Source organism: Panicum virgatum, chromosome 8K (genome assembly GCF_016808335.1).
Source record: "Panicum virgatum strain AP13 chromosome 8K, P.virgatum_v5, whole genome shotgun sequence".
Lineage (NCBI taxonomy): Eukaryota > Viridiplantae > Streptophyta > Magnoliopsida > Poales > Poaceae > Panicum > Panicum virgatum.
In genome coordinates, this window is record NC_053143.1 from 44,644,648 (window position 1) to 44,716,487 (window position 71,840).

Below are 71,840 nucleotides of genomic sequence, written 5' to 3' on the forward strand. Positions count from 1 at the left end.
CCAGGTCACAAGCATCAGTCTCCAGTACAAAGGGTTTAGTGAAGTCAGGGATAGCTAATACTGGTGCAGCAATCATGGCCTGCTTTAGTAACTGGAATGATTCTTCTGTTGTTGGTGTCCAGAGGAACTGCACTCCCTTTTTCAGTAGCTTAGTCAAAGGTTTACTAATGATGCCATAGTGCTTGATGAATTTTCTGTAATAACATGCGAACCCAAGGAAACCTCTGAGTTCGTTTAGTGATGTGGGAGTTGGCCACTTTTGTACATCTTCCACTTTAGTAGGTTCAGTGGACACCCCATCAGCTGAAATGCAGTGGCTTAAGTATTCAATGCTTTTCTTGGCAAAGGAGAATTTAGACATCTTGAGCAAGTACTGATTTTGCTGGATGATCTCAAACACTTGTCTTAGCAGTGATATGTGGTCTTCCAGGGATGCTGAATAAACCAGGATGTTGTCCATAGAAAACAAGACAACTTTCCTTAGAATGGGCTCAAATATCTTATCCATCACACTCTGGAAGGTTGCTGGGGCATTAGTGAGCCCAAATGGCATGACCATGAATTCATAGAGCCCGCTATGTGTTCGGAATGCTGTTTTATGCTCATGTCCTCTAGCCATATGGATCTGATGATACCCCGATCGAAAGTCAAGTTTGGAGAACCATTGGGCACCAGCTAACTCATCTATGAGTTCTTCAACAATGGGAAGTGGATGTTTATTTTTGACAGTGAGAGTGTTCAGCTGTCTGTAATCCACACAAAAATGCCATGATCCATCCTTTTTTCTTACCAGTAGCACAGGAGAGGCATAGGGACTAGAACTAGGTCGAATTGTGCCATTAGCCAATGTCTCAGCCAATTGTTTCTCAATCTCACTTTTCTGAGCTGGGGCGTATCTGTAGGATTTGACATTGACAGGTTGAGCTCATGGGATCAGGGGTATTTGATGATCACAATTCCTTGTAGGAGGTAGCCCAGATGGTTCTTGAAATAGCTATTCAAATTCGGACAACAAGTGCTGAACCTCTGGGGTTAATGCATGCAGGGTCTGATCAGATGTGGATGTGATAGCTGTCAGGGGGTGAATTGTCATCTCAATGCAGTGAGAAATAGCTCCTCTCCTTAACAGGCCTTTGAGTTTCCTGGTGCCAATTGCTGTGCACTTAGTGACCTCAGATTGAACACCCTTAAGACAGATTCTCTTTCTGTTGTGAGTAATCTTCATGATCTTTTTCTTCCAGTGTACCCACATGGGGCTACACTCTTCTAGCCAATCCTCTCCAAGGATCATATCATAGCACTTGAGGGGAAGGATGCCCACATCTGAAGTAAAAGTATGTCCCTATGTTGCCCATTGCAGGTTAACAATCCTTTTGCCACAGACCATTGGACTGCCATCCACAGCCATATACTGAGAAGCTGGGCAGGGGGTTGTGGAGTACTACAACTGGTCAGTGAGGTGAGAACTGATGAAAGTTGCCACACTGCCAGAGTCAACCAAGATCAACATGTCTTTATTGCCCACCCGGCCATGCAGCTTCATAGTTTTGCGTTTCAGAGTTTGCTTTGAATCAGAAACCACAAGAATAGTGTCAGGTTCAGAGTCAGTTTCACTGTCATCATCTTCAGGCGTTTCTAAAGCATCAAATAGTTCCTCAATGACATCCAATGGAACATGGGGGGACAGGTGTGATTGTGACCCATTTTTCACCACACTTATAACACAAGCCATGTTTCTTGCGGTAGGCCAACTGTGCTTTCAGCTTGTCATCAGCAACTGGTTTCTCTACCTTGGCTGTGGAGCTACTGAGTTTGTCATACTTGTCGAGGTGAGGGTTCTTGGACTTATCAGGCTGAGCAAAGTTTCTAAAAGAAAATTTCCCACTATCATGAGATGTCCCCTTCCGGTTGGAGTGTGCCAATTCCTCTTCCTGGAGAATTGCCAAAGTGCTAGCAGTCTGAACATCTATTGGCTGATGTAGTGAGATACCTGCCTTTCAGCCCGCCCAAGAAATGCGAACAACACAATATGTATCGTCGTAGGATGCATTGTACAGAAGGATCCCATGAGAAAGCTGCTCGAACTTCTCAAGATACTCTGCCACAGAACCTGTCTGACGGAGTGCATCCAACTGACGCAATTGCACCTTGTACTGTTCACGATCAAATCTCTCAAAGACGGCTTGACAGAATTTTGCCCAATCCAGCTCGCGTCCACGACGTTCAGCAGTCTGAAGCCAAGAAGCAGCCGCACCCTTGAAGTTCAGTGCCGCGAAGCGGGTCTTCAAATGATCTCCCACAGAATAAACCTCGAAAAACATTTCACAACGATCATGCCATAGTCGGGGGTTATCACCATCGAATTCGGGAAATTCGAGTTTAGGAAGAGGGGGAGCGCGAGAAAAACAATCGCGAACAGGCTCGGAATGCTGGGATTGGGGAAGGGAGGAGTCGGTGTACATACTCGTGATTGGGCGTGGCGTCTGGGGACCAAGAATCCCGCCGCCAACATCCCGGTGGCTAGTCTCGACGCGGTGCCCGCTGGGCCGCTCCCCAGAGAACGCAGGTGGGCGCGTCACCGGTTGTGGAGCAAGGTTCAAATCGAAGGGGTCCGTCCATCGCGGTGGGGGTGGAGGGGGCATCGTGGATGGCCGTGCGAACTGTGGTGGATGTGGTGGCGGTGGCGCTTCGAGTCGGTGGAGGTGCGACTCGAGTCGCGCAGACTGCGAGAGCAGCCTGTCGGTGGCATCCTCTGTTGTGGTCTTCCACGCCTCCAAGCCAGACAACTTGTCTAAGGCCTGGGTCATCAGGAGTTCGAAGCTGTCGAACTTCTTGCTGAGATCCTCCATGGCAGTGGTAACCTGGGCCTCGAATTTGGTTGGTTTTCATGGCACCAGATCGGAGTTGGCGTCAAGGAGCACCCGTTTCTCAGGCCAAGACCTAAGCGGCACGAACTGAGGTGTGGTTGACGGAGCCAGAATGGTTAACCGGCAATCTGCGGTGGCCGCCGAATTGAAGCGAAACGGCAGAGCAGACCCAATGCGCCGAGGAGGCGGTTCGGGTCGGGAACGAGCGCACGGCCGTCCGAGAAATGAGCAATCTGATACCAGTTGTTACGGTCCTGATCGCCTAGATAAGCAAGAAGCACCAGAATGAAGAACGAGAAGAACATAACCGAACCGAGGAAGATGACAACTCTGATAGAGAGAGGGTTCAGATAACTGTTCTATCCATGTCTTGAACATAGTGAATCCTGGGTTTATATCACCACCCATACATGGGCTTTCAGCCCGATAACTTGGCCCATGCCCACACGGCGGCCCAAAGGAGAGTTACAAAGCTTTTAACCTTTCCACTCGGCTATACGCTCAGTCTGTCTTCAGGGTCGTTGTAACAGCACGCTGTAGTGCGCGTGGTGGCGCACCTGTGGTAGTATATCACGACGGCGCGCGGTGTCGGCAAGGGCGAGACCACCGAGCTACACGTCACCGTGAACAGGCGGGCGGATGCGCCGCCCGTAGGCCGTGCACGTGGCTGCCCGAGGGGCCGGGTGCACCGGCAACATCGTGCTCTGGGCGCAGCCGGCCGCCACCGAGAGGTGTCAGTAGTAGTCCAGACCAAGGTTTTTTTATCCGACCGTTTCCACCGAACCGCCGGCCACCAGTTCCGGTTAACCGGACCGGTTGGACCGGTTACCGGTTCATACTGGCCAAATTCAAAATTAAATTCAAACGCTCACGTTGTAACGGCTAGGACCGGTTAGCCGGCCGGTTTGTTGGTAAAACCGGACCGGTTTCACCAGTTACCGGCCTTTGAACAAAATAAACCGACAGTTTTAAATTGGTTCCGTGGTGTGAAATAAAAGGAAATTTTGGTATGAACTATGCACATATTAATGTAAAATACCACACCAAAGTAACAATTTATAATTATGCAGAGATATACAATATTAATGCGCGTGCATACAAATACCATAGTCATAATCGTGCCTACAAATACAGTAGTCACTGATACACATTAATAATAGTTCAATGTAAGAATGGGAAGACCCCCATTCTGGACGCCATTTGGTATTCGGCGATGGACATAACATTCAAACCTCGCACTCTAAGCAGTTCAGCCTTGTAGTCTTGCCAAGATTGCCCTGTTCATGCCGATGTTGTCTCCCATTCCTGAACTAACATAGTGTAAAAATGGGGGTCTTCCCATTCGTACACCCATCTCGTCTGTGGCTGCATGCTGATGTCAGGTATGGGATAGTGAAAAGAGTGCCTGGAATCGCTATAGGAGGAAGAAGAGTACTGTGGAGTATCGTTGTCCGTCGGTCCAACCGTTCTCCTCGGCGATTTCGGTGCTCCATGATTGGGGTCCTGAGTAGCATGTGTGAACTGAGTCTCCCCTGCAATTAACCATATATAATAATTAGTACTCATAATCAGAAACAGGTGTGCATATATAGGTGCAATGTATACCTGTGAAACGAATGGGAATACCACCACCACTACTACTACCACCACCACCACCACCACCACCACCAGCATCAGCACCGTCACTACCGTCACCATCACCAGCGGAGCTGCTATCCCCAGTCTCTTGATACGGTGGACTACGCTCACCATCGCCATCATCAGTGGACGTGTCACTGTTCACTGATTTTGCTGTTGCTTTTCCTTTTTGTTTTTGACGCTTCGAGTCACCCTTCGTATGCCCCCTCTGGAATTTCCTCTTCCCTAGGTGAGTGTCACCCACATGTCTACGTGCCCAATCGCTGATGCAAGCATCCCCCGTAGTGTCACGTAGATCTGAGAGGTTTATTTGATCCCTGACAATATGAGACGGGAGAGGGACGTCTCCGTCATCATCATCCTCGTCCAGAACTGGAGCGCGGTTAGATCGACCATATTTCATCCATTCCCGCACCGGATTATTCTCATCATAAAATGAAAGATGGGCCAGCTGGTCGATAAAATCACCTTCTTCACGTATCGGTGGGCCGGAGACCTCCTCTAGTCGCAGACGAAGGTTGTAGTTGACATAGACCAGCATGTTAAGTTTCTTGTGCGACAATCGATTGCGAACTTTTGTATGCAGCAAGGCAAAAGTACTCCGGTCCAATCTCGTCCACCACCTTTCGAATCTCCTGTCAAAATAGGTAGAATCTTTAGTAAGTTTCAAAATATACTCAAAGTGAATGGGACATGTTTAGGGCCTACCCTAAGCAAATATGTGCTATCTTGTGTTCTTCCACTCGCATCAATAGACTTGTGGAACCACATGACTCCATTGCAGTATATCAAAAAGTTGATGACACTCATCCTCGTCGGCCCAGTCCATGAATCACACATCAACGTGACGCCAAATAAGGGCCAGTCTTTTCGAAACTTTACGTACCTCGTCTTCAAGTCTTGCTCGTTCTGATCAAGGTACTTGCCATCAATATCCCGTCCAGTTGGTGATGCGATACCTTCACCTACAAACATATGAAAATCATGAGATACAGAAACGTAAGCTCATAGGTGTCATACGGATGAAAGAAAACATACCCCACTTCTGTGTCTCCCTGACCGCGCTGACAAAGTAAGGATTGTCAGCCTGTCTTCCAGGTACTCCCGCAAAATGGAAAAACTTTGACCAAGCTTTAACAATAGCTTCCTTTGCATTCCTACCCTTATGCGTCCAGGAGTCTGTATCAATTCTTTGTTGGGTCATTCCTCTTCTCCCACCGGATGCCACGTTATAGTCCTCCACCGCAGGACTCTCCCTCTGCGAAGTTGCCCTACGCAACATCCTCTGCAAAGGATTCCCCCTCGTCGAACCACTATCCCCTCCATGCTCGTATACACCTCCTCTCTGTTCCACCCCCCGTCGGTACACTGCTTCCGCTCTCGATTGGTCCAAGGCACGCTGCAGCTGAGTCTCCTCATCTTCTTCTTCACCGGGATAGTTTCCCTCTGCTGCAGCCTTCTCCCGTCTCAACCTCTCTCGAGCCCGTTCAGTAGTTGCCTTCCTAGCCTTCTCAATGTCACGCTGAAAATACTCCCGCACATCTGGTGGCACATTCCTGCAATGGACCACCTCCGCCCCACGGTGAGCCAAATGTTGTTTCAATCTAGTCGCACCACCTCCTGCTTTCTGCGTATTACAATACTTGCACCGCCATCCGGGATAAAAAAATTTCACCATGTTCCCATACAACATCTTTATCTCTACCTGACATTGTCTATCTGCATAAATGGACAACAAAAACATATCAATCACATAAATCCTAAATCAACCTAAATCCTAAAAACATATATGCACCTTAATATTCAATTCTACCTAAATCCTAAATAAACCTAAATCAAATCAACCTAAATCCTTACGTCATACACTTAAATCTTACCTAAATCCTAACTACACCTAGGTCATACATCTAAATCCTAAAACAAATCATCTAATACTTGTAAATCAACTCAAAGGAAAAAAAAATCAAACGGCTTACCGACCTCCCAGGCCGGCTTACCGCCGATCTCGGCCGGCTTACCGCTGTGCCCGGCCGGTTAACCGGCGCGGACGGTTAGATCCAGGCCGGGGCCGGCTAAACGGTTCTACCGGCCGGCTAGCCGCGCTACCCGAGCGGTTGGCCGGCGGTGACTGCCGGTCGGGCTTCCTGGCGCCGCCTGGAGGGAGAGGGAGGCGGAAATGGGGTGGGGGGCGCCGGTCTGAAGCTTCTGGGGGGTGTGGCGCCTTATGTGTCGGTTACGGGCCGTTGGGCCTTAATGGGCCGCCCGTTTTTTTATTTAAATTCAAATGCCCCCAAAATATATCAAATGAATGAATATTTCAAAAATTTTAACACCATTACATTCCTCGCAACTTGAAGTATTTTTATGAATTTTTTGGGATTTTTTCATTTCCTAGAATTCAAATTTAAAATTTGAATTTGCCCCGGTTTAAAACCGCCCGGATCCGGAACCGGGCCAGACCGGTAAGACCGGTTACCGCGGTAACCGGTCCGGTTCCGAGCGGTTTTTTTAACCCTGGTCCAGACTAATAATAGACGTGTTGAATCTAACAGCACCAGCATGCTTTATTTGGGTTACAGCAGCAACAGTAGCCGCCATATAGACAGACCGATCGACCCACATGCATTTCTGCTGAGGCCCTGTTTAGTTTCAAAAAAAAAATCTACAGTACTCGTCGTATCGAATCTTTGGATACATACATGGAGCATTAAATGTAGTTGAAAAAGATAATTAATTACACAGTCTAACTGATTACCACGAGATAATCTTTTAAACCTAATTAGTTCATAATTGGACATTAATTGCCAAATAGTAACGAAAGTGCTACGGTGTCAAAACCCAAAAATTTTCCCGCCCTAAACAAGGCCTGAGAGCGCAGCAACCACGCACGCGCAGCTCCAAAGCGGGTTTCACACAGCAGCGATGATGAATGTTCACGAGATGACCGAGCTGCCAACCTGCTGGAGAACAAAATCCATCAACATGAACCTCAGAAACCAACATGAAACGAGCATAGGGGACTCGAGATACACAACAATATGGCCTTTTTATCAAAGTGTTCAGTTGACAAGTATAAGAAGCACTCGAACAATTCTCCTGTTAACATTTTCACTTTTTCACGCAGATGAGCTAGTTCTCTCTGCTTCCTCCCAACAAACAAATATTCTCAGCTTCAATTCGTTGATACATCGTCAGCGGTTGTCCATAATCTCTGACACAATAGCCATATGCTGTAATGCAGACAACCTGATCAGATACATATATACATCAATCTCAAATAAATTTACATCAATCTCAACCAGAGAACCAACTTGCACAGATACATATTTGCCAATTATTCCGAGTGGAAAAGCATACAACATATAGTCCAGCGTTCAAACATATAGAGGCTACTGACTGTGAACAGTTATTAATTACATACCACTAGTTCCTTTTCGACTGACAATGTAAGAAAGAAGATGAACAGAGCAGGCACATGAACAGCACCGTCCGTAAGCGACTATATATGTGTATAGTTCGACAAATGCCTCACTGGTGGCTTACTGCTCCAGATTCAAAACAGGACTGTTCTGATGGTTCGCAAGCTGATGCTCCAAGTCTAACCTGACATAGTTGTTCAATGAACTCCCCTTGAGGCAGACTTCCCTGAGTGAAAGCAAATGCTCTAGCCCAGAAAGCTGCAATCCAGACGCATCCAAGCAGTCAAACTTCAGCTGCTCAAGGTCTTTCATCACTCCTTCAAAGTTGACTTCTAGCTCGGAGCTGAAAGAAATCTCAAGCACCTTCAGTTTCTCAAATGTAGTGTCTTGCACCCTCCTTGGACACTGGAGCAGTGGCTCATGATTACCGAGGAAACGAAGGCACAGGGTATATAGTCCTTTCAGCATGCCAAGGTCCTAAATGTCCTGTCGTGATAAATATCTCACTCTCTCTAAAGATAACTTGGTGTCCTCAAAGCTTGCACCTTCATAAAAAGTTGCATGTAAGCTATCGATGCAAACAATCTCGATGAGCTTCAGTTGGCCGAAAGGACGGGCTGAATATGTGCTAGCATCAACCCGTTCCTGCATGAAGCAGAAAAAATTGGGAAGACCACCTTGAATGGCGCTGACACGAAGGCGTAGAGTATGCATCTTTTCTAGCTTCCCGATGGCCTGTATGTACTCTCTACTCAAGCAAAAGTCAGGCATCTCTAAATTCAACTTCATCAGATTCTGAGGAAATTTGATATTCCAAGACTGGCTTGAGAAAAGCGAAAACATGTTTAGTCTGTTTGATCGGGGGGTCGGGTATGCATACGCCTGACACGTGGAGGTTCTTCAACTGTTTATGGTCATGCAGCTCAGCTAGAATAGCCTCCCCAGCTGTTATGGTGACATTTACAACACCCATCTTGTGCAAGGCTTTCAGTTGTCCAATACCTCTAGGCATTGTGACACCGTTACGGTTGCCTACCTGTCCTTGCCTGCGGGATTTGAACCAACTGAAACACTTAGTGCGTAGCCTTGAATAATGGCCCTCAGCAGCCATACATTCATCATCAACCCAAGTTGATGTAGTACCTGCACGAAAGTACTGCAGCTTCTGTAGTTTCACGATGCTTCGTGGCAGCTTTATGATCTTGGTGTCTCTGATATCCAGAGTCTGGAGCTGCCTCTGGTCACCCAAGGAATCTGGCAGCCTAAAGACTTCTTTGCATCCTCGTAGGGAGAGGAACTTTAGGCGAGGCAATATCTTCCCGATTGGCTCAAGATCGCCATCCTTTACATTTAACGTGCCCTCCAGATCGAGCACCAGAAGCACCCTCATCTTGTCTGAGATGAAGAATGTTTGCCATTCTCCAGACACCGTCAATGACCGCAGCCGAGAGAAGTCCAAGCGGTCGAAAATATACTCTTCCCTCTCCCAGCTGCCCGTAATGGCTAGGTGCTGTCCTACGTGTTCTGTCTTTAGACTGCTCTCTCCTTCAAGCACAGAGATTTCCAGGGGAAGCAAAATGTTCTCTTCTCATTCCCGTGAGATGATGTACTCGAGGATCAAGGAATAGACTTCCCATGATGTCGCTCTCCGGCCTCCAGACCAAGGAATAGATATCTGTGGCTGTTGTCCCAGGATGCCCAGGTCAGCAAGCTTGTACAAGAGCTTTTCAGCGTACTTCACCATGCTGTTGCTATCAGTGCACTCCGAGTAGCCCTCTGCGACCCACCGCCTCACCAAGCGACCTCGCCGGATGATGCTGCGTTGAGGAAAAATAGACAGATAGAAGGTGCATTTCTTCAGGATTTGGGGACAACGACGGAAGCTTGAATGCATCTGGGTGAGTGAATCCTGCAACTGACGGAGCTCTGGCTTGATTTCAAGCTCAAGCATAAAGTTGGCGTTCAGATGCTCCACCGCCTTATGCTTGTCTGTTTGGCTAGCCAACAAGTAGCCATCTAAAGCATATGCTGCTTCTCTGCGAAGCCTGCCGCACTTGTTTATGAAAAGTCTAGCTTCCTCCTTCGTCTTGTCATCCCAGTTAGAGGTTCCAGATTCTCCACTTTCCTATATATTATATATAGCCAATTTAAAATGTTGTGTTAATTATCATTGCGCTGAGATGTTTCAGATGCAAATACAAATCACACAATGACCAGAGTATTTTATTGATCACATATTTCTCAGAAAGAAACAAAAGAATGGTGAATGTATACTACCTTCACAAGTTCACATAACCAATGTAAACAGTTCCGTACAGTCCTGAAGTTAATTACTTTGACCACTCAAATTCAAAAAATGCATTTTTTTTTAAAAAAGAAGGTGAAGAAAAATATCACTACCTTTGTGTGTGAACTTCCTACTACAAGACAACTGGTGTAGAACTAACCTGTTTTACATTTCCTATAATGTTATCTTAAAGAAATAATTAGTGTGTAACATGGAGCAATCCGGCCATATATCTTCTTAATTCACGTGCACAAAGCCCAAATGAACTTTCAAATTTTTGGAATTAGAGGGGGCGTCAAACCAACTAAGCAGTGAAATCTAGAAAAAGATGATTGACTAATTAATTTATCAATTCATATTTGTAACTGGCTCATTTTACAGGTGCTGTATGCAACGCCTTGCTAGGAAAATGTATAGGTTCCCCACTGAAAAAAAAAGCCAGAAACAAGTAGACGAAAAATAATTCATTTATAATACAAATACTAATTAGGAACAATTGGGGCCTCAGTTAGATGGACAACTTCCATTCCGTAGATGAAAAATAACAATGCCGATGTTAAGTTTGATTAAATTCTTTGAACTGTAGCCAAAAGATTGGAGTGAGCTATTTGGTATAAAAAACAAGGAGTTGTTTTTTTTTCAAGTTAAACTTATCATGGTTTCAGTTAAAAAATGGAATATAATCAGGGGAAAATATGACATTTGAAAAGTTGAACCACTAGCGCAGTATAATATATACGGAAAATTATATATGTCTGATCCAATCATTGCATGGATTCATATATATATATATATATATATATATATAGAAAAAAAATTTCTACACTCGCTTGTAGCTACTTTCATGGTGTGTATCTCATGATACATGACGTATCTGATCCAACAAAAAATATGTATATGAAGTATGTGTACGTACTAGAATATATATGATGATATATATGTTGGGTATGTGACCATATATGGAGTATATGGACATACTTATTTTATATAGTAATACTAAAGTATAATCATAGTATATTTAAAAAATAGGATGCTTTTGAAACTTTTCATGTATATACCTTTGAAATATCTTAAAATAAGTATACGAACATACTCAAAGTGATAAATGAGTATGCGGACATACACACGATGGTATACTGATGATGAGAGTAGCTACACGCGAGTGTAGAAAAAACTCGTCATATATATATATATACATATATATATACATATATATATACATATATATACATATATATATACATATATATACATATATATATATATATATATATATAGCTTGGGGTTTCTCGAAAGGAAAAATTGTATGTAAGATTGTGGAAATCGAGCAGTTTTTGCTTTGAAAATCCCTGCTTTACCATAGCCAGTTTATATGGGGAGAGTTTCTATGCTAGGGACCCTGTAGGAGAAACTTCTGCGTTGAGTTGCTCTCGTTTAGCCCACGGAGAGGCGTCTGAGAGAGCCCGTGTCCATAGAAAATTTTTCCCTTCGGGTGGAACTGCCTGGGGAGACGATAGAACCTCGCCTCATATCACTGTGGCTTGGGTGCTGTTTGGGAAAGAATTAGCTGCTTCCGAAGCAAACTCGCGACGCGTATGGTGAGTACCGAGTAGGACAGACACAACCAATGCACGCACGCTTTGCTGAACCCTTGGCCTCGCAAGCCTGCCAAAGATCCTGAGAATCGCACGCATACCCATATTTCGCTAATCACGGTCATAATAATCACGCACTCCACGATCATAATATCCATGCACTCCATCATCCACGCACGATCACCATAAACCACCTACTGCTCCACCCACAGTATAAGCATAGTAGTGCCTTGAAAAGTAGAAATTTGGGTGCCTGATACACTCCCCGGTGAGTGCTCTTTGCACTGTTCATATTCCGAATTTAAATTTTGACAGAGTATTATAATGTCCTTAAATTCAAACTTTAATAACCAGGCTCTGATACCAGTATAGGAACAAAGGAGGCGAGAACACGGGGGAAACTCGAAATTTCAAACCACAAATTCAAAAACTCGAGTTACTATTTACAGCACTATTCAAATTTAGCTGGCACTATTCAAAACCGTGGCACTATTCATAATACGAGGTACTATTCAAATTCGGAATATGAACAGTGCAAGAGCACTCACCGGGGAGTGGATCAGGCACCCCAACTTTCTACTATTCAAGGCACTACTATGCTTATATGGTGGGTGGAGCACCAGGTGGTTTATGGTGATCGTGCGTGGATATTATGACCATAGAGTGCGTGATTATTATGATTGTGATTAGCGGAATATGGGTATGCGTGCGATTCTCAGGATCTTTGGTAGGCTTGCGAGGCCAAGGGTTCACCAGTGTGCATATGGTTGTGTCTGTCCTACTCGGTACTCACCATACGCATCACGAGTTTACTTCGAAAGCAGCTAATTCTTTCCCAAATAGCACCCTAGCCACAGTGATATGAGGCGAGGTTCTATCATCTTCCCAGGCAGTTCCACTCGAAGGAAACACTTTTCTATGGACAGGGGCTCTCTCAGACGCCTCTCCCTGGGGTAAACGAGAGCAACTCAACGCAGAGGTTTCTCCTCCAGGGTCCCTAGCATAGAAACTCTCCCCATATAAATGGGCTACGGCAAAGCAGAGATTTTCAAAACAAAAACTGCTCCATTTTCACAAACAAGCTTATATACGGTTTTCCCCTTTCGGGAAACCCCAAGCACTTACACACGCTAGGTAGATTACCTTACAGACAACTGACGCTCACAGTAGGCTCCCTTATTTCTATATTACAATGGGAGTGGTACTAATTAAAGTGGAGTGGAGGTGGATGTGTTCTGAGTATTCGGCAGTCGGTGTCTTCTCTCCTCTTCTTGGTCCGGCGATGAATGCGTGCGTCTGGCTTCTTCTTTTATAGACGGGAGGAGCCTTCTGGCTTAAGGAAGCGTCTGAACATATATATAGTAGCTCTATTTAGTACCTAGATATGGAATAAGGTATTCCATACCCGATCCCAACTCGCGTACCCGATCCGTCTGCTCCACCGGAACCCACCTCGCTGATCCGCCGCTCCGGTTTCGCATCCGGTTCGCCCGGCTCGCGTCGCCCCACACACCACACCCCGCACCCCCACTACCACCACTAGCAGCACCACCGCCGCCGAGCCCAGCACCCGCTCAGATTTCTGTTCACGGCGGCGCCCAGTCGCCCACCCAATCCCGGCACCCAGTCGCCGCTCCCTCCCCCAGACGCAATCCCAATCCCGGCGGCCAGCTCGGATTTCTGTTCCTGGCGGCGCCGCACTACCCTGCCGTCGGCGGGCTTCCCGTCGGCGAACCTCGGGCCGTCCCCACGAAGGGCTGCGCGGCCGGCCCCCGTCACGCCCCGGCGAGCTGCAACCTCAGGAGAAGCTAGCCCAATTGCGCCGCTGTACAGCCGAGAAAAACTGGTGCGTGACCACGGTGACCGCTGCGGTGACGGAGTTGTTGGCGGGCGGGGACGGCGGCGTGACCTCGGCGGACGCCGAGTCCTTATGATCCCGCATGGATGGCTAGGTGCTGGTCTCCGTGTGGGCAGCCTCTCCTTGACTAGCTCTTGGCACGATGGCGGTAGGTTCGTACCCCATTTTTCCTGCGGAAGCCTTGATTTTCCTTGCCAGTTCCCCTTCGGATCACGGTCGACTGCAACGGAATCGCATTTACGGCGTTCTTTCTCAGTGGGGCGTGGTTCCAATTCCTCCCGTTATCCATGGATTTCTTAGGATTCATGAGCTCTCAACACCCCCCCCCCCCAACCGCAAGGTGCCCTCTTTTTTTCTCCCGCATTTCTGTTGATTTTGATTGATTTACTGCGTTGGTAGGAGGATCTATGCAGGTAGTCGAGCATTATTGGCCATCCATTGTTGCAATCTCATAGTCGCCACTTAGGATTTCTTCTAGTCGGCTGCACCCACATGGGATTTATGCTGTCTCTGCAGGGATGACGAGAATGATTCAGTTGCCGACGCCTATCCGCAACCAACGAGTTGCAGGAGACTAGCAGGCGCTCGACAATGTGTTGTGAAGTCCCAGAACTGTCCGCCTCCAAGGCTCCAACATGAACGCAGTGTGCAGAGCACCTCTGTCGAGATTTTGGGAGCAGTACGTCTTCTTGCAAACTTCCAGGCGCTGAGGTAGATTTCTAACTGGTTCAGTGTGGTTTCCAATTGTTGTAAGACTGTACCTGCTGTTGTTCATTTGTTTGGGCTCTTGGATAAGATGGATTCAGCAAATTGTTATCTTCTTGGTATTTATTTTTGTTGACAACTAATTCAAGTTTGCAGTAAAGAGTGGGTCGAGAAGTGTAGATCCCATAGTTTGCTGGCTAAAGGATGCTTGTTCTTCATACAAGAACTAGATGTTGTTTGTTGGCTGAGAGATACCTGTTCAGATAACTAGAGCTTTAATTCCTTTTTGCTAATAAACTAATTGATGACTTTTCTGTGTGAATATGACTAGATGAGTTCTTGTTCCAAACTCAGATATGCAACTTATTTTTGTTCAGAGATGTAAATGTTCACATATGCATGCTTCTTAGTTGTTAGTGCCTGATATGGATTCACCCGAAAGATGCTGAATTGCTGATCTGATTTGCTAATCCAATTTTGGTGCTAGGTGAAGACCTGCTTTGGTTTGATAGCCTGATATGAGTTAATATGTTTGGATCAATATATTTTCCTAATTATTCTAGATGTTCTGAAGCTTTGGTCCACTATACATTTCGTTTCGTGAATATTGATACTAGTTTGCCTGATCAATGCCTTGTTCTATGTGAAATGCTTATGGTATGCCTGATTGGTTTCGTCTTTCGTGTTTAATCCCTGGTGTTGTGAGTTGCTTTCTCTTGCACTTCTCCTGCTGATTTGGACTGAATAATTTGTTGACAAATTCCCAAGTCTGCAGCCAGTTCGTGCACCTGAGTATATCCTGTCTATGGGGTTTGTTGCAACACAATTCCAATCTACTTAATAATAGTTTTGCTCTTATGTAATACGTATAGGCTGTCTTAAACCTGCATATACTAATAATTCTTAGCTCTTATGCAGATTGCAATATGCATGCTGGTAATCTGCACGTGAGATGGTTGATTGGCTAGATAGTTTCTGATTTCCTTTTTGTTTATTGTTCTGCCAAATTGTAAAAACAGGGTCAATGAAATAGCAAAATGCATTGAGTTTTTATGAACTCTTATTGTGTGCTCGGTTTAAATATGGTGAATGGAATTGCAAAATGTACTCAGTTTTAGATTGAAATTGAGATCAATCAATCACAAAATCACTATATTCAATTTGTATTTTCATATATGCAAATTTGTTTTGTCATAAGAGAACTAACTTGGTGTTAGTTTGCATAGAATTGAAGTTTTTATGATTGCGCATGCTTCAGCGACAAATCTTTATGGTATGATAGAAAATGGTTATGGTTTTACTCAATGACGTGAACATCATCCCAGCTGGAATTAAGATATTTTCTCTCTAGAATGAGAATATTATATGTTTTTACCAATAATGGCGTGCCAACAAAAAATTTTACATCAGTCCTTCAACTTCACACCAACAGTGAAAGGTATTATTCCTCAGAAAACATTGGAATCGTCGTATACCAGCAGTTGCACTGGTGTACGGATCTTCCAGGCCGCGGAAGGCGGAAGCCGCCCAGACTGCCAGCGTCATCATATATGGCGAACGGTTCCATAATGTTGAGCGATTCAACAAGTGCGTGCATGGGAAAAGAAAACCAGGCGCTAGCCGCTAGGCCCACCGGCCCACGGACGTGCGTGTCCCTCACGCAAGAAAATCGGACGCGCTCGCTCGGGTGGGTGCTGCTGCGGGGCGGCGGGAGACGGAGCGCGCGGATGCGCGGGTAGGGGCGTCGGGCAGCTCGGGTATGGATGGAATAGCGGTGTACTATATATATATCCACTATAAATTGTATATTAATCACTATGCAAGAAACTTAACATAAAAAAATCATGAATATATGTTTACTACGTTTTGTCATACCATGGCAAAGAAAATTAGCTAGCGGGTTCCAGAGAATTATCAGAGCAGTGGGACGCTTGTCGTGAGAAATTAAAGCCAAAACTCACCTTCCCTTTGATGAATAGATCAAGGGCCTCATCAGATTCAAGATCCTTGACGTGGTACACTGCCTCATTAGACGTTGCACAGTGTCTTGCGACACTTTCATCTCTAGTAACAACGACGATACAGCTTCGAGAAGTTCCCAGTGACAACTTAGCTCTTACATTCTCCCAGTCAACCTTAACCTCCAAATGGTCAACAACAAGGCAGCGATGGTGATGCAAAAGAGACCGACACATATTGATGGTGGTAGAGTAACCATATTTGGTACCGCGTTGGCCGCTCAGTTCCGAAAATAAGCTACCGTAGAAGTCATTGATACCTGACTGCGCATGAATCCAAGCGTACTTTTCGAAAATCCGTTTGACCACGCAACGGTAGAAGACGGTTCTGACAAGAACTGATTTCCCAACATCAGCAGTCCCCCACACTGAGACCACATGATGTGGTATATCAGTCCCTTTGCCTGGCAAATGAATTTTCCCCATAAGTTGATTCATTGCAGAATCGCGCACAAGCAGGCAGACATTTTTCAGCCAGTCGTTGGCACTAATTTCTAGCCTGGATAATAAGCGCCCACTCATGCTGCTCCCGATATCTTCTTGAATATCCTGCAAATATGTTATGGACATGATATTTTGAGCAAGTATCAGAGGAAAAGAAAGTGTCTCCAAAAACTATATACTGCCAATCTAATCCAATTCAAAAGAGTAAATCCACTTTTACCCCAAGTCCCAACACGTGCAAGCTTAGTGTATAAGGTATATTCAAAGAATGCAATGTCTACAACAGTAATTTTGATTTGGTCCAACACACATCACCAACGGGTGGAATTTCAGCATATATAATGAGAGCAGAACAATAACACTATATTGTAATCTAGAAAGACTCAAATACTATGTAACCAAAATGGACTCGAATACAATGAGAGCGTGAAAACACTATCAAAGAAATTCCATTGTAGAAAAACAAAAGTCAGTCATGACGCATATGTGGCTTTTGACTGCGACAACACACGAGCATATTTGCTAGTATAAGGTAAAGTACAAGACAACAATAAGATTGACATGGATATTGGTAATAAAATAAAATAAAATAAAATAAAATAAAATAAGGCTACCATTCGATTAGATTAAAGCGCTACCATAATAGTTGGAATGTCTAACACCCTGTTTGGATGTAGGTATTCACCCTTAGATCAATTAGATTAAAGCGCTACCATAATAGTTGCAATGTCTAACACCCCATTTGGATGTAGGTATTCACCCTCAGAATTCGGAATTGGCATTTATGAGCTCCAATTACAGCTGTTTGGTTGCTTTATAATTCAAAATTCGAATTGTGCCTCATTGCCAACCAGCATTCATAGTACTCGTGCCTGTCCTCCCTCAATACTGCGCCATATCCCTTCATATTGGGCAGAATTGCCCGTTTATTCTCGTCCGCCCGCAGGCAAGACTTTTCCCCGCGCGCAACACCTCGTTCCTCGATGCCTCAGCCACCGCCGCCGCAACCCTTCCCATCTTCCTTGCAGCCGGCACCGCTTCGCTTCTTCCTCACGGTCGGCAGCCTGGCGCCCCTTCTGTTCTTTGTCGCAGCAGGCCCCTTTCCACCCCTTCTTCCTCAAGGCTGGTGCCGGCGCCCAGCCGCCACATCCCTTCTTCCTCACAATGGGTTCCTTCAGTTCTTCCTCACAACCGGCGGTGCGGCTCCCCTAGATGGCTAACCCATGTGTCGTCCCACTCCCGCCCCTCCACCGTCGTGCTGCAGCCACGTGACGTGTCCCATCCCTTCACTGGCCTGCCCCTGCGGCATCCCGCTCCAGCCCCTGCAATGTCCCGCTCTCACCCCTCCACCGGCGTGACCGTGTGAGGCGGCCACGTGGCGCGGGATGTGAGGAATGTGGAGTACTCTATCCTGCTTGTGATGAGTGAATTGTCAACCGTGCGGTGTGATCGTGCGCTTGGTCTTTGGTTGCAGGTACACGGGCATCAAGTGTCGATAGAGAGCTGCCGTGGAGGTGCTGTGGCCGATGGACTGTGCGGTGGATGGCGGTGAAGGGCAGCCTAGACCGGAGCTCGGGCCGGGCAACAGCTGTGGCGTCTACTCCTGGATCGAGGGCGCAAGCAGCGACGGAAGGCGGGTTTCTTGGTTTGCGCCACAAAACCAAGAAGGCGGATGGCGGTTGAAGATGCCAAGTCGTGGAGGCACGGGCATCGGTCTCGGGACTGACGGAGGCGACGGGCGTCGACGGCGTCTAGGGCCTCGCTGCGGGCGAGAAGTTGATGGGCGTCGGACGGCGTCTAGGGCCGTCAGAAGGCCGAGGCGGGAACGGCGTCTAGGGGCACGGCGTGGAGGCGGGAATCTTCCCGCGCGTGGAGTTTTGGCGGTTTTCTCAAAACCGGCCACCTACCCGGGTTTCGCGGACCCTCCCAAAACCGCGAACCGGATCTTCATCGACATGGCGGCATCGCGGAGAAGGCTTCGAGTTGAAGAAAGAACCTCGGCCGTCGGATGAGTCCAATGTATCTTTTCCAGTTTTGCCCCTACGGGCTTTCTAGTGTCTAGTTAAGTCTAGGGATATTTTAGTCTTTAGTTTAGAGAGTTAGTGGGGTTAAAAGTTGATCAGGGTAGCCAACTCACCTTGTGCCTGGCACCATCAGAACAGCCGCCCCCTCCTCCAGGCACCCCTCTCTCCCTCTCGGTTCTCTCCCTCTCCTCTCTAGGACAAGGGTTTTTAGCCATGGATTCTTGAGACTTTGTAAGTGGATCGATCGAGAAAGGAGGCCCATCCCTCCTTGTGCCCTCCAGGGTTTTGATCTCGTCTCAATTCTTTTCGTTTTGTGCCTTGTTTGGTTGAATTTTGATTTTCGTTGTCGATTCTTGTGCACGAGTTGAGGAGTTCATTCTTGTTGTTCTCGTGACTCCTTGGGGTGTTCCTAATACTTCTAGCCTAGTGCTAAAACCCTCAGATTCATGAGCTCCTTCGAATTGACGTTTTTGAGCTCTAGAGAAAACCCCGTTCTTGCTCGGGAATTCCTCGATTCCTCCCAAACCATGGAGTGATTCGTCGATTCCTTTGGTGGGTATGTTTACAAGGTCCTTTGTGATCGTACCTGCAAATTTTGGTGAGATTTTGACTTGATTTGATCCTCCAATCACCAAGTTTTCCAATGAACGGGGGCTGAAAAATCGTTTCTGGGCACGGGCAGTGTTTCCTTATCACCGGTTAATCCGACGTTTGAGTTTGGTATCGTCGGTTCAACCGGTGAGTAGGTTACTCATGAGTTAGGGTTTTTGGGGTTTTTTCGTTTGGTTGCACTTATGTATTAGTCACTAGATGCATCGGATCAACCGGTGTTACCACTGGGTTTTCTATTTTGCCCGTTCAACCGGCTTATAGATTTTCCTTGACGTCAGTTTAACCGGTGCTCAGTGCAGTTCGTTTTGTTGCTTCTCTGGGTAACTGCACCGGTGCTTTGGATTTGCTATCGTCGGTTTAACCGGTGCTTGGAAAATCGGTCTTGTGACATCTCTGGACAACTGCACCGGCGACAATTTTGATTTTGTTAGATCATCAGGTGTGCATCGCCGGTTGAACCGACGACGTGTTAATCTTTATGTCGGATCAACCGGTGCTCGCTTCTCTCAGCTGCCGGCCTTGTCTCATCGGTTGAACCGATGCTGTTTAAATCAGTACGTCGGATCAACCGGTGAGTTATACCGTGCTGTTTCTTCGACTGTTTCTTCGTGTTAGCTTCTGCACGTGATCTCGATTGTTCCTAGGGGTGTTTTGTGTTAGTGTAGCTCTTCCATAGCTACTCCATACTTCACCTAGGATTCTAGGGTCGGGTGTTTACTTGGGATCTTAAGCCGAGCTTCCGTTTGCAAGAAATTTTTATCGGCTCCCATTCACCCCCCCTCTCTGGTCGCCTTTTCGGTCCCTCAATTGGTATCAGAGCTTGGTTGAGGTTTTCAGTACCTTAACCGGTTCGAAAACTACTTGGCGACCATGGCGAGTCTTGGTAAGATCCCAGTATTTTCCGGCGAGGACTATGCTTATTGGAAGGTTCGCATGCGTGCCTTCTTACAAAGCATGGGAGCCGAGGTCTGGGATATTACCAAGAACCAGGCGTACGAGGTGCTTGCCATTCGGACCTCTCCTCTTCAGGTGTCCGAGCACGAGGCTAACGCCAAGGCTGTCAATGCCTTGTTCGCTGGCATTTCTCGTGCAGAGTTCTCACGCATCCAGGGTTTTCAGAAAAGCCCACAAAGTTTGGACGTGCCTTGAGAACTACCATGAGAGCACACCTTAGGTGAAGGCCAGACTATTCGAGACTCACCGGCGTGAATATGAGAATTTCACACAGGGGCCGGGTGAGAGCATTGGCGACATGTTCAGTCGGTTTCAATCGATTATGAACAAAGTCAGTGCGAATGGATCTGCTGATGCCCTTGAGTACACAGAGCATGAGAAGGCCCTCAAGTTGCTCTACGCACTTGACCACTCTGTGTGGGATCTCAAGGTGAACACAATCATCGAGTCTGCAGGCTATGAGACTCTGACCGTGAATGAGCTTTTCAACAAGCTCAAGGCCACGGAGGTGGATAACCAGACACGAGCCAAGCTCAATGGTGCCCCTCCTTCCAAGAGCATCGATCTTGTGACTGACCCAGGTGGATTGAGCTCTAACGCTAACTCTGCTCTTGGCTTTTCTCTTGCCTCTCTGCTCTCTGTTACAGATGAGCAGTTAGAGACGCTGGGCGACGACAACTTGTGCCTCCTCATCAGCAAGTTCCAGCGTGTCTACCACAACAAACAGAGGAAGAAGAACCCCGGGTGCTACCACTGCGGCGATATGGACCACTTCATCGCCGACTGCCCCAAGAAGTCCGGTGGTGGGCAGAACAACAACTTCAACTACTACCGCCACCGCGACTGCGACGAGGGAGGCTCCAACAAGGAGCGTCGGCGCCACAAGCACCGCAGTCGTGACTGGGGAGGATGCTTCGACAAGGAGTCGCTCAAGAAGCGCTTCCAGTACAAGGCCAAGAAGCGGGAGAAGGCTTTCCTGGCGCAGCTCAGCGACCTCGACAAGAGCTCCGACACTGACTGCTCTTTTTCACCGACCTCCGACGACGACGACAAGAAGAAGAAGAAGCGGGACAAGGATGCCACCGGCTTCATCGGCCTTTGCTTGGCGGCCGGTCGGCGCAAGGGTTTCTGCACCATGGCGGGTGAGGCCAATGGTGCTCGTGCGTCTCCAGGTGGACATGCTACACCGATGCACGGCGACTCTTCTCCTGGATCCGAGAGTGATTCAGAGGTAAACTCCACGATTGACCTGCTTGATACGGAGGTTAGGGAGTTGTACGCCGCTCTCGACAACCAGAAGAGGCTGCTTAAGGAAGCAGCTAGAGAGCGTAGAAAGCTTAGGGCTGAGCTGGCTTGCGCTAGAGAGAAATCTGGTGAGGATGAGTGCGCTGGCTGCATATCTCACATGAATGATCTTGTTGCTCTCCATGCAAAGCATGATGAGAACGTCGCGAACTTAGATGTTGCTAAGACTTCGCTTGCTGACGTGTCTCACGAGCTAGCCAAGGCCAAGCATGAGCTTGAACTGGTCAAGGACGCTCCCATAGTTAGTGATGTGCTTGAATATGATGAGTGTCCCATTTTTAAGTCTGATCTAGCTTCTTTGCAGTCTAAGTTTGCCACTGTTGTTTGTGAGCTAGAGGAGCTTAGATCTAGGCCTGTTCTGCTTGGTGCCTGTAAGCTTTGTCCCACGCTTAGGTCAGAGCTAGATGAGAAGAACGCTTTGATTAAGTCTTTAGGGAAGACTAAGGTCGTAGAGTCTAGCCCACCTATTGATTGTCATGTTTGCCTTGGTTTGATTTCTGATTTGGATAATCTTGCGGTAGAGAAAGCCAACTTGGAGAATGAGAATACCTATCTTAGGGCGATTCTGAGTTGGGTTTCTAGCAGTGAGCCGCAGTTGGGCATGATGATCAAGCAGTTTAAGCGTGGTGATGGTTTTGGGGTCGGTTACACATACACGAAGTCAGACTTTGACAAGCTATATGGTAAGATCGGTAAGGCTGCTGGAGCTCCAAGTGCTCTAAACACTACTAGCACGAGCACGCAGCCTTCGCTTGTTGACCGCGTGGATGGTGTGCTTAAAGAACCATCGAAAGCACCTCCATAGAAGCAGGTTTGGGTTCCAAAGCCCAGTGAGCTGAGGAATCCCCTCGATACGCTCTCTGCTGCCACAACCCAGGTTGCCCAGAAGAAGGGGGATGCTCCTCCCCGTCCGCAGGCGAGGTCTCCACCTCCCAAGAGAGAGGTGGGGTACCACTGCGAGTACTTTGACAGAGAGGGTCACCTGGAGGAGTTTTGCTTCAGGAGGAAGCGGGCTGTGAGGCGTGAGCAGGAGAGACGCAACCCGAACATGTACTCTGCTTGGGTGCATGGTCCTCCTCGGCGTGGTGTTAGGCAAGATGCTAGGGTGCGTCGTGTAGGTGGAGGACAGGGAGACGGTGGTGGTTACCGTGCTCCAGCGGGTGGTTGCTTTGCCGGTCGTGCTCCTGGTCGTCCTCAGTACAACTATGGACCACGGGACCGAGGCTTTGGAGGAGGTTACGATGCACCACGCTTTCCTCACGGTGGTGGTCGTCAGCCTCACGGTAGACGGGACACGGGATACGCTTTGCCTGATTTTGCTAACCCCTCTGTAGAGCAAATGGCTCGACACTGGTTTGCTTCACACTTTGCTAACCTCAGTGTTGAGACATTTGCTCACCCTTTATCTCACTACCTCAGTGCAGGTTGGAGGCTTGGAGAACAGGTGGATCATGGACTCCGGTTGTTCGCGTCATATGATCGGGAATGACAAATGGTTCTCCAGCCTCACCCCAACGCGCCACAAAGAATACATCATATTTGGGGATAATGGTAAGGGCAAGGTACGTGGTGTTGGCGCTGTTATAGTTTCTGATCGCTTCACCCTGAGAGAGGTTGCTTTGGTTTCGAATCTTGGTTTTAATTTGCTCTCTGTTTCGCAATTTCTTGATGAGGGGTTTGAAGTTCGCTTCAAGGAGGGCTGCTCTCGAGTTTTGGATTCCAGAGGAGATCTGGTTTGCCGGATTGTTCCTCGTGACTGAGTTTTCTTGGTTGATTTCTCTGGAACTCCTTTTGGCCCTTTTTGTTGCTTGTTGGCTGGTCTTTCTTCTGATCTGTGGAAGTGGCATAGAAGACTTGGACATTTGAGCTTTGACTTGTTGTCGAGACTTAGCTCACTTGGCCTGATCCGAGGATTGCCCAAATTGAAGTTTGAAAAGGACCTTGTTTGCCACCCGTGTCGCCACGAGAAGATGGTTTCCACCTCCCATGCGCCTGTTAATCAGGTGATGACCACTCACCCTGGAGAGTTGCTACACATGGACACAGTCGGTCCTTCTCGGGTGATGTCGGTTGGTGGAAAGTGGTACGTTCTTGTGATCGTGGATGATTTTTCTCGCTATTCTTGGGTCTTTTTTATGAGAACCAAGGATGAGGCTTTCAAGTTTGTTCGAGACTTGATCTTGAGGTTGAAAAACAAGCTACCCCAGGCCATGAGAGCAATTCGCAGTGATAATGGCACAAAATTCAAAAACGCTCATTTTGACACCTTTTGCAGTGATCAAGGACTTGAATACCATTACTCTTCCTCCTACACTCCACAGCAGAATGGAGTTGTAGAACGGAAGAATCGGACGCTGGTTGAGATGGCGAGGACGATGCTCGATGAGCATAGGACTCCTCGAAAGTACTGGGCTGAGGCGGTTAATACCGCTTGTTATGTGTCCAATCGCATTTTCTTGCATGCTTTTATGCACAAGACTTCTTATGAGTTGCGATTTGGACGCCAGCCCCATGTTGACCATCTCAGAGTTTTCGGTTGCCGGTGCTTTGTGCTGAAGGAAGAAAATCTTGATAAGTTTGAGTCTCGATCGTCTGACGGTATTTTTATCTGTTATTCTTCTCACTCTAGAGCTTACCGTGTGCTGATTATTGATACTAACATCGTCAGAGAGACTTGTGAAGTCACTTTCGACGAGACTGCACCGTGCAATTCTTCTGTCTTTGAGATTGCAGGAGATGATGAACTCGGAACCCCCCATCTTTGAAGATGAGGAGGAAGAAGCTGTTGAGGGTGATGCTGAGGCTACCACGTGTGCTGTAGACCCAGTCGCCTCCCCCACAAGCTCGGACGATGATGATGGCCCCGAACCGACTACATCCACTTCCCGGGGGCCGATCGAGCAGGTGACTCAGCCTTCCCCAGCTGCACATGAGGAGACACCAGCTTTGGTTAAGGAGGAGGCGACTTCGACAAGGGAAGCACTGCAACACATTCAGCGTCGTCACCCACCTCAACAGATGCTAGGTGACCTCAACGAGAGAGTCACACGGTCCAAGGTAACAAGTATCGCTGGCTTTGCTCATTCAGCGTTTGTTGCCTCTTTTGAGCCCAAAGATATTGGACACGCTCTTTCTGATTCTAATTGGGTCAATGCCATGCATGAGGAACTTGAAAATTTTGAAAGAAACCAAGTTTGGGTTTTAGTCGAGCCTCCACCTGCTTGTAATCCCATCGGAACGAAGTGGGTTTTCAAAAACAAGCAGGGTGAGGATGGGTTGATTGTTCGAAATAAGGCTCGTCTTGTTGCCCAGGGGTTTTGCCAAAAAGAAGGAATTGATTTCGAGGAAACTTTTGCCCCTATTGCTCGTTTGGAAGCGATTCAGATCTTTCTTGCATTTGCTGCTTCTAAGGGCTTTAAAGTTTTCCAAATGGACGTTAAATCTGCCTTCTTAAATGGTTTTATCGAAGAAGAGGTTTATGTGAAACAAGCCCTAGTTTCAAAAATCCCAATTTTCCAAACCGTGTTTATAAACTTCAGAAATCACTTTATGGTTTGAAACAGGCACCTAGAGCTTGGTATGATAGACTGAAAATATTTTTGCTGGCTCAGGGTTTTTAAATGGGATGTGTGGATAAAACTTTATTCCTCATGCGGTCTGGCACTAATTTTCTATTAGTTCAGATATACGTGGATGATATTATCTTTGGTGGCTCTTCTCACGCTCTTGTCTCCAAGTTTTCTGAGCAGATGTCCAGGGAGTTCGAGATGAGTATGATGGGTGAGTTGCAGTTCTTCCTCGAGATGCAGATCAAGCAAACTCCTCAGGGCACGTTCGTCCATCAAGCCAAGTACACCAGGGACTTGCTGCGGAAGTTCAACATGAGTGACTTGTCTCCTCAGCCGACTCTGATCAGCACATTGACGACGTTTGATGAGGACTTGGATGGCGAGGCGGTGGACCAGACGGAGTACAGGAGCATGATCGGCTCCCTCCGGTACCTGACGGCGACACGGTCGGACATTCAGTTCGGCGTCTGCCTCTGCGCATGGTATCAGGCTTCTCCACGCACCTCCCACAGGCAGGTGGTGAAATGCATCTTCAGGTATCTGAAATTCAACCCTGAGTTTGGTCTTTGGTACTCTGCAGATTCTTCTCTGGTTTTGGTGGGCTTTTCTGATGCCGATTTCGGTGGGTGTCGGTTGGATCGCAAGTCGACATCCGGCACTTGTCAATTTCTTGGTACATCTTTGGTGTCTTGGTCCTCTCGCAAGCAGGCTAGCGTAGCGCTTTCTTCCACAGAAGCTGAGTATGTTGCCGCTGCTAGCTATTGCTCCCAGATACTTTGGATGAAACAAACCTTGCAGGATTATGGACTGAGTTTTGATAGGGTTCCCATCTTTGTAGACAACATATCCGCTATTAGCATTGCAAAGAACCCTGTCCTACACTCCAGAACCAAACACATAGATATCCGGTTCCACTTCCTGCGAGACAATCATGAGAGAGGCCACATAGACTTGATCCATGTCCCTTCAGAGAGGCAAATCGCAGATATCCTAACCAAACCTCTTGAGCAGGACACCTTTGCTCGCTTGCGAGGGGAGCTTGGGGTTTGTTACCCCTTTTGATCGCTGACTTTTCTTTGGTTAGCTTTGTAGGGTTTATTTGTTCTTCTCTTAATTTTTCTAGGTTTGGTAGTTGCATTGTGCATATGCATTGTACATTTCTGCATTTTGCATTGCCTCACTTGCACTAGCATTCTTGTATACATTGCTATGATCTCCTAGTGCTTGCTAGTGTGAGTTTATAAACGTGATCATGAATAGCTTGCTCCACTGTGTATATGACATCATCTGAGTTAAGCTATTTTGATTTGAAAATTTGAAAACATGGTCACCCTGTCTTGGCTACTAGCATGTTAGGGCGTGTAGGTATGCTTTGCTATCTCATTCATGCTAGTGTAGCCTTTCGTTCAGCAATTCATATGTGACATGATCTAAAAATTGATAAAAATTGCTTGAATTGTGCTTAATATGGAATGGAAAGATCCAGGTGGGATTGCTTGTCGCACTGATCGAGCTTTTGGGACACCTCACTTTGCACTTGTGAGAACCCGGGCAAGGCTGTGCATGACTGAAACGAGTGTCTTAAGCTTCTAACTACCTTTGGTATAGGCTTGGCCTTGTTGCTAAGTAAAGCATGACAAGCTTTCAACCCCTGGCATTAATAATGAGATTGCAAAATCAATGTTTACAACATGCTTTGGAGGTTTTTGGCTCACCTGTATGAGTTTGATTAGCACTGTCTTTCATTCCCGACTTGCTAGTGCTAGATCAAGGGTGATGCTTTTATTTCTCTTAAACTGGAACTTGCCTAGCTCTAGACTGATTTGATATACCCTGTTGAGCTAGATGCAGGTCTTGTTTATGGATGCACACGTGCTTGTGACTAGTTGTTGCTCATATCATTGTATCCCTGAATGCTTTCACTTACACCTCCTGTATTGCATTCATCGCATAGCATATGTTCAGGGGGAGTCTCAGTTTCAGGGGGAGCTTTAGGTCTGTTTAGCTTTGATGTGTGCATGTGCCAACAAGGGGGAGAAGTTAGTGATCGAACAAGAGGGAAATTGTTTGATTTATCCAAAAATTTGTTGTGCACAGGGCTTTGAGTGCATACATGTGGTGAGAGTTGCACTGGTAAGGGGGAAATGCATGGAGTTTCTGCTTTGTTTAGCTCCTGGTTTTCCTTTTGCTTCTGGCATGAATGTGTCGATTCCTGCCTCTGTCTTTGAGGAGTCATGTCTATGTTTGATCAATTGCGTCGAGCCGTTGCCCTTGTCTGAGGGAATCGATCTTTGCTTGGTTAAGTGACCTGTTCTTGCTTCTTTCGAGCTTTTGTCACTTGTTCAAGTTCTCTTGTTTCCTTGTTCTTCTCTATTTTTGTTTATCTCTTGGTTCGATTGTGGTGTGTTGACAATGCACTCATCAAGGGGGAGATTGAGGAATGTGGAGTACTCTATCCTGCTTGTGATGAGTGAATTGTCAACCGTACGGTGTGATCGTGTGCTTGGTCTTTGGTTGTAGGTACACGGGCGTCAAGTGTCAAAGGAGAGCTGCCGTGGAGGTGCAGTGGCCGATGGACCGTGCGGTGGACGGCGGTGAAGGGCAGCCTGGACCGGAGCTCGGGCCGGGCAACAGCTGTGGTGTCTACTCCTGGATCGAGGGCGCAAGCGGCGACGGAAGGCGGGTTTCTTGGTTTGCGCCACAAAACCAAGGAGGCGGACGGCGGTTGAAGACGCCAAGTCGTGGAGGCACGGGCGTCGGTCTCGGGACTGACGGAGGCGACGGGCGTCGACGGCATCTAGGGCCTCGCTACGGGCGAGAAGGTGACGGGCGTCGGACGACGTCTAGGGCCGTTAGAAGGCCGAGGCGGGAACGGCGTCTAGGGCCACAGCGTGGAGGCGGGAATCTCCCCGCGCGTGGAGTTTTGGCGGTTTTCTCAAAACCGGCCACCTACCCGGGTTTCGCAGACCCTCCCAAAACCGCGGACCGGATCTTCATCGACATGGCGGCATCGCGGAGAAGGCTTCGAGTCGAAGAAAGAATCTCGGTCGTCGGATGAGTCCAATGTATCTTTTCTGGTTTTGCCCCTACGGGCTTTCTAGTGTCTAGTTAAGTCTAGGGGTATTTTAGTCTTTAGTCTAGAGAGTTAGTGGGGTTAAAAAGAGATGAGGGCAGCCAACTCACCTTGCGCCTGGCACCATCAGAACAGCCGCCCCCTCCTCCAGGCGCCCCTGTCTCCCTCTCGGTTCTCTCCCTCTGCTCTCTAGGACTAGGGTTTTTAGCCATGGATTCTTGAGACTTTGTAAGTGGATCAATCGGGAAAGGAGGCCCATCCCTCCTTGTGCCCTCCGGGGTTTTGATCTCGTCTCAATTCTTTTCGTTTTGTGCCTTGTTTGGTTGAATTTCGATTTTCGTTGTCGATTCTTGTGCACGAGTTGAGGAGTTGATTCTTGTTGTTCTCGTGACTCCTTGGGGTGTTCCTAATACTTCTAGCCTAGTGCTAAAACCCTCGGATTCACGAGCTCCTTCGAATTGACGTTTTTGAGCTCTAGAGAAAACCCCGTTCTTGCTCGGGAATTCCTCGATTCCTCCCAAACCATGGAGTGATTCGTCGATTCCTTTGGTGGGTATGTTTACAAGATCTTTGTGATCGTACCTGCAAAATTTGGTGAGGTTTTGACTTGATTTGATCCTCCAATCACCAAGTTTTCCAAAGAACGTGGGCTGAAAAATCGTTTCTGGGCACGGGCAGAGTGTTTCCCTATCACCGGTTAATCCGACGTTTGAGTTTGGTATCGTCGGTTCAACCGGTGAGTAGGTTACTCATGAGTTAGGGTTTTTGGGGTTTTTTCGTTTGGTTGCACCAGTGTATTAGTCACTACATGCATCGGATCAACCGGTGTTACCACTGGGTTTCCTATTTTGTCCGTTCAACCAGCGTATAGATTTTCCTTGACGCCGGTTTAACCGGTGCTCAGTGCAGTTCGTTTTGTTGCTTCTCTGGGTAACTGCACCGGTGCTTTGCATTTGCTATCGTCGGTTTAACTGGTGCTTGGAAAATCGGTCTTGTGATGTCTCTGGACAACTGCACCGATGACAATTTTGATTTTGTCAGATCATCCGGTGTGCATCGCCGGTTGAACCGACGACGTGTTAATCTTTACGTTGGATCAACCAATGCTGTTTAAATCAGTACGTCGGATCAACCGGTGAGTTATACCATGCTATTTCTTCGACTGTTTCTTCGTGTTTGCTTCCGCACGTGATCTCGATTGTTCCTAGGGGGTGTTTTGTGTTGGTTTAGCTCTTCCATAGCTACTCCATACTTCACCTAGGATTCTAGGGTCGGGTGTTTACTTGGGATCTTAAGCCGAGCTTCCGTTTGCAAGAAATTTTTATTGGCTCCCATTCACCCCCCCTCTGATCGCCTTTTCGGTCCCTCAGGATGTCTTTGTCCGCCCTGCCCCCTCGCGGTGCAATGCCCACGCTTCCGCTCCAATGCGCTAATTCGCAAGACGAATGCATGTTAATCCATGATTAGCGCAACTATAGCAAATTATGAATTGATTATGCTCATTAGATTCGTCTCGCAAATTAGCCTAGGGGTTATGGAATAAGTTTGTCAGTAATCGACATTTAGTACTTCTAAATAGCAACATTCTAGAGGAATAATTATTATCCCAGTGCATCCAAACAAGGCCCTAGATTGTCTGGGATCAGCTGCATAAGGGCCCAGATCCAGTGTGGTCTTCCGTTCGTGTGGTCCTTGTGTACTATTTGCATGTCTACCCCCTCGTGTTTGGGACTAACACACCATGCGCTTTAGCATGCCCCTCTGGCAGGGTATGGCCATGCCGCTGCGTCTAAGCACATGAAGATCAAATTGCAGTATAAAAAAATTTGGAACTCAAACTTCCAGAAAACACCTCAGCAGTAAATTTTATAAATAGGATCACTAAATACTTGCTGAAAAATAGGTCTACAAATTTATCAGTATAATACCATAATTATTTAATGGAATGCTGTAACAAATGTTGACTTTCACTTCATTCAATCATTGTCCTTATGTTTTTCATGTTCGAAAAGATACAATACAATGCTAGCACTATATTATAAATGAAAATGTATGTTACATGGTCCGGTCATTCGTAGGTTAATAACTACGTACTATGTGTCGGATGTTAATTCATTGTCATCTTACGAGAACTTACAGAATGAAAATTTTTGTCGAAAAATTAACGTTGTTTAGTCCAAGACATAGAATATTCAAACTCACCAGATCATGGGCAGCATTTGAGTGAAGATCTTTCACGTGGCACACTTCATCGTCTTTCGTTGCACAATGTGGGGCGAAACTTTCGTCCCTAGTGAGAACAACGATACAGTTCCGAGTTTTCTGAGACAGCAGACAACTTAGTTTTTTTACGAAATTCCAGTCATGCTTGGGTTTCATGCGGTCAATGACAATGAGCCATAAATGTCGACGAAGAAGATCCAGAGCCTTGCTGATGTCATAAGAAGGTTTGGTTTGACCTAGGCTCCGTTCCAAAAATAAAGTCCAAAGGCCCAAATCAGGCTCTGAGTTTTCGTCGGGTGCATCAACCCAAACATACTTTTCAAACATCCCATTGACCATGCATCTATAGTAGACGGTTCTGACGACAGCTGATTTCGCAAAATCAGAATTCCCCCACACGGAGACCACATGACGTGTACCACTCTTGCATGGAGAATTTATCTTTCGTTGAAGTCGTGCTACTTCAGAATCACGTCCACGGAGGCGGACATTTTTCAACCACCGGGAGGCAGTCTCCAGCATGGATGGGTATGGATGCCCCCGAACCGATTCCTCTGCGGTTGTTGCAGAGGGACTCAGGTAGGTGACACATGAATCCGGTGGTGCAGGAGTCTCATCCTCCTCGCTGTTTTTATTACCATCTTGAATGTCCTGTCAACAATAACAGACTTGAATGATCATGTTTGTTCAGGGTTTGTATTTAACCCAACCATTTTAATGTGTGGTCCTCTTGTTGTTTTGAGATACCTAGATACAAATTATAGTAAAATCTATGTTTACATATTTTCGAAAAATAAAGATTGCCTTGCAATAATGGTTCTATCAAAGACTTACTAGTGCCAAATTCAATTATAAATGGTTAACTTCTACATGATCTTTCTACACCAAATTTGGAAGTAAAAAATTACAGAAAGTTGCGAACATAGTTGCTCTACAAACATGAATTCGTAAAAATATGTCCTATTAGTTGTAGAAAAAGAACAGTGGATCCAATTAAAAAAGTTTGCAAAATAATTTCTTAGCTGGTGTTTGGGTCGGCTATAGATCGATCATGAAAACCAGATTACAAAAAATGTAATAATCTAACTACTCAGAATACTATATCTCATAATCTGGTTTGTGCCAGCTAATAGTAGATAATATTACCCAGTTTCCTATAATCTAGAGACCAAAACAGCCCAGATTATTGCCATCTAGGTTTTTAGTTTCCGGTTGTTTATAATCACTATTCATAATCCATATTTCTATAATCTCTTCTGCTTTTATTGCCGGAAGCAGCCTAGGATGGGTTGGTAGCCGGAGTAATTGCCATGTGCTTATTTAATCCGAAATAGATCCATAACTATTTGGGCTAGCAATAAAAAATTGTATAATAAACTTGTCAATATCAATGTGACATTATAGTAAAAGAAGTAAAGAGCACGGAAATAAAACTAGGCGTGACATATAGTATGTAGGAAATTTTTTGGAATAGTCAATGATGTCGATCACCTTGCTGGAAAACAAGTAGACAGAGTGATTGGCTGAGAACTGTTTAATCTCCGATACATAATATGGATGCCCTACGCACACGCTTGCAATCTCGAGCTGGTGCGTTGACACGATGATCCGGCTCCCATTGTTCATGTCTGGCAGGTATGCCCTGATGGGATCCCACTGAGCCATGCTGGATAGGTCTTCAAGGATGATGAGATACCTTTGCTGGTTGATGACTTGGTTTACCACCTTCTCGACATTAGTGTCGGCAGGCGCATGGATCATCGCCATAACATCTGCGCCTGACATTGGCACTCCTGGCTTCTGGTAACAGTTTGTGTAGAATTGATCAACCAAGTTCCGGATGAACTCATGAGAATTGAAAGGAAGAACCAACTTCACCCAGGCGCGGCACTTGAATTTGGAGCATATCTCTGAATCCTCATACACCTTCCTGATGATGGATGTCATCCCAAGATCACCTCCTGTTCCACAAACCGACATCACCCGAAGGTCCTTATCTGCAATGGATATCGAAGTTTTGAGTTCCGAAAAGGCGACCAGATCCTTATCGTCTTCCCTCGCCTTGACAAAAATGTCCAATGCCCTTGAGTTTGCAGAGAGCTTCTGTTCCATCTCCGTGACAGGTTTGGAGCCAGAATCACTGATGAGGTTGTAGCGCATGCTCCTCTGGCTCAGATCCTCCACACGGGCCTTGAGTAGCTTTATCTCTGCGACTTCTTCGTCCAGGGGTAGCGCTGCTCCTGCGACCACACAGGATGGCAGCAAGCGGAGCCACCAAAGCTGCTTTGCGTCCAGGTGGACGACGAACTCAATGCAGTCTTCAGTGTCACAAGACAGATCGCGGACCTGCCTCACCCAGGTCTTCACCACTTTATTCTTGATGCAGTCCCCATTGGTGGCGTCGAGGAAGGACTGCATCATCTCGAACTCTTCCTTGATGAACACCATATCACGCTGGACGGTTTGCCACTTCTCCTCATCCTCCTTGAGGGCGGTCTTGACCTTGTTTAATTACCAGCGCATCCAAGGCTGTCTTGGAAACACCAATTGCAAGATCCACCATTGCTCTCCCTCCCTCCCTGTTTCTCCTCCCTCTCTGTCTCTCTCGTTTGTTTTCTTGTGTGGTGGTGGGATTACCTGGTGTCAATTAAGCGGTGCTGCTACTGTTCAGAACGAATTTTGTAGGCTTCACTAACTCACCAAGCATCCATTAAGTTAATCGATCATGTCATAGCTGGTGCCTCTTGGATCAACGAATCTGCAATAGCGCCAAACTATATATATTAACCAGGATGATACAGAATTCTGTACAGGTTGTCACAAGGGTGTAAGATGACCAATTAAAACCAAGTAATCAACATAGTTTTAGTACGCCTCAGAGAAAAGAAACAAAGCAATTCGGAGCTGTTTCATTTGTTCGCAATCAGCCAGCTGTTAATTGGATGCCCACCCTATATAAATTCAGCTAAGCGAACAACTTTCTTATGTTAATCAGATATGGAAAAGATGAGGCCTTCAACTAATTCAATGTTAGCACTTATATTAGTCAGACATGGGATAGTTGATGCCTTCAAGCAGCTTATTATTATTGGTGGAATGTCGAATAACAGTGGTAGACCAATTAACGACACAATTATATACTGAATTAGATATAGGTCTGTCGTTGGCTGTGAAATAATTTGCCAGCTGCGAAGGCCCAGCCATTGCACGATGAGCGTTGATGTTGGGGATTGCCCCTGCAGAGGTGGCACCTCCCGAAGGTCACTCGAAGGTTAGCGACAAAAACTTATAATCCACACAATCCCATTTCTATTGAACTGCAGGGTAAAGTGAAAAAGGAACCTTCGGATGCTGTACCCCGAAGGTTGGACGGCTGAAGCTTCGGCATTGAGAAGAATACTCGGTGGACACTGATCTCGAGAACCGGCCTGAAGAACCTTCGGTCATCTGCGCGAGGGGTTTGAGACCAAGGCCTTGCCATGCCCCGAAGCCGGAACCTTCGGTCGTCTGCACGAAGGTTTGAGACCAAGGCCTCGCCATGCCCCGAAGCCTGCCGAAGATACATCTATCGAAGGTTAAATCCGAAGGTTACAAGAAAGATCACGTGTGATGCGTGATTTCGGGTTGGAGTATTCAAGTCGGACATTCTAACCTAGGAAAATGACCAAAAACCCCTACTGTACTATCTGAACCTCTGGAAATAGCAGAGGGGCCTTTTGGGAATGATGTAATAAGGTAGGGGGTATAAATAGATGCCCACCTCAACTTTGTAAAGGGTTGAACTTTTCTGAAATTATAGTACAATTACGATTGTGCCATTGATTCTAATTGTTGAATACCTTCGGCTCACTTTCATTGATTATTGTTTCCTCTGTTTGGAGATCGCAAGCTAGATCCCAACCGATGCGCCCACCTGTGTTCTCAGCTCGACGAACAACTCACGATGGCTCCACAAAAGAAGAAAACCACCAACCCGAGCACCTCAGGTCCCGAAGGTTCTAACCTTGTCGGCGTCCTGACCCGGCGGTCCGGACCCAACTAGTAATGTTGCGTGTTTCCTCGTCCCAGATGTTGATGCAAGAGGCAACACAGTAACGCATGGGTATATCCTGGTTCCGGCCATGGGGCCGTACGTCCAGCAAGGGGGTGTGCGAGGGCACTGTATTTTCTTGCACCGGTGGTGCCTGTAGTAGGGGGTACAAGCGAGGCGCTGTGGAGGAGTGGTTGGCCTTTAATGCCTTCGTATGACGGGCGGGTGAGCGGAAGGGCCGTTTGTCCTCTTTGTCGAGGGGTGGCCTCGAGCGAGGCGGAGACGATTCGTCTCACTCAAGGTTAGGTTCGCTACCCTTGAGCGAGGCAGAGACGATTCACCTCCCCGAGGGTAGGCTCGCTACCCTCGAGCGAGGCGGAGACACGGGGCGCAGTCGAGGGTCTCGATGGGGAGCCCTCGAGTGAGACGGAGATCACCCCGTGAGTCCGAGGGGGGTGCGGATGGGCCGCATGCTGGGCTTCTTTGAGTCCTTTCCTTTCTTCCAGATTGGAAGGAGGCCGTAGGCCTTAGTGGGCTCAGTTGCCTAATATGTGTTTGCGTTTTTATGGTGATTTAGGTACCCCGATTAGGGTGTCCCTGATCGTGGTCGCCGACAGTAGCCCCCGAGGCTTTGGTCGAGTCAAGGGATTCAGCCAAAGGGTATTTCGGAGATTTTACCCCTTGACGTGAACGATCGGTGCTGAGCTCCCGCCAGGCGCACCTGGTTGTCGGCCTAGCGGATGCGACAGCTCGTCGGTCGGGGTAGTGCACCTGCGGAGAGAGTACTCCGAGGCGCGCGCCCCTTCTTGTTTCGTTCCAGGGACAAGATGCGTCAGCATGCTGAGCGGGCCAGGGCCACGATGGCGCCTGCTGCTCTGAAGCTGGTGCTTATGCCGCACTGTCCTGGGCTCAGGGTCTCGGCCCTGCTTTCCCTGGTCGCCTTGCGATGCGCCGTTCGAGGGCAGTCGGCCAGCGCCGATGCTGCGCCGCTCAGCGTCCAAGGGCTCAGCTTTGCTTTGTCTCGTCATGTCTCAGCATGGTAGCCGAGGGTATCTCTCGCTCGTGGGGAGCCGCGCCGTCACGGGCGGTCCAAGCCTTCGTCCTTCGGCAGGCTTAAAGCTTGGCGCCTGACACAGCTATAAATAGGGGTCGTGGGATTCCCTTTCCTCTCCAACTTCCCTGCTCTTACTTCTAGCATCGCCTAAGTCTCATAATGTTTTCCTTTGCCTTTCACGACCAGCCCCCAGATGGGGTGGCCTGGCCTTTTCAGGCTTTGATGCTAGAAGAATGCTTGCGAGCGGCGGAGGAAAGCCGGAGAGGGCATGCGCACCATCCCTTAGCTTCAGTGGGATTAGCAGAGGAGCATTGGGCCTGTGGGGTCCTGCTTCTACGATGTCCCTCAGCCTGAAGGGGGATTGAGATGCCTTACCATGGCGTTGGTGCCAGGTTTGGTGGCTATTCTTCGCATCGTCCCTCCTGGCGACAACGTCGCGCTAGGGGAGATGGTGTGGAGGGTGCTGTCCGCCAGCTTGACCCCCCGCAGGGTCTTTGGTGGGGGAGATGCTAGAAGAAAGCTTGCGAGGAGAGCATCCCGCTAGACCCGTGCGGTCTGGGGGCTGTTCCTTGCAATCCCTAGCAGCCTGGCCGTTGCCCCGGCCAAGGGCTCGGTACTCTTAATCTTCGCTCCCTCCTCCCCAATACAGGGAAAATTGCCACGCAGGTGGCAATGCGTTTATACTTTTCGACGGCTTTAAGCCGGTAGCCCTTTGTAATCTTTGTTTGTAAAGAGCAATGAAGTCTCCTTCTCCTTCGCGGAGAGGACGACCGTAAGTGTATGGGTGGGTGCCACCCCTGCAGGAGATTTTGGTCCTTGAATGTGTGAAGTTTCCTCCGTGGGGGCGTGTCAATGCACCCACGGGTGTAGCCCCCGAGGCCTTGGAGGAGTGTTTGCACTCGTCCAAGGGCTATAATCATCGCCTTGCTTGGTTGCTTCACTGAGGTGGCCGCCCAGCGTCTTTTTCAGCCGGCATCGGCACTCCTTTCAGCTGGCCTCGGCATTTTTCGTGCTGGCGCAGCGACCCAGTGTTTGGTTAAACACACGGGACTTCATAATCGACGGTCGTCGACCCATTCGAGGGTGCGGCCTGAGCCGCAGTGTGCGAGGAGCCCCCGAGCCCCGGCCTACGTAAAGGCATTTGGGGAACCCTCGACTTTGGTTACGGCCCTCGTCGCCCTTTCGCAGGGAGGAGGGGTGAAGCGCACCATGCTACCCATGCCCGGAACACGAGCTATAGCTGCTTCGGTGAGCTGTTATCGGGTAGTTCAAGTGGACGTTCGTGCCCCGTTAGATAAGGGTCGGCTCGTGGTCCGTCGACATGTCACATAAAGCGCTTGCAAAGGTTCGCTAGGCGGGGCTCGGACCCATTTGATAGGGTCCGAGGGCTCGATGCTCTCCCTCGATGGGATCCCCCTGCTAGGCACCCTCGATTGGCCTTGAACACTGCGTAGGACGACTCGAACTCCATGTTCCAGGGTAGCTTGTACGGCACGTCCATGCAGTCCCTAACTCTGGCGATCTGGGGCACCTGTCGAACCCTCAACGGGCCAGGCTTCGAAACCCTGATCAGTAAGGCCTCGGAAATAGATTCCCTCGAGGGTGAAGAGCCCCGAAAGGAATATTCCATCACGGTTCGCAAGCGGCGCGGAGTCGCTGGTCGTGTGCGCGGGTCTTCCGCTGGTCGTGGGCGACATGACCCGGTTTATGCGGTGTAGTGCGGGTGCGCCTTTTCAGGCGACTACATCGGGTAGACGAAGCGGCGTGGGCGGCGGCTGACGGATGGAACATCACAACAGTCACGCCGTGCCCGTCGGTTACCGCACCGTAATTATTGCCGAGTGCGCGCGTGGGAGACTCCGCGGTCATGGGACCCATCCGTCAGCGACGGCAAAATCTACCGCATTGAATACGGCGGATTCGGGCCATGGCGGTGTATCCATGCGTCGGGGTGAAATAAAAGCGAGAGAGGGGGGTTGTTTGGGCTCACCTGGCCATTTGCCTTCATCTCCCTTGCCTTCTCCACCTCCCCTGCATCCTGAGCCCACAGCCAAGAGCGAAAGGAGGAAGAAGGAGAGAGCGATAGCGCACCTTAGGCACCATAGAGCTTGCCTTCCCACCTCCCCCCGTAGTTCGAAGCAATGTCGGATGTGCGAGAACCGTTGCCGTGGGGGAAATCCACCGCCACAGAGGCGGTTCTGGAGCAGCTGGTCGCCGACCGGCTGCAACCGATGAGGAGACTGAGCTGAATCCCCCCGAGGGCTACGTCGTGAGCCTCGTGCGTCTCCACGAGCAGGGATTCGGCATCCCTGTCAACAGGTTCATGCGGGCGTTGTGCAAGAACTACGGAGCAGAGCTACACAACTTCGGGCCCAACTCCATCTCACAGGCGGCGGTCTTCGTCGCTGTCTGCGAGGGGTACCTGGGGATCGAAGCACACTGGGACCTGTGGGTCCACCTGTTCCGCGGCGAGCTCTTCGTCGAGAATGTGCGGGGCCAGCCGAAGAGGTTTGCGCGCGCCGGAGGCCTGATGCTCCATTTGCGCCCGAGCCGGAAGAATCTCTACATCCCCAACAAGATGACAACGAACAACGCCGGGTGGACTCGAGGGTGGTTCTACCTACGCAACTTCGGCAACAAGCTCCCGGCGTTCACCAACAAGGTGCTTCGGGAGAGACCAGCCAAGTGGGACTGGGGGGTATCGCCCCCAGCGCACCAAGCCAGGCTCGAGGTCCTCACCGAGGCGTTGGTGCATCTGGCGAGGAAAGGGTTGACGGCGGCTGCCGTCATCGCGAACTTTCACCGGCAGAGGGTGATCCCTCTCACGGAGAGGAGCATGCCGATCTTCGGCCTCACCCCCGGGGTTCCAGCCTCGGGGTCGAGGACGTCGATGGTGCTGCTCCCCCGTGGCATCGCTGCTCAGAGGGCAAGGAATGCGGTGGCGGAGTTCCCCGACGACGCAAACGATCTCTGGGAGATCAATATGCGCCCCGAGCCGGGGTACCTTTCAGTGGTGAGTCTCGATTTCAATCCGTTGTCGATTTGTGTTATTCCTTTCCCCACTTCTTGAGTCTGATTTGACTGCGTTTTGCAGGGGATGAGCCGCAAATGCCACCCCTCGAGGCCTCCGATCCCGGAAGAACGCGAGGTCAACTGCCTGCATGGAGAGGCGGTGAAGAAGCTAAAAAAAGCGGCGGAGGCAGCTGCCGACAGGAAGAGGAAAAGGAAAGAGAAGCATGACAAGGCGTGCAAAATCACACGCGCGGAGGGGAAGCCGTGGCCCGCTACGCCTGAGTCTACTGATGAGGAGGAGGACACCTCGGATGCCGAGGTCAACCTCCCGGGTGATGACGAGATGGCAACAGGCGCGGATTCCCCGCCGGTATATCAAGAGGCTGGCGACGAGGATGCGCTAGCGATGCTGCGTGAGGCGAGGCCCGCACCAGGGTCGTCGGCAGACCTACCCCTCGCGAGGACGGAGCGAAGGTTGCCCACGCCAGCGGCGGTCGGAAGATCATCTACGCCCGCGACAGAGTTGAGGTTGCCCCTGCCAGCAACGGGTGAGGGGATCCCCGCACTCGCGATGTCGACGGGCGGCGACGGCTCCGCGGCGAGCGTGGGGACACCCGCGCAGATAGCCTCGAGGTTTCAGGCTGGTCCGGGAATGACACCCTCGGATCAGTCGTCAAGGGGCGTCAGTGTGCCACGGGCCCGAAGAAGCGGCACGGGCAAATGCAGTATGAGGGCCCGGTCCGGGTAGGTGTTTTCGGTTTTATTCATTGCGTTCATTTAATTGATCCCCCAATCCTGCTAACCTCAGCCCTTCTTCCCCGATTTCCAGCTTCGGGGCCGTTGCCAAGGATGCAGCCCCGCTCGCACCGACCAAAGCCATCAAGATCGGGGCGCGCGCCACGCCGCACTCGGCGCCGCAGCCACCGTTTGTTGTGGATATCGTGGCGGAGGCCGCGAAGCTGCGGGAGGCCATGGCTCGAGGGGCCCAAGCGGCCCAACAAGCTCGAGCGCCGGGGAACGGGGGTGAGGCCGGCCAGAGTGGCATTGAAGCAGCCGCTCCGGCTGACGCCGTGGGGGAGGCCGGCCGGGGCGGCGCAGATGGCGCCGCCCGGGCGGACGTTGAAGTCGAAACCGGTCGGAGCGACGCGGATAGCACCGCCCGGCCGGTCACAGAGGATGGAGCTGGTGGGGATGCGTGGGAGCACCCTGCTAGCCAAACGGAGGTGGAGACCCTCGTTCCCGAGCCCCCGAGGGCTGGGGTCGAGGGCGTCGTGGAGGAGGAGTCGGCTCCGAGGGTGCCGGTGGCAGAGGAAGCCCGCGTCTCGGTGCCCGCTGAGGCCCAGGACAAGGGTGTCGTTGCGGCGGTGATGGCGCCAGCGGCGACAGAAAGCGTGGTGCCGGTGGTGCAGCTGCCAGACAGCAGCGAGGAGGTGCTCAACGAGGGAACATCTGAGGGGCCCCATCATGGGGCAATCATCCAATCTGGGGTCCCCCCGGAGTTTCTCCACGACGAGCGGGAGGAGGAGGGCGTCTGGCAGGCGCAGATCGAGGCAGGCTTTCAGATTCTGAACCACCTTGATCGCGCCCTAGAGCTCCATAGGACAACAGACTACCAGATCAGCCAGGTAAGCGGCTCCCCCTCTGGGATCGTTCGTATTTTGGCCTTGATTTCATTTGTTTTACTCACGCCTTTCCTCTTGCAGCGGCTGAGGGACATCTCGCGCAAAAAGAGCGCCGAGATGACCCGGCTGTACTCTCAGGTGCGCTGGCTTGGTCAGCACAATGCTGGCTTGGTGCTCTAGAACATCGACGCCAACACCAAGATGGCGGATCTAGGGGCGCGTCAGCAGGTGCTAGAGGAGGAGCTGGCGTGGGCCACTGGTGAGTGTGATGTCCAGAGGGCCACAGCAGAGCAAAAGGCTCAGGAAGCTGAGGCGCAAACCGCCGAGCTACAGCACACTAGGGCGGTGCTCGAGCAGAAGGAAGCCGAGCTCCAAGTCAAGGAGGCCGAGCTCCAGCGTGAGAAGGCAATCGTCGCCACGCTCACCGGGACCCTCGAGGAGAAGGGCAAAGGCCTCGAGGGAAAAGAGGTGGCGCTCCGGGATGCGGAGGGCACCCTCAAGGAGAAGGAGAACTCCTTGTCTTCACTCGAGGAGGCCGCTCGAGTCCAGCAGCAGAAGGCGCAGAAGAACATCGCAGGTATGTGCTCGAAATTTCGCTGTTGTTGGATTATAGTTTTTCGCAGCTTATCTTGGTTTCTTTGATCAGAGCTGAGGCAGAAAGTGGCAGACGAGACTACGGCGAAGGAGGCGGTCAACACCGCGCTCATGGCGGCGCAGGCGGAGTACGCTGACCTGGAGCGAACTGCCGTGAGCGTGTGCCAGGAGCTCGAGGGGGAGGGCGCCGTGTCTGGTAGCTCAGTGATCAGCCGCCTGCGTGCGCTAGGTGGCTGGATCGCCGAGCATGCCAAGAGCACCTTCCGCCTCGGCGTCCTGCGAGCCCTCGCTGTGGCCTCGACGCACTATATCATGCATCTCCAGAGGGTGTCGTCGGGTTACGTCGTTCCCAACGACGCCGATGCCGACGCCGCGTCGGCCATCATGGACGACGCCGACGCAGCCGCCGAGGAGTTCGCCACAGTCGTGGCCGAGAAGCTTGAAGCTGTCATCCCCCCGTGTTGACGCTCCTTAGCGCCCCGATTTATATACCGCAAGCGCACGGTTCGTGTAGCTTTTCCCTTAGAGTATTCCCCCAAGGTTTATCAATCCGTGGATCGACAATGAACTACCTAAGGTTTTCCATCTAATCTAACGGATCTATCCTAACATGAAGCATTGATTGCATATAAAAGGGTGAACCTTTGATAGATATGAATGATGTACAAAGGTTGATCTCATCCATGAATATATGTGCAAGTGTGAAAATGACCAATAATTAGGCCGGGGTTAGGACGGTTAGTGATTTTGATATCAAATTCATGCCATTATTAAGGATAAACAAGGGATAAAAGGGGTACTTAAGGAGTGCCAACATTCCCCCCATGCTTAAACCTTGCTCGTCCTCGAGTAAGTCCGGGAGCTTTGCTTATAAAGAAATCAGCGTTGGCCCTCAATGTCCTCTCTGCACTTAGTCATACATAACAAGACATACTGCTCTCTCAAGTATTTAGCATTTAGGTTCATGTTGTGACCGGCTACTTTTTCATTATGAAAGATAGACTAGCAATTAAAGAACAAGCCACAATAATAAATAAATGCAATGCTCTCAAACTTAAGCGAACTTCAAACCTTTACCTTGTTTCATCGTGAAGAGTTTTCAAAAGAATGCATATCAAACATAAGTGAGGTTCTCTTGCAAAAGATCATGGAAATACTCATCTCATCAAGTCTCTCAAGCATACATTAGATTGTCTTCAACCTATTCTACTCATATATAAAAGTGGAAGGCTTATGTGGAGCTTGGTAGGTAAAAACAATCCTAGTAAAACATTATATCTGAAATATTGTCAAACAAAGAGAGAGATCTATTGGATTTACTGAGGCTAGTCAAAAAGGCCATTGGAGAATAATGTTGGCGAGGGAGAAAGATGAAACACACACATTTAGATAGGTGGACATGTGCAAGTGGCAAATGGAAGATCCCGAGACACAAATGAAGTTCTCGTTATCGGATTGCACATGGTTTGAAGATTTGAGTATGGAATAGTTCTTCAAAGTAACTTGGAAAATTAATGAAGCCAAAAAGAGCTAAGGAGCATTTTATTCTTCTCTTTTTTTCTTTCATTTCTTCTTTTTTTTTCATTTTTCTATTTTTCTCTTTCTTTCTTTTCTTTCTTTCTTTTTGCTCCTTAGAACTTTTGATAACATATAGTACTTACCTAGCCATTCCCCCATGCTTGAACGAATGCTCGTCCTCGAGTATGAATAGTGGGAGAACCAACTATCTAGGGTAAGTATCTCAAATTCACCTTCTTCTTCGTAGAACCTCTTGAATCTCCGGGGAGCCTTGTCTCCCAAAACTTTTCTGTATATGGTGCCCTTGATTCTTTTGATTCCGTCGAAATGATAATCCATACTCAAATTGGGTTGTGGTCATGGAGGTATTCACAAAAAGATATTTTTGGTTTAGGGTGGATATCCAGCGAGGTTTGCAAAATTTCCAAAGTAGAAACTCACAATGCATGGATAAATAGGCTAGCAAAAAGAAGGTTACACAAAAAAACGGAATGACCAGCTTCTTAGTCTCATACCAAAGAAATCAATCTTAATCCAACTCATCAAAATATAAGTTTGCAATCTAAAGGTTTCATCATGAAAGAATATGTATGTATAGGCTTTGGTAGGTAGAACTTTGCAAGAGATTCACAAATGTAGATAGCATATGAATTAAGTTTTCAAATTAAACAACACAAAGTATAAGGTCGTCGGTAGACTTAAATCAAAGAGCAACATAGAATATGTGGGTCTAGAATTTAGTCATTTAACCTCCACAAATAAAAAAGCCGGTATTTAATCATTTTAATTCCATTTAATTGAGAGCAAATGGTCAAGTCATATACAACATAGCGTAGGTAAAACAAAGCAGCAACTTTCATCACTTTTCCATAAGCATGAGCATATAAGAATATCATCGTGGTGAGCTCAAGGTGCTGGTGGTTATCATTCATTGAAAACAAAAATAAATCTAGGTTGTACTCCTAGTAGCCATGTTATTATAGGGAGAGATATACAAAGGTTGCATCTATGGTTGAAGGCATATATGTACAGGCATATAAAAAAAAGAGAGTTGAGGAAGAATTACCGTCCTTCTCGATGCTCGTAATGAAGTATAGCGCGGCCTCCCCCATACTTAAGCATTGTGCTAAGCATGGAAGAAGAATCATGAGCATCTTGTGGCAACTGTGATTATCTTACTCCATGAGATCTTTCTTCCTTGTCCACGAAATCATCCCCCATGCTTAGCATGATGCTAGGCATGGAATGAGAAGATGGACCATCTTGCAATTCTTGAAGTCCTTCCCTCATGTGTATGAATATCATCTTCAATGTATCTTCACCTTTGTTGCCTCAATTTTCCTTCAACTTCTTCTTGTACAAAGTCATGGTCCCAATCATTGCTTCACGTCGTCGTCGTCTCCTTCAATTCATCGTTGTCCCATTGCTGCCTCATCTTCATGAATTTTTCTTTCAATTTATAGAACAGAACGTGCACTGAAACGTTGCTCCATTACGAAGTGCACGAATTTTCCTTTCCAACGAGTCCTTATTTGCCCAAAATTGATTCCGAACAAGAGAGTTATGTCTATTTTATCCCAGCGCTGCAATCTATCCCGACGAATTTCAGAACGCGCAACGTTCAATGTTCTTGCCATATCTCCTTGTACGGGTCTTCAAATTCATTGATTTTAGATGCGTTGGAATGAGAATTTCATGGAACTTCTGAATATCAACTTTTTCATCCTTTTATGTCTCTGTCCATGCACAAAATTTGATGAAAACAGCGGGGCTTGCTCTCGAACTTTGGAGATGTTGACGAATTTGATTTCTGCTTTGATCACGAATTCATGGGAACGCTTTGTCATGCCTGCAAAACAATTCAAGTGCACAATCTACCCCCAAGGTGATGGTCGGGAGTAGAATCAAATGCCAACAAACCCACCATTCCTAAGATCTCAATTTGTGGCATAGCTAGCTTAGCGAAACTAGTGAGTGTACGTGTGTGCTAGTGTAAATGCAAATGAGAGGAAGGTATATAAACAAAGACAATGTTTACACCTAGTTCTAAACACCATGTTTACAACTAGGTTGCTGAACTTCTCCATAGCCAAAAAGACTTATTTAACCAAGGTCAAAACACCATGTCTATCCCAAGATCAATAGGCCTTAATAGCACAAGAAAAAATAAAGCGCATTGCAAAGCTTATAAACCAACCAAATGCAACTTCATAGCTTGGTAACTAAATGATGATGGTCTTCAATCATGTCTAAACACCATGTTTACACAAGATTGCAAAAAGGAAAATGCTCACGTGAAGCATTAACATGGATATGAAAGCTTTCATCAATAAAGTTGAGACCAAGCTAGCAAAATGAGTGCATGAACAATGGAATGGATGCAAAGTGCAAATGCAAAGTTAGCAAAAACAAGTGTTAGCAAGGTTGAAAGGACCTTTCGATGTTGTTCCGCAACTAGCTTATTCAAAAACAATTGCTAAGAGTGACAAAAAGCCTTCGCGACACTTCATAAGAAGTGAGGCTTTTGTCAATGAAAAGGTTATTTATCGAAAAGGACTAAACAACCGAGCTAACAAGGTTTTAGAAGTAGGTTTATGGGTTTCCTATATTTTTTTGGCTTAAAACTAAAATTTTGAAGAGAGAGTGTTGGGTATAGAAATTCTATCTAAGGTGGTTTTTTTTAAAAAAAACTAGAGAGAAACAAAAGTTAGATTTTTTTTGAAAGAAAAACATAACCTATGGTTTTTTAGGATTGCTCTATGAGTGGTTTTCCTAAGAGTTTTAGGATCTCAAAAGCGAGGCTAGTCAATGTTTTTAGAATTTTTTTTAAATGCAACGTGCAATGCAATGCAAGGGTGAGACGAATAATATGGTATGCAATGCAACACAGGGTGGGTGAGCAAAATGATATGACATGATGAGGTGGTCTAAAACAAAACAAAAAGTTAGCCTAAGTTAACTAGCCACAAGTTTAGAATCAAAGGGTGGTGCAACACTTCATATTTCCCTCTAAAAGGACACAAATAAAAAAAAGACTCTAAACACTAATAGGCACACAAAAGGTCTACAAGTTTCCCAAGATTAAATAACAATGTGCTCCCTCAATAACATTTAGAATGAACAACATGAAGTTGTGGTTTTTGTTAGAGCAATGGTACAATGTTGCTTGATATTCCGATTAAAGAGTGCAATGTAGACGGTCATATTAATATATATATATATATAAAATGAACGGGTTGCCTCCCGCAAAGTGCTTCATTTAAAGTCATAGAGCTTGACTTTCTCACATACCTTCTCATTGATGTGAATCCATGGTCCTTCGTGCGAGAATCCGAAGTGTCCATGCAGCTTGATGTCGCCTCTTGTAATCCATCGTGGTTTGCTTGCAACATTTTCATTTGTCGAAAGTCGACCGCTTGTGTCTTCATTTGCCAATGTCATTGGGGTTCTTCCTCTGCTCCAAGCCTCTGAATTTTATCATATACGCTTGATGAAAGCATCGCCCAAGCTCCCCTTCATTGTTGTCATCATCATCTTCTCTATCTTGTTCTCATCGCGTTGCTCCTGCCTCTTCTTTGTGGAATCTCTCCTATATACTCAACAGAACATATACCAAAATATAGATCTATTGAAATGTTTATGAAATTACCTTTCCAACGAGTGGTCATTCATCTTAAACCGAATCCAAACGAGGGAGTTATGCCCGTTTCACTTTTGGCGCTGCATGCTGTCCAGAAATTTTCAGAGTGTTTTGGCCATACCCGCTTGTAGGAATCTCTGATTGATTTGGTTCTTGATTCGTTAGAACGGGAATTTCGTGGAGCTTTTGAATATCCAAAAATATGCTGCTATTTGCTTCTGAGGTCGAGTTGAACATTGATGAGAACAATATCTTCTTGTGAATTCATCCGAAGATGTCAATGATCTCGATCATGTTGTCTTTGGAGCGTAGTGTCGTGCGTCCCTAGGCTTCAAGGTCATCACCATTGATTACCAGCAAATATCACAGCTTCAATAATGTGTCTTCTCTGTTGTTCTTGCTTTACCCAAGGTGTCGGGATTGGAAGATGCTCCTGTGCTTCGTGTTGATGATCCGAACGGTTTCCTTCCTTGATAGCATCACTCAATTAGAAGTATATCGAGCATCCCACTGGAGAAGATAGGTGGTGTCGTGGTTCTTCTAATCTTGTTACCTCCAGCTCTAGTCAACTTCAAATCATCATCTTTTGTGTACACAGCCTTCCAATCATCCTTTGACATCATCATCACCTTCTTCGTCGGTTGCTACTGCCTCTGTCCTCATTGAATACCCCTTCATCTAGTGCATAGCATGTACCAAACTTGTGCTCCATTGTAAGGTGCATCAAATTATCTTTCCAACAAGTGGTTATACGCCCCAATTAGACTCCAGATAAAGAAGTTATGCTTATTTTATTGCGGCGCTGCAATCTGTCCAGAGGGATTTCAGAACGCGCAGCGTTGAAAGATTTTACCATAACTCTTCATACCGATCTCCAAAGTTGATGGTTCTTGATCCGTCGGAAAGAAGACTTGATGGAACTTCAAAATAATCTATTATTTGCTCAGGGTACTTCTCTAATTTTAGACGAAAAACTCATCACAACAGTAACACTTCATAGATGATGATCGCATGATTTTCTTCGCGGGCACGCTTCATACCTATTGCTTGAACAAACGATTCTTCCCCAAAGAATTAGTCTTTAAAATTAATTGACACGGCGGCGTACCTTATTTATCATCTTTTGCTTTGGGGAGTGGGGACTCGATAGCGGATGCTGGGCCACTAACAAAAGTTAGCACCTACCACTAAAGAGCGGGTCTTGATGTTGTTGCCGTCATGTCGATGTGGACGCTGTCGATGTTCCCTGTCGAGGCTCCTCGATCATCTTGTTGCTGATTGTTGAAATTTGTTGAAGTGGATTATGGACTTCTCGAAGTCCAAGTTTGGAGTCTAGCTTTTTCCACCTGCTTTCAAGGACACAAGCAAGAAAACAAGGGTATATGTAATAATAAAAATTAGGGTTAGTCCAAAAAAACTAGACAAATCACCCTAGGGTTCGAGTTGCCGATCCCCGGCAATGGCGCCAGAAAAGCTTGTTGACGCTCCTTAGCACCCCAATTTATATACCGCAAGCGCACGGTTCGTGTAGTTTTTCCCTTAGAGTATTCCCCCAAGGTTTATCAATCCGTGGATCGACAATGAACTACCTAAGGTTTTCCATCTAATCTAACAGATCTATCCTAACATGAAGCATTGATTGCATATAAAAGGGTAAACCTTTGATAGATATGAATGATGTACAAAGGTTGATCTCATCCATGAACATCGGTAAGGATAAAGCATGACCGAAGGCATGACTAAACCTATCACACGCATTCTAGTTGTAGTTCTAGCCTCTTTAAATCAAAACCTCCAATCCAACCCCTCGGGAACCGCCCTACTCAGGCCACGCCCTGTCACGACACTCCCTTTGGACAAGGGCACCTAGAAGCACGCTAGTGTCGGACCCCCTTGGGTAGATCCGGTATGAACTCCTAGCCACCATAGCTACAAGAACACCCCATGCAATCTATCTCGAAAATAGATCTAGGAATAAGCGCACCCAAGGCAAGAACGAAATCAAAGAGGAGAGACATGATCACTAAATAGATCAGATGACATGAAGACATTACTCACATAATAGATTCGTTTGGATCATCACCACCGCGTATACACCATTGACGACTCCAACTAGCTCATGAATTACACCATGACACAACCACGCAGGGAGGCCATGGCGGCTAGGGGTAGCCTAAGCCATCTCCTAGACAACTTCAAAGACTTGCGGCGGCCGTCGTCTCCCTCCGGTCTTAGTCCTAGGTTTTCGTCGAGTTCTAGGTGGATGGATGCCACGAGTTGAATAAGGTGCGAGCTATTTATAAGCCGAGGAAGCCACCAGTCGAAGGGGAGGCCGAACCGCCTCAGAAACGGGCTAGGCCAGCCGGCCCATGGGCCTAGGCCGGCCGGCCTACCCTCTTTCGGGCTCGCCTCAGTCTCATCTTTCGCGCGTAGACTCCTCGCATCTTCTAGAGTTTATGTCCTTCACGATTGCACCCCTTCGGACGTCGTTATCTTGGAGATATCTTCGAGGAAAGGATAGGATAGAGAATCCTTCCTTAAATCTTCATTTACTTTGCTTAATCCCGAAGTATCTTGATCTCATCTTCGTGGGCTTGGTCCTTTGGGCTCTCTTGGAGGATGGATGTGCATGAATGGACTTCGAATCAACATGGGCTTTGGTCCTTCCTTTGGGCTTTGGCCTTCGCCTTTCTCCGTGTTAGCGCTCGATCACGGGCCTCGTCATTTCATGCTCCAAAATAGGCCGAAAATCTGCAAAAACAAAGTTCCTCCAAAATATATGTGCAAGTGTGAAAATGACCAATAATTAGGCCGGGGTTAGGACGGTTAGTGATTTTGATATCAAATTCATGTCATTATCAAGGATAAATAAGGGATAAAAGGGGTACTTAAGGAGCGCCAACACCCCGATAGCCGAATTCGACGCTGTGGCAGACCCGCAAAGGGGGGATGATAACCTGTAGGGAGACTGGGCCTCGGAGCCCATGTAACGAATTAGTACTTGTTGTAATTATACTTATGAATTTAAGAAATTCATTATTGTTAAATCGACAGTGTGGCCCATCGAGGCCTTGTGCATTCGAGCCCTCGTTTTCTTTACTCTACTTCCGTGTTCTCGTATGCGACTAGAGTAAACTTCTGCGAGGAATTTCGCGTTCATAAGCGACTTAGGCATGGGGTGGTGAGGGGGGTGCCATATCCTGGAGGCGTAGGCGGCCCCATGACTCGGCCGGCCTCATACCGTAGTTGCTTATGCCTCGCGTCCATTTTTTCCAAGTGTACGAGAAGCTTTGAGACGGAAATTTTTCTAAAAAACGTTGGCGATTTTTGGGGACGTTCGGGGGTTCCCCCCCCCCCCCCCGTAGTAGGCCCCGAGGGAGGCTCGGCTTTGCCGAGGGCAAAGCCAGGCGTACCTCAGTGTTCGTGCGCATCCGAGCCCCTGAGGGTCCGGAAGGTTCCCAAAAAATAAACAAGTAAAGCGTACTTCTTTATTATTTCGGGAAATCGAAAATGCGAGTACAAACGATGTACAAATAGCTCGGAACTCTAAGGATAGAAGTGATGTAGCTGCTGTATGTTCCAAGCATTGGTGAAGACTTCGCCGTTTTCGTTCCCCAGCTTGTACGTGCCAGGCTTGAGCACCTCGGCGATGATGTATAGACCTTCCCATGGTGGTGAGAGCTTGTGGCGCCCTCTGTTGTCCTGTCGAAGCCTCAGCACCAAGTCCCCTTTGTTGAGGTCTCAGCACCGGACTCTCTGCGCTTGATATCTTCGCAAAGACTGTTGGTAGCGCGCAGAGTGTAGGAGTGCCATGTCTCGAGCTTCGTCCACTTGATCCAGCGATTCTTCGCGGGCTCGCTGGTTGTGCTGCTCTTGATAGGCCTTGAGCCTTGGTGACCCGTACTCCAGGTCTGTGGGGAGTATGGCCTCGGCGCCATAGACGAGGAAGAACGGGCTAAAGCCCGTGGCTCTGCTTGGGGTCGTCCTCAGGCTCCAAATAACCGAGGGTAACTCTGTGAGCCACCTCTGGCCAAACTTGTTTAGCTTGTTGAAGATCCTTGGTTTCAGTCCTTGGAGGATCATGCCATTGGCACACTCCACTTGCCCGTTCGTCTGTGGGTGCGCCACATCCGACCAGTCCACACGTATGTGGTAGCTATCGCAGAACGCCAAGAACTTCTTGCCTGTGAACTGGGTGCCGTTGTCGGTGATGATCGAGTTCAGGACCCCGAACCTGAAGACGATGTCGGTAAAGAACAGAACGGCTTGCTCGGACTTAATCTTGCCGATGGGTTGAGCCTCAATCCACTTGGAGAATTTGTCGACTGCCACCAACAAGTGGGTGAAGCCCCCGGGCGCCTTTTGCAGCGGGCCGACAAGGTCCAGTCCCAACACGGCAAACGGCTATGTGATGAGGATAGTCTGTATAGCATGGGCCGAGAGGTGCGTCTTTCGAGCATAGAACTGGCAGCCCTCGCAGGTCCGCACGACGTCGATGGCGTCAGCAACCGCGGTGGGCCAGTAAAAACCTTGTCCAAACGCGTTACCCATGAGGGTGCGCGGCGCGGCGTGATGACCGCAGGTGCCAGCGTGGATGTCACGGATCAGCTCCTTGCCCTCTAGGATGGGGATGCATCGCTGTAAGATGCTCGAGGGACTGCGCTTGTACGGCTCGTCGTCAATTAGGACGAAGGACTTGGCCCGCCAAGCGAGGCATCACGCCTGAGCGCGGTCCAAGGGTAGGACCCCTCGAATCATCCAGTCGAGGTACTAGGCGCGCCAATCTTGCAAAGTGGGGGCCTCATCGATCTCCATTGCTTTAGCCTCATCCATGGAGGAGGTCTCGAAGTCAATGTCCATGGGCTCGACCTAGTCCGCCGGGGGGTTCTCGCCGGAGGGCCCGGCGTTCGAGGGGCCCGGCTCCGCCGGATCCTTGAATTCGACGGAGGGCTTGGTGATGTCGCGAGCGAAGATGTTCGGGGGGACGGTGGTCCGCCTTGACGCGATCTTGGCTAGTTTGTCGGCATCCTCATTGTACTTGCGCGGGACATGAATGAGTTCTAGGCCATCGAACTTGTCTTCGAGGCGGCATACTGCATTGCAGTATGCCTCCATCTTCGGGTCATGGCAGCTTGACTGCTTCATCATTTGGTCGATGACGAGTTAAGAATCACCGCGCACGTCGAGGCATTTGACGCCAAGCTCGATGGCGATGCGGAGGCCACTGAGGAGGGTGTCGTACTCCGCCATATTGTTAGATGCAGGGAAGTGCAAGCATATCACGTATCGCATGTGATCTCCGAGGGGTGAGATGAAGAGGAGGCCAGCACCGGCGCCGGTTTTCATCACCGACCCGTCGAAGTACATGGTCCAGCATTCAGCCTGGATTTGTGGTGGGGGTAGCTGAGTGTCCGTCCACTCAGCCACGAAGTCAGCCAAGACATGGGACTTGATCTCTTTGTGGGGGGAGTAGGTAAGAGTTTCTCCCATCAGCTCCACGGACCATTTGGCAATTCTACCCTAGGCTTCCCTGTTGCGGACTATCTCTCCTAGAGGGAAAGACGAGACCACGGTGACGGGATGGGCCTCGAAGTAGTGGCGCAGCTTGCGCCAAGCCAAAACCACTACGTATAGCAGCTTCTGAATCTGCGGATAGCGTGTCTTGGTTTCGGACAACACCTCACTGATGTAGTACACCGGCCGTTGGATAGGCAGAGCATGGCCCTCCTCCTGTCTTTCGACAACGACCACCGCGCTGACCACCTGGGTCGTCGCGGCTACGTACAGATAGAGGGGCTCGCCATCCATGGGTGGCGTGAGAATGGGGGCATGAGTGAGCGATGCCTTCAGCCTGTCGAGGGCTTCTTGAGCTTCGGGGGTCCACGTGAAGCGCTCGGTTTTCCTCACGAGTCGATACAGGGGTAAGCCTTTCTCGCCGAGACGCGAGATGAATCGGCTGAGGGACGCTAGGCATCCCATGTCCCTCTGTACCCCCTTTAGGTCTCGGATTGGTCCCATCCGAGTGATGGCCGAGACTTTGTCAGGGTTGGGTTCGATGCCCCGCTGGGAGACAATGAAGCCCAAGAGCATGCCTCGATGGACTCCGAACACGCACTTCTCGGGGTTGAGTTTTGTCCCTTTAGCCCTTAGGCAATCGAATGCGATCCTGAGATCGGCAACCAGGTCGTCCGCCTTCCTGGATTTTACAACAATGTCATCGACATATGCCTCTACGTTCCGCCCGAGATGGTCCCCGAAAATGTGGAGCATACACCGCTGATATGTAGGTCCGGCATTTCTGAGGCCAAAGGGCATCGTGACGTAGCAGTACATGCCGAAAGGTGTGATAAAAAAAGTCGCAAGCTGGTCGGACTCTTTCATCTTAATTTGGTGGTAACCGGAGTAAGCATCAAGAAATGATAAAAGTTCACATCCTGCAGTTGAATCTACGATTTGAATAATGCGTGGCAAAGGAAAGGGAACCTTCGGACATACTTTATTTAAACTAGTGTAGTCTACGCACATCCGCCAACTCCCATTCTTTTTCTTCACTAATACAGGATTAGCTAGCCACTCGGGATGGAATACTTCCTTGATGAATCCGGCCGCCAGTAGTTTCTGCAGCTCCTCGCCGACCGCCCGGCGCTTGAGCTCGTCGAAGCGTCGCAGGCGCTGCTTCACCGACTTGGAGTTGGGTCGGATATCAAGGGAGTGCTCAGCGACCTCCCTCGGTATGCCAGGCATGTCCGAGGGGCTCCACGCGAAGATGTCTGCATTGGCGCGGAGAAAGTCGACGAGCACCACTTCCTATTTGCTGTTGAGGGCGGCGCTGACCTACAACGCCTTATTGTCGGAGCGATTCGGGTCGAGGGGCACTTTCTTGATTCCCTCGACGGGTTCGAAGCTGCCCGTGTGTTGGTGCGTGGAGTCCAAGGTCTCGCTCGCCATTTTGTCGAGGGTGGCTGCGAGGGCCTCGTCCTCCACTTGAGCCTCCGCGTGCTCAACACACTCGACATCGCACTCGTAGGCGTGCTCGAACGAAGAGCTGATGGTGATGACACCCTTCGGACCCAGCATCTTCAGCTTGAGGTAGGTGTAGTTGGGGATGGCCATGAATTTGGTGTAAGAAGGACGACCAAGAATGGCATGATAGGATCCCCGAAACCCCACCACCTCAAAGGTGAGTACTTCCTTGCGAAAGTTGGCTGCCGTGTCGAAGCAGACGGGTAGATTGATCTGACCGAGGGATTGGACTCGCCTCCCCGGTGCAACGCCATGAAATGGCGACTTGTTGGGGCGAAACTTGTTCTATCCAATCCCCATGAACTCCAAGGTGTGGGCGTACATGATGTTGAGGCTGCTGCCTCCGTCCATGAGCACCTTGGAGAAGCGGGTGTTGCCGATGATGGGGTTGACAACGAGTGGGTACCATCTCGGGTGCGGGACGTAGTCAGGGTGGTCCTCGCGGCCAAAGAAAATGGTGTCCTTCGACCAGTCGAGGTTGGATGGCGTGGCCTTGGTGACGGAGAAGACTTCCCGGTGCTCACGCTTGCGCTGCCGAGAGGTCATGTTCGTCGTTGGTCCTCCAAAGATGAAGAAGGCGTTCTCCATCAGGGGGAACTCGTCATCTCCACCTTTGTCACCAGCATCGTTCTTCTTGTCCTCGTCACGATGCGCGACGTGGTTGTAGTACTTCTTGAGCATTTCGCACTGCTCGAGGGTGTGGTTGACCGAGCCCTTGTGGTAAGGGCACGGCTTCTTGAGCATGTCATCGAATTGGCCGCCTCCACCTCGAGGGGGACCTCGAGGTCCTTTGCAGTCTGGGGCGGCGACGAAGGCCTCGTCGAAGTCTTTCGCCTGCCCTAGTCCACGCTGGATTGGTGGGGCCTGCTTCTTTCCTTTCCTCCCCCGGTTTTGTTTCTTGGCGGGGGCATTGATCTTGGCGTTGCTGCCCTCTGCGGGCGCATCTTCCTTGCGTTTGTTTAGCTTGTCATCGAAAATGGCACCAACTGCCTCCTTGCCGGCAGCGTAGTTGATGGCAGTGTCGAACAGCTCGTTGGTGTTGGCGGGACGGCTTCGCGCAAGCTCGTGCACTAGGTTCCTGCACGTCGTGCCCTCGAGGAAGGCGTTGATGACCTCGACGTGGGTGACGCTGGGGAGCTCGGTGCATTGCTTGGAGAAGCACCGCACGTAGTCACGCAGGGACTCATTGGGCTTCTGGCGACACCCTTTCAGGCCCCAAGAGTTCCCAGGGCACACGTACGTGCCCTGGAAGTTGCCCACGAAGATTTGGACCAAGTCGGCCCAGTTGTGGATCTGGTCCGCGGGTAAGTGCTCGAGCCACGTTTGTGTGGCGTCAGCAAGGTGAAGGGGAAGGTTGCGGATGATAACCGCATCTTCCGTTGCACCGCCCAGCTGGCATGCTAGGTGGTAGTCGTTGAGCCAGACTGCGGGATCGGTCTCGCCCGAGTACTTGACGAGGGTGGTGGGCTATCGAAAGCACGGGGGAAAAGGTGCTGTTCGAATCTCCCGGCTGAACACCCGGGTGCCCGGAGGCTCCGGTGACTCACCCCTGTCATGCTCGGGGTCAAAACGTCCACCCCGTCGAGGGGTGTATTTCCTGCCGTTGATGATGTAGCGGGAGTCGCCATCGCCGGTATGCCCACGCGTGTCGTGGAGTCGCTCCCTTACGGGAGCCTTTCCGATGTGGTCGTGCACTGAGGGTGCCTTCGCATCATGCGCTACGGCTGCCTTTCCCTTCCCCCTAGCGGAGTGTGCACCGAAGCCTCGTGGTCCTGACGTGCAGTCCCACCGGGCTGCTTTGGGGCTATCGAGCCCATGCGAGACGCAGAGCTCTCGGCCTCCTGCACAGCAACTTGCTCGATGAGCGCCTGTGCCTCGCGGTGCAGGTTGCGACCGAAGTCATCGACGGCTCGGGCATCACTTGGAGTAGGTAGGCCACAGCGACGAGTTTTTCGCCAGCCGTTTTCAGTTCCGGAGGTTTGTCGACATTGTCGTCGGCTTGGATCCACTCCTGGGCAACGCGTACCGCCGCCTGGGCATGCGCGCCACACGCGAAGTGCTATTGCTCGAGCGCGGTGCGCAGCTCCTGAGTCTACCGATGCTACTCGTCGAGCTTGGCTTGAAGCTCCTTGAGCTGCGCCAGCTGTGCCTGCCGCGCCGCCAAGCTTGACTGTAACCCCCGGTTTATAAAAGAACATAAACCGAGCAATCATATACGTGCCAGGATCAAGTCACACGTATATACAATAGAATGAACAGTATATCATAGCACATATCACGTAAAAGATATAATAAAGCGAATACGAAAGTTATTTATTACAATAATGACAAGAATGTCTGATACAGCGGAAGCGAAGTACAAAAATACGGTAAAAGCTCTCCGAAGCTGAGCAGGGCACCACAGGGACGTCGACTGGGAGACGAACGCCTAGAAGTCCTCGTAGTCCGGGTAGCGCTGAGCGAACTCCCTCGTGTCGGCAGGAACTGAGCAGCAGTAGAGTATCCAAGAGGAAAAAGTAGAGAAGAGGCAAGAGTGAGTACACAACCGTACTCAACAAATATAACACAAACTATGAGGCTCTAAGGTTGGCTGACTCGACTGCATTAGCTTTTAAGTCTTGGCAAAATTTTATTAAAGCTATTTACTACAAGTTGATGAATTACCATAAACCCAGTTATATAGTATTTAATCAAAATTAATTATGTAACTACTGAGAACCATACCAAAACCACCAAGGTAACCCCGAGAGGCACCTCCCTCGTCGGAAGGAGACAACCCCACTAATCAAAAGGAGGATCTGGGCCGCTCATAACCGTGCGCACGGCTAGTATACCAGTTTTACACTCTGCAGAGGTTGCACATCTTTACCCACAAGTTGTGAGCTACGCCAGTTGTTCATCACACTTCCTTAGGTGAGATGGCTAGCGACTCACTACGAGGCCATTACAAAGAATCTTGTTGGTAAGGCGTAACCGCGAGAGTTAGGTCAGCGACGATGGGACCCACCTCACGGGGGTACAAGCACAGGTACGCAAACCAAGCACAGACCAGCCGGAGGAGCAGGGACCATTGAAGCTTACTACTCTTGCCCCGCAGGTAAGTTACTCCAAACCAAAAAGACCTAATTAGTAAGCCAAGTCTATCCCATTCTAGCCTTGTGGTAGCGCTGTTGTCCCAGGTTGTCGCTCTATGAACCGGTCCTTATGGAGAGTGGCCAACCAAGCACTAAGCACCGTGCTGGCCCCCTAAACCATGTTTCTACAAAAACCATCTTTTAACGAGACGTGAGCCACTCATCCACACAGAGGGCCACTCTCAGAATTAAGTTCAAGTAAACCATTAATCGAATTAATTAAAAAAAAGGACCAGAGTGTGTTATAGCACAGCAACCTAGCACAACTAACCAAAATGCAACCCAAAGGTATATATAAAGGATATAAAGTGGCTAGGAAAGTCCTTATAGGCATACAGTATTAAAATGCAGTATGAAATTGTAATTAAAGGTGATAGGTGGTGTTCATGTTATACTTGCCTTCCTCGTACTGCTCCTACTGCTGCTCAAAGTGCTCGGAAGACGGCGGCTCCGGGTACTGGTACTGGGGCTCCTCAGATGGATCAACGTCTACTCACGAACACATGGCCAAAACAATGCACAATAATAAGCATACAAGCAACACTAGAAAAAACTAAGAAATAGTACATCAATACATAAAAATAGCAAGAAAAACTAAGCTAAAACTATAATACGCGTTACAACGATCGCGTGGCCATAAAGAACGCCTAAAACAGAGCTAAAACGCATAATCTAGGCCAAAAACAAGTTATAGGGGCTTATCTATGAGAAAAACTAAGTTCCAGGGGGTTTTCTACAAAAACCGAGGGCTAAAACATAATTAAACTAAAGCTTCACGGTCTAACTCGCAAAAACTTCAAGCCTGGACTGCGGGTACTATTTAAAGAAACTCAGGGGGCTACGCGTTAAAACCAGGACTTAAATCTAATTATTTTTGAGCTCAGGTGGACCGCGGGTTGATTAAAGAAAACTCCAGGGTCTCTTTAACAAAAACGCCAGGGCGAACCGGTATCTTTGGATCGGGATCGTCGGATCTCGATCCGATGGCTCAGGTTTGATGGCCTTTGGATCTAATCGTGGCCGTAAGATTCGGATCGGGCGGCTACAGGCAAAGGGAAGCGCGGGTGGCGGCGGGACTCGCCGGCGGCGCGCTCCCGCGGCGGCGCACGACCGGAGGAAGCGTCCTGGGGGCTGCAGGGCTCCGCTTGGGCTGGGGTTTGGCCGTGGAGGATGCTCGTGGCACGTGTAGTCCACCTGAGGTGCGGGTTGGGTCTGGGGAGGTCCGGAGCACGGAGTTCATCGGCCATGGCGGCTCTGGACGGCGAGACCTCGCCGGAGCAGGCGGTTCGATGACTCCAGGGGGCTACGGCTACCAAATTTAGCTCGTAAAGAAAGGGCGGACCGGGATGTGGCTCACCGAGGGCTTGGATCGAAGGGCGAGTACGGCGCGGGGGCTCGACGGCGAACTCTGGTGGCGAGGAGGTCCGGTGCTCGCGGACCGGTCGCTGAGGTGGTCCTCCGGGTCTCTGGATCCGAGGTTTCGACTCGTGAAGCTCCTGTGGGGATTGTAGAGGGGTCAGGGGGCTTCGAAGTCGCCGGTGGTGGGGAAATCGCGGAGGCAAGTCGACTTACCCGCGGCGGCGCTCCGGGGAAATCCCGGCCGTTGCAGGTGATGGGGTCGTGCGGGGAGGCCTCGGGGTCGTTCCTAGGCCTGAGGCGGAGCCGGAGCGGGGGTCTGCAGGGGCTGGGGCACGTCGGTGCGGCGTGGCCACGGCGGAGCAGGGGAGCGGCGCGGGGCGGAGCTGCGCAGGCGAGGCGAGCTAGGGTTATGGCGGCCGCTAGGGCGTGGATGATGGGGTACGGGGGAGGCCAGGGCCTACTTATAGGGCGGCGGCCAACCTAGGCGTGCGCGCCCGGGTTTGGAAGGCCGGCGTGGACTTCGCCGGAGATCGCGGGCGGTTGCGCGGGGGAGACGAAGTAGCTGACGGGCGGGCCCGGCCTGTCAGCTTCGCGGCGGGAGGGGACGGTGACGCGCGGGCGGGACAGGCTGGCAGGAGGGCCTGAGGCGCGGTGAGGGAGGAGGCGACGCGGGCTGCGGCGTGAAGCAGGCCGGGGAGCGGTGCTGGGCTGCTGCGCGGGATGGGAGGCCGAGCGGAGGAGAGGGCGAAGCGTGGTGGAAAAAAAGAACTGGGCCAGGAGGGAAGGATGTGGGCCGCAGGGGAGAGAGGGGGAGACCTGGGCCGCGCTGGGCCGGCTTGGGATCTTGGGCTGGGTTGGTTTTCTATTTATCTGGGTTTTTCACTTTTCTATTTCTAATATTTTCTATTCCTAATTCAAACAAAGTTTGAATTCAAATACAAATTTGAATTCAAACCACACTCAAATAATTGAAACTATGCACCAGCATGAATGCAACACCAAAATTTAAACCTATGATAAAATTTTAATCACTTAATGGAACAAAATTTTTGATTAAATGCAAGTCTAACACAATAAACCTTAGAAAATTAAATAAAGCCAAATAAATTTATTGATAAATGCTGGAATTTAAATTAGGGTGTTACAGACCCTACCCCCTTAAAGAAATCTCGTCCCCGAGATTTAGCTGGGCTGGCTAGCAAAGAGATCTGGATATGTCTTCATCAGCTCATCTTCTCGCTCCCAAGTAGCCTCAGCTTCACTGTGGTGACTCCACTGAACTCTACACATCTTGATGCGCCTGTACCGAGTAACCCTTTCTGATGTCTCCAGAATCTTCACCGGATGCTCAGTATCTGTCAGATCTTCCTGCACATCTACTCCATCCAGTGGTGCCTGCTCCTCGGGTACTCGCAAACACCTCTTCAGCTGAGATATATGGAAGACATCATGAACTCCCGAAAGGCTGAGAGGTAACTCCAGGCGATAAGCAACTTCGCCTTTCCGCTCTAGCACCTTGAATGGCCCCACATACCGAGGTGCTAACTTCCCCTTGACATTAAATCTGCTGATTCCTCTCATCAGAGACACCTTCAGGTACACATAATCACCAACACTGAAAGTCAGGTCTCTCCGTTTGCCATCTGCATAGCTCTTTTGCCTGCTGTGTGCAATCCTCAGATTTTCTCGCACAGCCTGAACCATCTGCTCTGCATCATCTATGATCTCAGGGCCAAAGAGCTGCTTCTCACCAATCTGATCCCAATAGAGAGGAGTCCTGCACTTTCTGCCATACAATGCCTCGAAGGGGGACTTCTTCAGACTGGCCTGATAGCTGTTGTTATATGAGAACTCAGCATAAGACAGGCACTTATCCCAACTAGTACCATACTGAATGGCACAAGCTCTCAGCATATCCTCCAACACTTGGTTGGTTCTCTCTGTCTGCCCATCTGTCTGAGGGTGATAAGCCGTACTGAAACGCAGCTTCGTATCCAGCGAATCATGGAGCTGCTCCCAGAACCGAGAATTGAACTGAGACCCTCTGTCAGATATAATCTTCTTGGGCACACCATGCAAGCAGACAATCCGAGAGATGTACAACTCTGCAAGTCTAGCACCGGAGTAGGTAGTGTTCACTGGAATGAAGTGAGCAACCTTTGTTAATCGATCCACTACTACCCAAATGGAGTTGTACCCTTTCTGAGTACGAGGCAATCCAACAATGAAGTCCATAGTGATCTCCTCCCATTTCCACTCTGGAATCTTCAAAGGCTGTAACAGACCTGCTGGCCTCTGATGCTCAGCCTTGACATGGTGACAGGTGTCACAAATAGCCACGTACTCTGCCACTGAACGCTTCATCCCATACCACCAGAAACATTCCTTCAGATCATAATACATCTTCGTGCTGCCCGGATGAATAGAGTAAGCTGTATCATGGGCCTCACTCAGAATCAACTTCCGGAGATCCTTCACATCTGGCACACAGATCCGGTTCTTGTACCACAAAGTACCCTGATCATCCTCTCTGAAATGAGGAGCCTTGCCCTTCTTGAGCAACTCACGAATCTCCTGCAGCTTCTCATCATCTTTCTGATGCTGCCTAATCTCTGTCTCTAGAGTCGGTACTGCCTCAAACGCTGCACTGGAAGTATGATGCAAGAAGCCCAGACTCAACTGCTCAAACTCCTCGCATAACTCTGGAGGCATCTGGAAAGCCACGGCCATGTTGACATAACTTCTCCTGCTCAAAGCATCTGCTACAACATTGGCCTGGCCCGGATGATAGTGAATCTCCAGGTCATAGTCCTTGACCAACTCTAGCCATCTCCTCTGCCGCATGTTCAGCTCATTCTGCGTGAAAATGTACTTGAGGCTCTTGTGATCAGTGTAGATATCACACAGCTGCCCATACAAGTAATGCCTCCAAATCTTCAGAGCGTGCACAACTGCGGCTAACTCAAGATCATGAGTAGGATAGTTCAGCTCATGCCGGCGTAGCTGCCGTGAAGCATAAGCAATCACTCTGCCCTCCTGCATCAGAACACACCCAAGACCATTCTTCGAAGCATCACAATACACCGTGAACCTCTTCGTCTGGTCTGGCAGAGTCAGGACTGGCGCCGTAGTCAACCTTTTCTTCAGCTCATCAAAGGCCATCTGACGCTCATCAGTCCATACGAAAGCCACATTTTTCTCCAGCAAAGAAGTCAAAGGCTTCGCGATCTTGGAGAAATTCTCAATGAACCTTCGATAATATCCAGCTAAGCCCAAGAATGACCTGACTTCCTTTACTGTCTGCGGTGTCTCCCACTCTAGCACATCCTTCACCTTGCTTGGATCAACAGCAATGCCTCCCTGAGAGATAACATGACCGAGGAATGGAACCTCGTCAATCCAGAACTCACACTTGCTGAACTTAGCATATAGCTGATGCTCTCTCAATCTCTGCAACACGAGCCTCAGATGCTCTTCATGCTCTTCCTCTGTCTTGGAGAAGATCAGAATATCATCAATGAAAATCACCACAAAGACATCCAGATAATCCATGAAGACCATGTTCATCAGATGCATGAAGTAAGCCGGGGCATTAGTCAAGCCGAAGGACATGACCGTGTACTCATACAGCCCATACTTGCAAGTGAATGTCATCTTCGGAATATCCCCAGGATAGATCCTCAGCTGAAAATAGCCCGAGCGAAGATCAATCTTCGAGAATATACGAGCACCTCGAAGCAGATCGAAGAGATCCTCAGTACGGGGCAGTGGATGCTTGTTCTTGATAGTGACTGCATTCAGCTCCCGATAATCAACACACATTCTCTTCGAGCCATCCTTCTTATCTACCAGCAACAATGGAAAAGCCCAAGGAGAGAAGCTGCGACGGATATAGCCCTTGGCTAGCAACTCATCAATAGTCTTCTTGACTTCCTCATGCTCTATAGGTGCCATACGGTAGGGCCGCTTTGCAATAGGAGCTATGCCAGGCAAGAGATCAATACAAAACTCAATGGCGCGTTCAGGCGGCATACCTGGCAGATCATCCGGAAAGACATCCGGGAATTCAGACACCACGCGAATACCGTCCGTGGGTCTAGCCTCCATCTGATGAAGAAATCCAGAAGGCTCTGAAGCACTGACTGTCACCTCTTGGCCATCAGATGCCGACAAGTGAACTGTCCGCTGAGCACAATCTATCCGAACTCCCCACTTGGCCAGAGTCTCCATTCCCAGAATGACATCAATGCCCTTGGTGTCTAGCACCATCAGATCAGTACAGAACTCTACTCCCCTCAAGGAGACACTGACTCTCGGACAGAAAGTGTGAGACCTCAACTGTCCTCCCGGTGAAGATACTAACAGGCACCTCTTTAACGTGCTAGTATGAATACCATGATGCTCAACAAAAGACTGAGTAATGAATGAATGCGTAGCACCAGTATCGAAAAGCACTGTAGCTGGATATGAATTAACCATGAACGTACCAATAACCACGTTGGGAGCCTCGGCCGCTGACTCGGCCGTCACGTGGTTCACTCTGCCCTGAAGTGGCGCCCTGGGCTGAGCTGGGCGCCCCTGCTGTCCCGCCTGCGCCTTTCGGGGGCAAGCGTTGGCGTAGTGCCCCGGCTGGCCGCAGTGAAAACAGGTGCGAGGGAGTCCCTGAGCCTGCTGTCCGGTAGGAGCTGCCGGACGTGGAGCCTGCGGTGCTGGCGGAGCTGGTGGAGCAGCACGAGCCGGAGGTGCCGGTAACCTCGGGCCCTGACCTGCCTGCTGCTGCTGAGGCGGGTACTGCTGCGGTGGCCTCTGCTGGTACTGCTGAGGAGGCCGGTACTGAGGCTGCTGGTACTGCTGAGGCGGTTGGAAGCGAGGACGAGTGTTGCTGCCGGAAGCAACGGGGACAATCTTCCTCTTCTTGTCCTCCATCTCCAAGTGCTTGCGCTCAGTGTTGAGCGCGCTGTCAACCAGGTGGTTGAAGTCGTCGAAGCGGAGGTTGAGCAGCGCATACTGGAGGTAGTCCTCAAGGCCCTCCATGAAGTGCTCCTGCTTCTTGCGGTCATCCGCAACATCGGCAGGGGCGTAGCGAGCAAGCTGCAGAAAGCGATCACGATACTCCGTGACCGACATAGTCCCCTGAAGTGACAAAGACAGATAGATATCGAAAGATTATCTCAAGATTCATAAGGATAGAACAAGGGGGTATTAGCTCAAAAGAAACCGCTGAATGATTATATCTGAGATTACCTGCTTCAGTGCAAGGAACTCCTTCTGCTTCATCTTCATAACGCCCGCGGGGACGTTGTGACTGCGGAACCGCTCCCGGAACTGGAGCCAAGTGAGAGCCTCGCGGTCCTGAACTGGGTGGGACTCCCACCAGTCCAAAGCTGCCCCTCGCAGCTGTCCTGCTGCGTACAAGACGCGCTCACGATCATCGCACTGGGCGATGTCCAGCTGACGCTCCACTGCACGGAGCCAGTCGTCAGCCTGAAGAGGGTCGGACGTGTGAGAAAACGTCGGCGGGTGACCCCTCAGGAACTCAGCATGCCTGTCGCGAGGCTGCGGCGGTGGAGGAGGCCGAGGCTGAGTGTGAGCCTGCTGAAGAGCCTGAACAGTGTTGTTCAGGGTGGCCATCATCTGCATCTGGAGCTGGAAGTACTGCTCCGGAGTCAAAGGCGGAGGCATCGGGATCCCGGTTCCCTGGGTGTTCTGACCCTGGTTGTTCTGCCCCTGCTGGTCAGAACCACGCCTGGTGTTCACCATCTGATTTTGGACAAAAGATTTCACGAGTAAGGATATTGCAGGAATAAATTCAGATGGATATGATAACTCTTTGCAGAAAAAGACTCAGCCATGATAAAGTAGACAGGATAGAGTGTACTGTTTTACCCCCAATGATCTAACTCATTTTATTATTTAATTAAATTTAACTTAAGACTAATTTTCATTAAACAAATTTAACTTCTAAACTATGCAATCAACCAAAAATCCAAATCAAGCATGTAGCATAATAACAAGCATACAATTTCACAACTTAGCCGAGTTTAGCAAAAGACTCGACTAACACAACGCGTCGCAGAACGTGCTATCGTATTATTATAAAAGGGTCACCTAGTTTATACTCATGGTGGTCAGATGATTGATTCAGGCCAAAATCTACGAAAACTATTCTTCAGAGAGAGAAATCAAGGCGAGACGGGTAAAAGTCATAGAAGTCAAGGGGTATAATAGTAAAATAATTTCAGCAGGCAAGGATTGGAGAGAAGGAGTCCGAAAACTCGACCAGTTCTATCTAGGCTTCGTCCTACAGTCGATACGGCTCTGATACCACTCTGTAACCCCCGGTTTATAAAAGAACATAAACCGAGCAATCATATACGTGCCAGGATCAAGTCACACGTATATACAACAGAATGAACAGTATATCATAGCACATATCACGTAAAAGATATAATAAAGCGAATACGAAAGTTATTTATTACAATAATGACAAGAATGTCTGATACAGCGGAAGCGAAGTACAAAAATATGGTAAAAGCTCTCCGAAGCTGAGCAGGGCGCCACAGGGACGTCGACTGGGAGACAAATGCCTAGAAGTCCTCGTAGTCCTGGTAGCGCTGAGCGAACTCCCTCGTGTCGGCAGGAACTGAGCAGCAGTAGAGTATCCAAGAGGAAAAAGTAGAGAAGAGGCAAGAGTGAGTACACAACCGTACTCAACAAATATAACACAAACTATGAGGCTCTAAGGTTGGCTGACTCGACTGCATTAGCTTTTAAGTCTTGGCAAAATTTTATTAAAGCTATTTACTACAAGTTGATGAATTACCATAAACCCAGTTACATAGTATTTAATCAAAATTAATTATGTAACTACTGAGAACCATACCAAAACCACCAAGGTAACCCCGAGAGGCACCTCCCTCGTCGGAAGGAGACAACCCCACTAATCAAAAGGAGGATCTGGGCCGCTCATAACCGTGAGCACGGCTAGTATACCAGTTTTACACTCTGCAGAGGTTGCACATCTTTACCCACAAGTCGTGAGCTACGCCAGTTGTTCATCACACTTCCTTAGGTGAGATGGCTAGCGACTCACTACGAGGCCGTTACAAAGAATCTCGTTGGTAAGGCGTAACCGCGAGAGTTAGGTCAGCGACGATGGGGCCCACCTCACGGGGGTACAAGCACAGGTACGCAAACCAAGCACAGACCAGCCGAAGGAGCAGGGACCATTGAAGCTTACTACTCTTGCCCCGCAGGTAAGTTACTCCAAACCAAAAAGACCTAATTAGTAAGCCAAGTCTATCCCATTCTAGCCTTGTGGTAGCGCTGTTGTCCCAGGTTGTCGCTCTATGAACCAGTCCTTATGGAGAGTGGCCAACCAAGCACTAAGCACCGTGCTGGCCCCCTAAACCATGTTTCTACAAAAACCATCTTTTAACGAGACGTGAGCCACTCATCCACACAGAGGGCCACTCTCAGAATTAAGTTCAAGTAAACCATTAATCGAATTAATTAAAAAAAAGGACCAGAGTGTGTTATAGCGCAGCAACCTAGCACAACTAACCAAAATGCAACCCAAAGGTATATATAAAGGATATAAAGTGGCTAGGAAAGTCCTTATAGGCATACAGTATTAAAATGCAGTATGAAATTGTAATTAAAGGTGATAGGTGGTGTTCATGTTATACTTGCCTTCCTCGTACTGCTCCTGCTGCTGCTCAAAGTGCTCGGAAGACAGCGGCTCCGGGTACTGGTACTGGGGCTCCTCAGATGGATCAACGTCTACTCACGAACACATGGCCAAAACAATGCACAATAATAAGCATACAAGCAACACTAGCAAAAAACTAAGAAACAGTACATCAATACATAAAAACAGCAAGAAAAACTAAGCTAAAACTATAATACGCGTTACAACGATCGCGTGGACATAAAGAACGCCTAAAACGGAGCTAAAACGCATAATCTAGGCCAAAAACAAGTTCTAGGGGCTTATCTGCGAGAAAAACTAAGTTCCAGGGGGTTTTCTGCAAAAAACCGAGGGCTATAACATAATTAAACTAAAGCTTCAGGGTCTAACTCGCAAAAACTTCAAGCCTGGACTGCGGGTACTATTTTAAAGAAACTCAGGGGGCTGCGCGTTAAAACCAGGACTTAAATCTAATTATTTTTGAGCTCAGGTGGACCGCGGGTTGATTAAAGAAAACTCCAGGGTCTCTTTAACAAAAACGCCAGGGCGAACCGGTATCTTTGGATCGGGATCGTCGGATCTCGATCCGATGGCTCAGGTTTGATGGCCTTTGGATCTAATCGTGGCCGTAAGATTCGGATCGGGCGGCTACAGGCAAAGGGAAGCGCGGGTGGCGGCGGGACTCGCCGGCGGCGCGCTCCCGCGGCGGTGCATGACCGGAGGAAGCGTCCTGGGGTTGCAGGGCTCCGCTTGGGCTGGGGTTTGGCCGTGGAGGATACTCGTGGCACGTGTAGTCCACCTGAGGTGCGGGTTGGGTCTGGGGAGGTCCGGAGCACGGAGTTCATCGGCCATGGCGGCTCTGGACGGCGAGACCTCGCCAGAGCAGGCGGTTCGATGACTCCAGGGGGCTACGGCTACCAAATTTAGCGTGTAAAGAAAGGGCGGACCGGGATGTGGCTCACCGAGGGCTTGGATCGAAGGGCGAGTCCGGCGCGGGGGCTCGACGGCGAACTCTGGTGGCGAGGAGGTGCGGTGCTCGCGGACCAGTCGCTGAGGTGGTCCTCCGGGTCTCTGGATCCGAGGTTTCGACTCGTGAAGCTCCTGCGGGGATTGTAGAGGGGTCAGGGGGCTTCGAAGTCGCCGGCGGCGGGGAAATCGCGGAGGCAAGTCGACTTACCCGCGCCGGCGCTCCGGGGAAATCCCGGCCGTTGCAGGTGATGGAGTCGTGCGGGGAGGCCTCGGGGTCGTTCCTGGGCCTGAGGCGGAGCCGGAGCGGGGGTCTGCAGGGGCTGGGGCACGTCGGTGCGGCGTGGCCACGGAGGAGCAGGGGAGCGGCGCGGGGCGGAGCGGCGCAGGCGAGGCAAGCTAGGGTTACGGCGGCCGCTAGGGCGTGGATGACGGGGTATGGGGGAGGCCAGGGCCTACTTATAGGGCGGCGGCCAACCTAGGCGTGCGCGCCCGGGTTTGGAAGGCCGGCGTGGACTTCGCCGGAGATCGCGGGCGGTTGCGCGGGGGAGACGAAGTAGCTGACGGGCGGGCCCGCCCTGTCAGCGTCGCGGCGGGAGGGGACGGTGACGCGCGGGCGGGACAGGCTGGCAGGTGGGCCTGAGGCGCGGTGAGGGAGGAGGCGACGCAGGCTGCGGCGCGAAGCAGGCCGGGGCGCGGTGCTGGGCTGCTGCGCGGGATGGGAGGCCGAGCAGAGGAGAGGGCGAAGCGGGGGGGAAAAAAAGAACTGGGCCAGGAGGGAAGGATGTGGGCTGCAGGGGAGAGAGGGGGAGACCTGGGCCGCGCTGGGCCGGCTTGGGTTCTTGGGCTGGGTTGGTTTTCTATTTATCTGGGTTTTTCTCTTTTCTATTTCTAATATTTTCTATTCCTAATTCAAACAAAGTTTGAATTCAAATACAAATTTGAATTCAAACCACACTCAAATAATTGAAACTATGCACCAGCATGAACGCAACACCAAAATTTAAACCTATGATAAAATTTTAATCACTTAATGGAACAAAATTTTTGATTAAATGCAAGTCTAACACAATAAACCTTAGAAAATTAAATAAAGCCAATTAAATTTATTGATAAATGCTGGAATTTAAATTAGGGTGTTACATTGACGAAGAAGAAGGAGCCATGGCCGGCTCCACTGGTTGGTTTGCCTGCGCGTCTGCCTCTCCGTTCTCGTCATCACCCGGAGCATTGTCCTCTTGTCCGTCTGCGAGCGGGACCATGAAGCACTCCCGGGCTGGATCGTAATCCCCCTCGCTGGAGTCCTCAGAGCAGGTAAGGCAGTAAGCCGCCGCTAGCTGAAATGAGCGGAAAGTGTCGGGGTCGCGGACCCCGAAGTAGTCCTCGGCCTCTTTGGCCGTGAAGTTGTCCATGAAGAAGTTAATGTCGTCGGTGATCGAGCTCGCCGTCTCGGGGTAGGAGTCGTTAGGAGATGATGCGATGAGGCTGCAGATCGACACGAGGTGATGACCCGGCAGATCCTCATACTCGGCGAAGTTGGTGCTGAACGAAGAAGCGTAGGAGGCAGCGTTGCACATCCCGATGGGGAAGGGCGACGCTGCAGTCGCGCCCCCCTGGGAGGCACTAGGGCTGCACTCGATGATGGTGCCGGCGCAGCTGGTGCCGAAGCACGTGATGACGAAGCGGTGGCCCCATCGGCCGCGACGCTAAGCCGTGACATTGCAACCTCAACCCACGTGGGGGAGCTGAGGCGTGCCGCCCGGTGCCGCTCTTCGCGCGCTTGTCGCGAATGCTGGCCCGAGCGCCTGTTGCGTCGGGCTGGTGAAGTCGGAATGTCCGGGTTGCGTCTGGGCGAGAGGAGCTCCATGAGGTAACCGTTGCCGGTTGCTCTGAACTCGAGACTCCCAAACCAGATCACGTATCCTGCCGGGAGCGGATCCGAGACACCCATGGGGAATGGGTTGGATCTGCTCACCATCCCTGGAGATCAAATGGGAACAAAAGAGAAAATGTCACGCAGCGAGCCCCTACCTGGCGCGCCAACTGTCGGCGTCCTGACCCGGCGGTCCGTACCCAACTAGTAATGCTGCGTGTTTCCTCGTCCCAGATATTGATGCAAGAGGCAACACAGTAACGCACGGGTTTATCCTGGTTCCGGCCGCGGGGCCGTACATCCAGCAAGAGGGTGTGCGAGGGCACTGTATTATCTTGCACTGGTGGTGCCTGTAGTAGGGGGTACAGCGCGAGGCGAGAGAAGGAGGGAAGCTCCCAATATTGGGTGCTCAGTGGTGCTGAGTGTAGCGTTCTATCGAGTGGGTCTGATCGCGTGACGACGACGACGACCCTCTTAAAGGAAGCCCGCCTCCTCCTTTTATAGACACAAGGAGGGATGGTGTACATGCGCAGGGGATCGTGGAAGTCGTCGTATTTCCCCCGAATCGCGGGGGTGCAGTGGTCGAGTACTGTGAGAAGTACACTGTGGGGAATGGCGTCGGGCGTGGCAGTCGTCCTGGATATCATCCTTGGTCTTGCGGAGATCGCACCGGCATCTTGCCAGCCCTAGCAGGCGGCGTGGTCGTCGCTGTAGGGTGTACAGTCTCCCAAATGTGGCGTGGCAGCGTTCCGTGGGCCCTGTAAGCTAGGGTCTTGCATATACATGCGCGCCAGCGGTAGTGGGGCACGTGGCGGTCCCGGACCCCCCTGGGCGGAGTGCTAGCGCGTGCACTAAGGGGTTCGGGAGTTACGTGGAGGTCCCGGACCCCTCGAGGGGGGAGGTCTGGGTCTCCGGCTGCTAGTGCTGAGCGTCCCTCCTCAGGGGACACGTGGTGACACCGGACCCCTTCCCGAGCAGGGGACGGGTCCGGCACTGTTGGTGTGGTGAGGTGGAGTCCGGACAGCCGGAGTTGGTAGAATAGTAACGGGAGCTGTGCCGAGCACGTCTCGTCCCGCGTCGAGGTTCCCACAGTGCTGCCACAGCGTCCGGGATGGCGGAGCAGTGACCGGAGTTGGCGGACGGGACTCCAGTCACAGCCACTATTTGTCGAGGAGTGGTTGGCCTTTAATGCCTCCGTACGACGGGCGGGTGAGCGGAAGGGCCGTTTGTTCTATTTGTCGAGGGGTGGCCTCGAGCGAGGCGGAGATGATTCGCCTCACTCGATGGTAGGTTCGCTACCCTCGAGCGAGGCGGAGACGATTCACCTCCCCGAGGGTAGGCTCGCTACCCTCAAGAGAGGCGGAGACACGGGGCGCGGTCGAGGGTCTCGATGGGGAGCCCTCGAGTGAGACGGAGATCACCCCGCGAGTCTGAGGGGGGTGCGGATGGGCCGCATGCTGGCCTTCTTTGAGTCCTTTCCTTTCTTCCAGATTGGAAGGAGGCCGTAGGCCTTCATGGGCTCAGTTGCCTAATATGTGTTTGCATTTTTAGGGTGATTTAGGTACCCCGATTAGGGTGTCCCTGATTGTGGTCCCTGACAAACCTCCATGATTTCCCAGTGGGACAGACCACAACCACAGAACCAACCATCGCCCAGCTACTTGAACAGGAGAAACGCGAACAAGCTCAACGTGCCCTCCAAGCCAAGAAAACAGCTGCAGCAGCAACATTAGCAGCGCAAAACAGTCTTTCTGACCCAGAAAATGAACAATCCGAGCAAGTCCAACATTGTAACACCCGGTTTATAAAAGGACATAAACCGAGCAATCATATACGTGCCAGGATCAAGTCACACATATATACAACAAAATGAACAGTATATCACAGCACATATCACGTGAAAAGACATAATAAAGCGAGTACGAAAGTTATTTATTATATTAATGACAAAATGTCTGATACAGCGGAAGCGAAGTACAAATACGATAAAAACTCTCCGAAGCTGAGTAGGGCGCCACAGGGACGTCGACTGGGAGACGAACGCCTAGAAGTCCTCGTAGTCCTAGTAGCGCTGAGCGAACTCCCTCACGTCGGAAGGAACTAAGCAGCAGTAGAGTATCCCCAAGAGGAAAAAGTGTAGAGTAGGCAAGAGTGAGTACACAACTTGTACTCAACAAGTATAACACAAACTATGAGGCTCTAGGTTGGCTGACTGAATGCATTAGCTTTTAAGTCTTGGTAAATTTTTATTAAAGCTATTTACTACAAGTGGATGAATTACCATATACCCAGTTACATAGTAATTAATCAAAATTAATCATGATACTACTGAGAACCAAACCAAACCAAGCCACCCGGGGAAACTTGCCTCGTCGAAGGAAGATAACCCCACTAATCAAAAGGAGGATCTGGACCGCTCATGACCGTGAGCATGGCTAGTATACCAGTTTTACACTCTGCAGAGGTTGCACATCTTTACCCACAAGTCGTGAGCTACGCTAGTTGTTCATCACACTTCCTTAGGTGAGATGACTAGCAAACTCACTACGAGGCCGTTACAAAGGACACGTTGGTAAGGTGTAACCGCTAAGGAATCAGGCTCCGCAATGATGGTAACCACCTCGAAGGGTACGCAGACCAAGCCTCGTAGCCTGGGCACCATTGAAGCTCACCACCCCTCCTGCCCCGTCGGTAAGTTACTCCCGAACCAAAATGACCTAATTAGTAAGCCAAGACCATCCCATTCCAGTCTTGTGGTAGCGCTGTTGTCCCAGGTTGTCGCTCTATGAACCGGTCCTTATGGAGAGTGGCCAACCAGGCAGTAAGCACCGTGCTAGCCCCCTAAACCAAGTTTCTAACAAAAACCAATTTTAACGAGACGTGAGCCCCTCAAACAGGCCACTCTCAGAATTATGTTGCATATACCATTAATCAAATTAATTAAAAAGGACCAAGTGTGTTATGGCGCGGCACCTAGCACAACTAACCAAAATGCAACCCAAAGGATATATATAAAGGATATAAAGTGGCTAGGAAAGTCCTTATAGGCATACAGTATTAAAATGCAGTATGAAATTGTAATTAAAGGTGATAGGTGTTGTTCATGTTATACTTGCCTTCCTCAAACTGTTCCTGCTGCTCGAACTGCTCAGAAGATGGCTCCTGGTACTGGTACTGGGGCTCCTCAGATGGATCGACGTCTACTCACGAGCACATGGCCAAAAACAAGGCACAACATAAACATACATGCAACCAATAGCAAAAACTAAGAAACAGTACATCAATACATAAAAACAGTACACTAAACTAGTCTAAAACTATTCTATGCATTACAACGATCGCGTGGACATAAAGAACGCCTAAAACGGAGCTAAAACGCAAAATCTAGGCCAAAAACAAGATCCAGGGGCTTAACTGTAAGAAAAACAGAGTTTCTGGGGGGTTTCTGCAAAAACTGAGGGCCTAAACATAATTAAACATTAGTTCTAAGGTCTAAGTTGCAAAAACACCAAGGCTGGACGGCGGGTTCTATTTCTAGGAAGCTCAGGGGGGTCCTTGCAAAGTTTTGGGCCCATCTGTAATTACTTTTGAACACAGCTAGACTGCGGGTTGATTACAAGGAAACTGGGGGGCTCTTTTGCAAAAGTAACCGGCGCTGACCGGTACTTCTCTGTTTGACTTCGGCTTGGGCTGCTGTGCGCCGTGGGATCTTGATCCGACACCTGCGATCAGAG

General features: G+C 49.4%; 1 protein-coding gene and 1 long non-coding RNA gene across 2 annotated transcripts; one reads left to right on the top strand and one right to left on the bottom strand.

Annotated features, from left to right (window-relative positions):
• Positions 1–13,325: 13,325 nt before the first annotated feature.
• Positions 13,326–15,516, top strand: LOC120644833. The gene is made up of 2 exons (XR_005663962.1): positions 13,326–14,375; positions 15,288–15,516. It is a non-coding gene; the product is annotated as an uncharacterized LOC120644833 (long non-coding RNA).
• A 259-nt stretch (positions 15,517–15,775) lies between these two features.
• Positions 15,776–33,039, bottom strand: LOC120645802 (disease resistance protein RPP13-like). Its single transcript, XM_039922539.1, has 4 exons — positions 32,083–33,039; positions 16,648–16,936; positions 16,331–16,389; positions 15,776–15,787 (listed from the first exon to the last, which is right to left on the bottom strand). Exons 1-4 carry the CDS (start codon positions 33,037–33,039, stop codon positions 15,776–15,778), a joined length of 1,317 nt encoding a protein of 438 aa, XP_039778473.1.
• Positions 33,040–71,840: the final 38,801 nt, after the last annotated feature.

Bases quoted from the DNA above. Each gene is read 5' to 3' on its own strand.
- LOC120645802 (XM_039922539.1), bottom strand. From the start codon at position 33,039: ATGGTGTTCATCAAGGAAGAGTTCGAGATGATGCAGTCCTTCCTCGAC. The intron at 16,937-32,082 runs GTGATCGACATC...ACATATTTGCAG, and splicing joins TCTACTTGTTTTCCAGCAAG to GATATTCAAGAAGATATCGG. The intron at 16,390-16,647 runs GTATCAATGACT...CTAATGAGGCAG, and splicing joins TTGGATTCATGCGCAGTCAG to TGTACCACGTCAAGGATCTT.